Genomic DNA, 72,089 nt, shown 5'->3' with positions numbered 1-72,089 from the left:
AGTCAGAACTAGTCGAACTGGAATTCGTGTGCGTAGCATGGCTAGTGACTGAACCAGAATCACTATCATTAGTCTGGGTAGGGGAGTCTGTGAACTCACCAGCATTATCGACAGAGGTTGCCTGGCGAGATGGAGAAGAAGTCATCGACATGGGAGTATAGTCAACAACATGGTGAGGTTGCTCACCAGAAGCATCAGCCTATTTTAGAGCAAAAGGATGTTTGTAAGAAAAATCCAGCAATTCAGGGAAAAGATAGTAAAACAAGTGATTACTTGTGTCGGTGTAGGAAGAACAATGTCCGGATTCCCTTCCTCCAAGATAGCAGTAGCAGGGATGTTGGTCGGCTTCGAAGTCCCCACAGTTGGATCAGAGACCATATTAAGGATAGACGTGCCGACCACAATGGTGTCAGCGTCTAGAGAAGAAGGAGCCTCTGTAGTGAGCACTTTGTGTTGTTTTTTTCCTTTTTGCTTCACCACCCTTAGAGGGAGAGTCATGCTTCTTCCTTTTATGGCCCTGGTGGCCTTTGGATTTATGGGATTGTTGAGGAGATGACTGAGTCGGCTGTGGAGTCGGCTGAAGACAAGAAGAGAGGTTATAAACAGATATTCTAGTTAGAAGATCGGACAAGCCGACAAGAAATACCTCAGGTCCTGTGGCAGCAGAACACTTATGTTTTTTGGATTTCTTGGACTGAGGGGAAGGGACAGGTAGATCTGTCGAACGTGGTTGACCCTGCATATAGGTAAAAGGTTAGAAGCCATGTATTGTTTTTCTTAGAGAAATCACAGGGTTGAATGAGATTGCTGCATATAGTTGCATACCGAAGAACTGGATTTTTTCAAAACCTGGGAAATGGGTTGCTCATCATCATCAGAAGACTTCTCAGGAGTAGCCTGCAAGAGTGGAAATGACAGTTGAGAATATATAACAAAGTAAAAGAAAACGACAAATCAACCAGATTTGAACCTGAGTCTTTTCTGTCGAAATGATAGGTTCATCGACAGAAGCGGGATCCACAGGGTCTATGGGGATTGCTGTAAAGAAAACATGGAAAATCAAGTAAGCGACAGAATGCAAATAAAAAGAGGTGTCAACTTTCCAGAAAAGTGTTACCAATTTGTGTGGTATCGCACACTCTAATATATTTAGGATCAATATGAAGTGGCCCTGAGTAGTTGGGCAGATAATGCTTCGTTGATACCACTCGGTCGGCCTTTTTCTTATAAGCATTTTGCACGTCTGAAAAGGGACAATAATACCAATCTGGAATTGAAGAGCCGAACGCCAAAGCCAATGGGCTAGATGGCAAAGGAGGGAATCTGATGTTTCCGAAATGAAGGGCGTAAAGATACTTGTCTTTCGCGTAACCAGGGATTTTAAGCTTTGGGATCCTGTCGATTACCTTCTCCTTTAATTCGGCAGCGGCCTCAGAGATTGTCCGACAAAGATTATCAGGTCGATACACAACTCGGAAATATTTCTAGAAAGCTTGAGTTTGTTTGATATGGAGAGCCTTACACTTGGTCGATTTCGCCTGCAAATGGACAAGAGCTTGAGTTAGTTCAGATAATTTGGCCTCAGGAGCACCAACGTAAGCAGCAAAATATGATTGCCACCAATCATCAAAAATTTTGGTACAGAGGAAGGCTGGTTGAAACAAGATAGAATGGAGCCTTGGTCGTTTTTCCCAAAGGGCCTCAACATCTTCTTTGACCACATTCTAGGGCTTATCACAAAGGATGTTTGTGAGTATGTCGAGAGAAGGAAACAGGGACTTGGGAACAAACTGACAAAGTCCAAATTGTCTGGCTACCAAGTTGGGTTGGTAAGCAACCAGTCCAGGGTTGACGCCAGATAGTACAGCCGACAGAAACTGAGAGACCAAAAAGCGTCTCTAGATAACCAAAGTTTCATTCTTGTCTTCATCTTCAGTCGGAGGGAAAGCCCTGGTGAGCCATTCAGGACCTTCAGTTCGACTACTGAAAGGAGCCATAGAGGGGTGAAAGTTGGCACGAGTTAACATAATGTCAAACAAAAGGCGAAACACCTTGACATCAAGAAAGGTTTTGTCAATGGGGGTCAGAGGGATCAGTCGCTTCCAAAGAAGGTGTTGCTCTTCTGGGGGACACGCGGACCTTCTCATCCCATGAGACGTTATATCTTTAGAAAAAGTGGCGTCTAGACGCTGACACCATTGTGGTCGACACGTCTATCCTCAATATGGTATCTGATCCAGCTGTGCGAACTTCGAAGCCGACCAACATCCCTGCTGCTGCTATCTTGGAGGAAGGGAATCCGGACATTGTTCTCCCTACACCGACACAGGTAATCATTTGTTTTACTATCTTTTCCCTGAATTGCTGGACTTTTATTACAAACATCATTTTGCTCTAAACCAGGCTGATACTTCTGGTGAGTAACCTCACTATGTTGTTAGCTAAACTCCCCTGTCGACGACTTCTTCTCCATATCTCCAGGCAACCTCTATCGACAATGCTGGTGAGTTCACTGACTCCCCTACCCAGACTAGTGATAGTGATTCTGGTTCAGTCATTAGCCCTGCTACGCACACGGATTCTAGTTCGACTAGTTCTGACTCTAGTCTTTCTTCAACTTCCTTGACTTTGCAGGATTCAAGGGGACAAGGAAATGCTAGAATCACAAAAATCCAGCCTCCTCAAACTGCGCCTTTACCAACTACTTCCCCTTCATCTTCCTAGGCGCTGGCAATAAAACCTTCTGCTCTAGAAGCAATTGCTAGGCTTCGTAGCCTAGTAAGATCACGTGATACTTCTTCAGATTCTGAGCAGTTTCACCAACTCCATTCTAAGAAGATGGGTCCTGAAGCGACAAAGGTCAAAGCCCTGATGGACATGGTTCGTTTCTACGCCTTGAATCCGGATCTATCCCATGTGCTTCTGAGTGAACCTGCTGTCGGCCCAAAACTCTTGCATATGCTTGCCCAACTCAAAGAGCTTCACCTTTCTGAGTATGCTAAGTGTGTGCTGGCCACATTTGAAAAACTTTTGGTTCCCATGCTGCGTCATATCGACAACGTTAGGGAAAATGTACACCATATTGAAACTACAAAGGCCTTTGTGAAGGAGAAATGGGAGATGGTGACGAAAGCTGATGAAGAAGTCACCAAATTGCTGGGAATGATTAAGGAGAAGAAGAAGGAATTGACCCCAAAACAAACAAGAGCTGTTGAGATACGCCTCCAAAATTGATGACCTTCGGCGTCAAATTGCTGCTCTGGACAGTGAATTGGGGTCAATTACTGAGGAAGAATCCTGCATTGTCGACAAGGTTGTAAAGCCAGCCCAAGATACTGTCGAGCAAACCACCATAGATGCCTTGGCCATAGCTGAAGAATTCTCCAACATTAAAAAGAAACTTGAACAGCTTCGGGTCCAGGCCGACAACTTTGAACCTCAGTCTCTGCACTACAATCTTGAGCTTCAATCCTTTCAGTCTAGATTCGGCAAATTTTAGCCGTTTTTATTTTGATGTAATATTTGAACAATGGCTTTTGCCAACTTTTATGCCACAACTTTATTTTCCTGCACCGTGTATGTTTAATTTTCTATGCTTTTGTTGCTGGTTTCAAACATAGTTTTCTCCAACCTAATTTATTTGACAGCCATTTAGCCTGTCGAAATCTTGACCTCTTGAAGGAGAGGCCTATACTTTTTTAAGTATTTTCCATTTACCCTCAAGATTCGTCTATCTGGTGCCAACTCTTCGACCTCGTAGGCATTATTAGAGAAAACCTGCAAAACCTTAAACGGTCCTTCCCAATTTGGGGACCATTTGCCCAAGACTCTATCATTTTTATCCATAGGCAAAATCACTCTCCAAACTAAATCGTTGACAACAAACATTTTGCCCTTCACCTTCTTATTGTAGGCTATATCAACTTTTTCTTTCTGCCTTTGTAATGAATCCAAGGCTAACATTCTTTACTCATCTAACTCGACCAGTTCATCTGCCGTCATGCTCCAATAATCTTCAGAAGGTATTTCATGTTGCCTCTGGATTCTGACAGCATGAACCTGAATCTCTACTGGTAACACTGCATCGTGCCCATATACCAGTCGAAACGGAGTTGTTCCGGTTGCTTCTTTTGGCGACGTTCGACATGCCCACAAAGCTTGATCAAACGTCTTATGCCAATTTCTTGGCTTCTTGCCTACATGTTTCTTTATTAGGCCAATGATCACTTTGTTGGCCGCTTCGACTTGGCCATTTGCCCCGTGCGTAATATGGGGTAAAAGTCAATAATTTGATTCCCATCTCTTTTGTAAAATCTTGCATCTTTCGACCAGTAAAAACTGACCCTTGGTCGGTTGTAATTGTTTCTAGGATACTAAATTTGCATATGATGTGATTTTGGACAAAATCTATCACAACCTCTTGATCCACATTTGTCAATGCTACGACTTCGACCCATTTTGTGAAATAATCGATACCGACCAAAACATACCTTTGCTGTTTTGACGAAGCTGGTTTTATTTCTCCAATCACATTCAATGCCCTCCCTCGAAAAGGCCTATTCCTAACAGGAGGAGCCAATACTGGAGGCTTAGTCAAATACTCTTTAATTTTGTTGAAAGCCTCTTGATGCTCTTCTTGCCACTTAAAATCCTCAGTCTTCAGTCGAACGAGTGGTGAAAAAGCTTTAGTTTTACCACTTAAATTGGCTATAAATCTTCTAAGAAAATTTATCTTACCCAACAAAGATTGAAGTTCCTTTTTGGTCGACGGAGGCTTGACATCCATAATGGCTTTTGTTTTGCTTTGGTTTACTTTAATACCTTTTTTATGCACCACAAAGCCAAGGAAATCACCCTCCTGCACACAAAAAGCACACTTTAATGGATTCATTTTCAATCCACATTTTCTCATTCTTACAAAGACCTTTCGGAGATGTTCGACATGAGTAAGTCGACAATTTGATTTTATCACGATATCATCAATGTATACTTGCATGAAATCTTCAATAAAATCATGGAACACTGAGTTCATTACCCTCTGATATGTTGCTCTGGCATTTTTCAGGTCGAATGGCATGACAATCCACTCATATGTACCTAAGGCTCCTGGGCATCCAAACGCCATCTTCGGCACATCTTCATCTGCAATATAAACTTGGTTATATCCAGAATAACCATCTAACATACTTAAATATTCAAAACCAGCGGCAGAGTCGACCAGCATTTCTGCTACGGACATGGCCTACTCGTCTTTGGGGGTAGCAGCATTTAGATCTCTAAAATCAATGCATACTCGTAAAGACCCATTTTTCTTAATTACTGGCACAATATTGGCCAGCCATTCAACATACCTTGCAGTTTGTATAAACTTGCTTTTGAGGAGCCTTTCTATCTCTGCTTTTAGTTTTGCCATGATATCTGGTGCGAAACGCCTAGGCGTCTGCTTTACTGGCTTCCTTCCAGCTTTTATTGGCAGTTTTAGCTCTACCAAATCCCTACTTAAACCAGACATTTCGTTATAATCCCAAGCAAAACAATCTTTAAATTCTTTAAGTAGAGATATTACCTCGGATTTCAACTCTTTGTCGATGTTGGCGCTGATGTATGTTGGCCTCTTATCGCCATTTTCGCCAAGGTCGGCTTCTTCTAAGGGGTCTTGTGGTCGTATCTTTTCTGGCGCTTTCGGATCTTTTTCAAACCCTAAAGGTTCATCGTCGTAAATGCAATCTAAACGTTGCATGTTGACGTTTCCTTTAGTCACAGCTGACTTATCTGGAGGCTCTGGCTCAATAGCCAAAATATCTTCTTTCTTTGAAACATAGGCTTCGACAACCATGTTTTCTTCAGCCTCTAGGGCTGATTTTATTTTGTTCTCGGCAACGTATGCCGAAATCCTCTTTAGATCTTCTAGCTCGAACATCATCAGTGACATCCCCCCAGCCCGTCGGCCGAATTTCTGCATAAGGTGGTTCCTCTAAACGTTCCACATCCCAAATGAAGCCATGAGTTTCATACAAAGTTAGAGAAACAGAAGCTTCACTCATATTAGAATACACATCTTCAGCTGGTAAACAAAGAGAAATATTAGCCAACTTTCTCTCGAATTCTTCTTGCCGACATTATTCACGTCAGCCATGAAATAGCCTTGATCAACTTCAATTTTTTCGACCACTCCATCTTCTCTCCAAATTACCAATCTCTGATGTACTGAAGATGGTACAACTCCCACACAATGGAGCCATTCTCTGCCAACTAGCAAATTGTAACTTGGCTTGGCATCTATTACCATGAACAATGTCGGCCTAGTGATTGAGCCGACAGTGATGTTCACCATGATCACACCCATGGTGCTTTTTGTTTTGCCCCCGTAGTTAGATAAGACTACGTTGTTGGATCTAACGTCAGTATCATACTTGCTGATTTTCTTCAAAATATGGTGTGGCATGATGTAAACAGTAGCGCCACTATCCACCAACACTTTGTTGATACTCACACCTTCCACTTTAGCCCTAATCAACAGAGGTTTGAGATGACTCTTCATAGTCATTGTAGGCCTCTTAAAAATTGCTTCTTGGCTCTCAACAGAACCATCATTCAGCACAAAGTAACATCTTGGCTTATGTAACGCCATTTCTTCAGCGTCAGCATCATCTACCGAATCCTTTACCTCAGTAACACAATTTTATTCTTCTGGTAGAATTGACACTACATTGACTAAGATATCCAAACTTGCTTCTGATTCTGAATTGAAGTCATTAGTAACCTCATCATAAGATTTCTCACTTGGTCGACGGACATACTCCCTGATCCGTTCTTTAGCTGTAGTGTCGACCCTCACAACAACTCTATTTCCAGAATCATTCCCATTATCCATACCTTTTTCCGCCCTTTCCCTAGCAGCCTCTCTTTCAGCCTGCTTGCAACGTTGAAAACGTCTCCATTGAGTTCTGGACATGAGGTTCTTCTCCAAATAATTTTCAGAAACATGAGTCCTTTTCTCAGACTTGAACTCACTCCTGAAGTTGATTACTAAACCTCCTTTGGCAGCAACAACATCTTGTGGGGTTTCTAGTTTTCCCTGCGGCTTGATCCAAGTGCCTCTAGGAGCACTTGTCGATGGTGCAAAGCTCCTAGGCCTTGCTTGAGCATTTTCCATAGCTTTCCTTGGGATTCTTTCATTCTGGTGTGCTTTGTTCAGCCCACTTCCTTTGCTTTTTCCCAATTGTAGCTTTAGGAAATTTTCAGCAGCAACTTTATCGGTGACAACGCCACATCTAGGGCATAAGCAGACTTGTGAACCCTTATTCTTGCAGCGGTACAGGAAATATACCAAATCTTCATCAGCCCTTGGATAGACTTCAGCTATGTCGACATCTGGGCTTTCATCAGTTTCCTCTAACATGTCAGCCTTATCATATTCAGTGATCTCGACCATGTTGATCTCGAATGGCTCAACGAGCAGAGCTTACTCCTGGTGGAGAGGATCAATGTCGATCTTCATTTTGCGGCCAGCAAACTTCAGCCTGCCTTCTTGAATTGCTTTCTGAACCAGATCCCCGAAAAGATAACAATTAGAGGTATTATGACCAAGATAATTATGATACTTACAAAATCCTCTTTTCTGTCTTTGTTCCAATGGTGGTATTTTAGTACCAGGTGGCACCACCATTTGACCATCTTTAACCAACAAATCAAAAATTTCCTCACACTTTGTCACATCAAATGTATAAGTCTTTGAAGGGATTTTTGGATTGTTTTCGACAGGATTTCTCCCTTGTGCAGGAAGTAATATGACTGACACTCATAAGCCAATCCTGGCTTTAACTCAGCCACATCAATTTCTAATTTGGTCTATAAGGCATAATCAGCCTCATAGATTGGATCTATCATATCATAATCGACGAAAGCTATTTTTTGCTTCTTAGCCTTACCGTGTCTAACCTTTTCTAACCTTAGCCGTTCGAGATGTCGAACTCTATCAGCCAATTGTGACATACTCTTTACAAAGGTTGGGTCTATTCTCTTCCTAATGGAATAATCTAACCCCCAGCAGCCATTTGAACAAGTTCATGTTCCGGTACTTGCGTAAGGCACATGGCCTTTAATGATCTAAATCTATTCAGATAATCGTCAATACTCTCAGCAAACCTTCTCTTAATACTAGACAATTCTGCCAAACTGATTTTGGAGTGCCCTTTGTAAAACTGTTCATGGAACTTCTTTTCTAACTTGGCCCATGAATCAATCGAATTTGGGGCCAAAGAAGTGAACCATGTGAAGGAAGCCTTAGTCAAAGAGGAAGGAAAGTTTTTACTCTCAAACACTCATTGTGAGCCAAATCTCCCGACTCTGTTAAATATCTGGCAATATGTTCTATTGTCGACTCACCAGATTCTCCCCCAAACTTAATGTATTTAGGCACTCTCGTTCCTCTAGGTGACTCGGTTTGGAGAATAAATTCAGCCAATGGGGAAGCATATAGTGGCCTTTGTAATGTGGCACTCATACCATTCCTAGCCATAATTCTTTCGACAATAGTTGTCAAATTATTTTCCACTACTAAGTCTTCTTGCCGATATTGATCGACAATTTGGTCAGCATCCTGATGTCGGTTAACTAACACCATCTGGTTACGTCTTGCTACTCCTGACTCAACGCCTTGATTTTGTTGGGGTCTAAGGATTTATCCCTCATGGACTGTCTCATCTTCTGCTGCCCCTATCTCTACTTGAACAGGAATGGTTTGCCTAACCACTTGTGCCATCTGTCGAGCTGGTGCCCCTAGGAAGTTACACAAGCGTGTCAATTGATTAGCCACCTGCCTATTTATTTCAGTAGATTCCTGTATCACAGGATTAAAAACTGTACCCATTTGATTAGTTAACATATTAACCAACCCATGATTACTATCATCCATTTGCTGCCTCAATGCCGTAATTGAAGTATTCAACAGCGGCATGGTTCTATTCTGAGTATTATTCCTATTCTGAGCATTGCCCCCTTGCGCTAATCCCTGTAAGGAGGAACTCGTATTTTGAGTGTTGTCTGAAAATAATGATGCACTTGATGTTGACTGATATCCTGGCATTAAGGAATACGGCATTCCATAAAGAGGATTTGTAGTGCCAAAGCGAGGCACATAAGGTATGAATATTGTCATCGTTGATCCTGAACCTCCCGGTGGAGGTAAAGGAATTGATGCTCCAACCGCACCCGTAGTCGACATCATTGAGGCTGCATTTGTCAACGGAGACAAAGCTGCAACCTGTGAAATTAATGTTTCTGTAGTGGAAAAAGTCCCTTGTGGCACTTCATCCGTATTGGAGTTTGACATTTTCACAGTTTCTTATGGTCTAATATATAGTTTTCCACTTCTAAGTTTCATGCAATTGCGTAACTACATTAGCACTGGTCCCACTGGGCGTGCCATTTTGTTTACTGTGGAAATTGATAAACAATCGCTGGTCCTCCCTTAGCCTAAAACTAAGGGTTACTTGCAGGATCGACCAGTTGATCCTAAGACATGTGCTAATGTAACTGGGTAACTCGTTCAACTCGACAGACTATTAACTTTGTGAGAAATGGATTCTGACAAAATATTGAACAAGCAAAGGTTTTTCCACACGAAATGATGATGCTATAGACTATGGGTGACTCGTGACCGATAACACTATAACATTCAAAAGACATACACAACGAAAACGCTTTTGGTGAATTCTATTATCGTAATAGAATTAGTGTCGGCGGCGTAGACGACAACAAAAAAAGACAATTCAAATGTAAACGAAATTAAAACAAAGTGTTCAACGGGAACAATTGAAAAATAAGGAAATTGCATTTAAGTAAATGTGGTGATTCACGTACATAACACTCTTGAAAACTCTTGCTTCCTCACGTTGGGAATGTGAAGTTTTTTACAAGTGATTTTGGTACAAAGTGAACACCCTGGAGTCCTCTGTGGGATCCCCTATTTATAATGAACTAAAGAGACTGTCTACAGGCAAAACTACTCCAAAAATAACTGTCTATAGACAGACGTCGTGCTACACGATCTAAAAATTGCTCCATATCTTTAGCGCTCGTTCTCGTTGTAACTGCTAGTCATTTTGAATTTCAAACTTATCCCGCTCAGGTGCTTATGTCGACACCATCCCCTATGTGTCTGATACTATCAAGAACTTCTTAAGTCCCAATCTTGGTTTAGTCGACAGAACGGATTTCGACCCAACTTACTTCTTCCGTCGATTTCCTCTTCTGGTAACTTGTGGTTTTCCTAGCTCTTGCTTATCTTGGACTCAATTTTTCTTTCAAACATCCCCTTGGTGAGGTATAATCCTTAAATCCATAAGGCGCTTTCATTAATTACGCCTTCAACATGCCTTACTAATTTCTTGTGGTAACAGTAACTGATTTTTCAATTCAGCTTACAAGTTAGTTAGAGTTTTTCTCTCTCTTCCATCATCATCTTCTTCTTTATTATTGTACACCAACAATTGGTATCAGAGCTCCAATTCTGATTCAGGAACGGGAAACACAAGTGTATGTGAGGCGTGTATGGTTGATTTTTCTCATCCAATTCACAATGAATTAATGATCTGATTCGAAACAGAATCACATTTATTAATTATGAGGGATTGCGAAACATGAGTGTTAAGTCAAATTTGAGTGAATTTGCACAAGAAAGAAGTTGGACGACGGAAACGGTAGCTTGAACGCAATACTTCTAATATTTGATGGGAATAATTGGAATTGATTGATGATTCAGATGTGCATAGTGTTTGGAGCTTAAGATATTCTTGATCTCGTCAATGAAGGTTACACGACGGTTGCAACAGATGCAACTGAAGCACAAAGAAACATGCATAGAGAAACGGGGAAGAATGATCAGAAGACATTGTTCTATATCCATCAGTGTGTGGATATGAATGCGTTTGAAAATATCAATGATTCAAAAATGGATGTATGAGACACACTGATATAGTGCCACGGTGGTGAACTGGAATATAAAGCCTTATTCTATATCAAATGAAGGGATGCAGAAGATATCAATAAATAAGAAAAAATTGCAAAAACATATATGCGCATATAGTAACACTAAAGGTCACTTTTAGTTGAACAGCAAAACATAAAATTGAATTAAGTAAAAGTATATCCTAAAATATATTGGATACCTAAAAGAGCTTTCTCACCGGCCAACCATGTACTGTGATTTAAAATCATCGCGAACAAAAAATTTCAACAATAGGTAACAACAAATGAGACAAATACTTACTGTTTATTTACCAACAATAGTTTCCTTTTTCATCAACTAGTTGACCAAAGTTAATTGACCCTCCCTTGACCCTCTAAAACCTATTTCCATTCATTATAACATAGGTCATCACTAAGGTCCTTGTTTCATTGGTTTTTTCATGCCTAGGGGACTTGGTCCATTTCTAAGTCAGAACACCATTTGGACCAAGAAACTAGGTCCATAACCAGGTACATTTCTTGGTCAGACCATCAAACCAACCTACATAAGCCACTTTCCATGTCTAAGTAATTTTCCATTTTTTAACAATTCATTACATGCCATTACAATCATACACTCCATACAATTCATTCAAACTTTCAAACTTTCATTCAATATATCCAATACCATTCAAACTTTCATTCATTAATCCGTTCATGTCAAATTTAATACACATTCGAATTCCATTCAATACAATTCAATAGACTTCCATACAAATCTAGTTCAATAAACATTCATTACATAATCTCATTCATTCAATTAACTTTCAATACACAATCTAACAATTCAATACATTTCCAATCCAATCCCATGAGTCTTTCAAAATAGCCTACCAAATACAAGTGCAACCTACTGACCAAGTCGAACCTATCAAACATGTCTATTAATGATTCTAATAGGCCTTTGCATACACAAGTAAAGTCAATAAAATGACCCTGCAAAAACTCAAAACCATGGCCCTGCAAGTTGCAACACACCAAGGCAGAAGCATTTTCTTCAAACAACCCTTCACCCAAAACCATTGCCTTGCAAAACTCAGAACTCCACATGCACAAACTCATAGGGCATAACATATAGCAATGGAAACATTACACCTACAAATTACACAACAAACAGAACCTTGTTAACAAAGCATACCATGTATTTAACAACAAACCAATAAGCCAAACAATTCCAATTCATGGTTCACAAACCTACTGTTAACAAACCCTGTATAATTCAAACCCGATAAGTAATATGGTCAAATGGAATTCCACCATAAGAAAACAAGGATGTACCATATAGAATCGAAACTCGCCAGCTGAATTGAATCTCATAACACACTCAAAACAAATTTTTTTATTTCCAACTAACTTCTGTATTTCAAATGAATTTTGATGCAATTTGAAGTGTATCTCATAACAGAAATTCAAAGGCTATAAATTGATTCACTCTTCACACATTTAATAGACTTACATACAAATCCAATTCAATAAACATTCATTACATAATATCATTCATTCAATTAACTTTCAATACACAATCTAACAATTCAATACATTTCCAATCCCATCCCATGAGTCTTTCAAAATATCCTACCAAATAAAAGTGCAACTTACTGACCAAGTTGAACCTATCAAACATGTCTCTTAATGATTCTAATAGGCCTTTGCATACACAAGTAAAGTCAAAAAAATGACCCTGCAAAAAATCAAAACCATGACATTGCAAGTTGCAACACACCAAGGCAAAAGCATTTTCTTCAAACAACCCTTCACCCAAAACCATTGCCTTGCAAAAATCAGAACTCCACATACACAAACTCATAGGGCATAAAACATAGCAATGGAAACAATACACCTACAAATTACACAACAAACTGAACCTTGTTAACAAAGCATACCATGTATTTAACAACAAATTAATAAGCCAAACAATTCCAATTCATGGTTCACAAACCTACTGTTAACAGACCCTGTATAATTCAAACTCGATGAGTAATATTGTCAAATGGAATTCCACCATAAGAAAACAAGGATGCACCATATAGAATCGAAACTCACCAGCTGAGTTGAATCTCATAACCAACTAAAAACAACTTTTTTATTTCCAACTAACTTCTGTATTTCAAATGAATTTCGATGCAATTTGAAGTGCATCTCATAACAAAAATTCAAAGGCTATAGATTGATTCACTCTTCACTCATTTGAGATCATGCGCCATTTTCCAAATTTTTGGATTTTCACTCTGATTCTCTCAATCTCAATCCTCTCTCTCACTCAAAGCTCTATCTCAAAACTCCATTGAAGATTCACATCGAAGCTTCAACCAGAGTGAGATAAAACTCTCCTTTCAATCACTCAACATTCAATCTCTGTTCACATAAGAAGTGTAGAAGAAGAATTGAATATTAAAGAAGAAGATAAGATCGTGAATTACATGCGTTTCAAGTGATTTTCTGTTGCGTCACAAAAACCACCACCATGCCCTTCATACGCGCCTCCACCATGACCTCACCCATGCCATCAACATAATACCACTGAACCACTCACGAAATCATTACATAGAATCCACTTCAACAACTTCATAAACTCTGATCCACCACTTGCGTTTTTCTGGCCACAAAAATCTTCTATGGTGTTGTTTCAACAACCTTATACCACCATCACGTCTGACCATAACTCACTTCAATAACACCTTTGATTCAATCTCATCTCAACTCTTGCAGCATCAATATCAACTAACTTATTTGGTAATGCTTTGGTTCCGATATTTTTTGAGTTGTGATGTGTTCATACTGTTTTAAATTGCAATTATATGTCTATTATGGACTGTGTTTGATTTCATTGTGTTTCTGTTGGATTATTATATTCTTGATTTTGTAATGTGTTATAATAATGCAAACATCTAGGTGTCTATGCTGCTATTTTTATTTTGTTGCGTTTCAATCAAAATGATCCACATATTCAACATGATTCATATGTTAGTACTCTGTTGGATTTTTTTATGTAAGGATGTAAAATATTGATGTGTATGCTTGCTGTTTGGTCGCATTCGGAAGTATTTTTTGCATGATTAGTTGTGTTACATATCAATTTCTTCGCGTTAAATTTTATATCATCGTGTTACTTTTTGTTGCATTATGTTAACTTTTGTTTCGTTACATTAACTCAATCTGCACGTTACATTTCATATGCTTATTCTTGATTCGATTTTGATATGTGTCAGTTATTTATGATTATTTTGATATTTCGTTGTGTTACCTTTCATCATGTTGCGTTTCATTTTGTTAGGTTGCTTCCCGTTGTGTTACCTTTCGTTATGCTAAGTGTCTTTTCATTGCATTACCTTTCGTTATGCTATGTTACTTTTCATTGTGTTATCTCTATTCATGCGTTAACTTTTGTGACGTTAGAATTCGTGCCCCGTGTTAGAATCTGTATCCTCGCGTTACAACTTGCAACCTCGCGTTACAACTTGTGGCCTTGCGTTACAATTCGCGTTTAAATTTCGTGACGTTAGAATTCGTGTCCCGCGTTAGAATTTGCGTCCTTGCATTACAACTTGCAACCTCGTGTTAGAATTTGTGAAATTGTGTTACAATTTTCACGTTAAATTTCGTGAATTTAGAATTCACGTGCCGTGTTAAAATTAGCGTCCTTGTGATGCAATCCGCACACTTGCGTTATACTCTCGCGTATATTAACTGTTTCACAATGAAATTGGGACCTCTTCATATTGCAAACTCAAAGCATTAATAACTCGATCAAATATTTTTTCATAATAATTCGGATGAAAAAAGGAACGGTTTGGTGTATACCACTCTTTTCGCCAAATATTTGGATACAAGTCGTATAGCTCGACCATTCGAGTATTCATCATCTGTTTAAAACTTAATAGATCGATTAAATATTTTTATTGATAAATCATATGAAAAAGGAACAGTTTGGTGTATACCATTATTTTCCATGAATATTTGGATATGAGTCGTATAGATCGACCATTCGAGTATTCTTCATCCATTAAAAACTTCTAACATGATTCGAACCAAACCTCTTTCACAATCAACAGGTTGAAAAATGAATAATTTGGCGTATACCTCTTTTTCCCTAAATACTTATATACGAGTTGTATATCTCGACCATTCGAGTATTCGTCTTCCATTTAAAAGTCTTAATCATTTCAAACATCTTTCGTTAATAAAGGTGAAAAGGGAACGATTTGGTGTATACCACTCTTTTCCGTGATTCTTTGGATACAAGTTGTACAGCTCGACCATCCAAGCATTCATCATCTTCCTGAAAATAATCTCAATATATCAAACTCTTTTTTCCGCCTTAGCGTGACGTCAAACCCTTTTCATAAATGAAAGATGCTTCGTCCATGTTGAGACGATGCAAACAAAGTTTTTTTCCTACCATGTGCGAAGTTATTTTGTCCATTCTTATGCATCTCATAACATTCCCTACTTTCATGAATGGGCAGCAAACATTGTTTTCCGCTCGAGTGCAAACTAAGCACCTTTCGTTTAAATCGACCAAACAACAAAAATTTGCTACCCAGAACTACGTAGCCTTTGTTGGAACAATATTTTTTTCACATCCCTTGGATTTTGATAATAATGAAGTACTTAAAGAACAAGTGGGTATACTAACATATATTCAAGTGTGCAGGATCATCAAGCTTAAAGTCTACTAAAAAATAACCCTGTTGAAAGCATTTGTTGACAAGCTGAATGTCTCAGATTCTAATGGATCAGAATCTGATGACTCTGAAGGATCAACTTCTGAAGGTTCAAACTCTATTCATGATACTTCTGCCTCTGGTGACAGCTCAGACTCTGGAGACCTCATCCTGAAAATCTTAGCCCCTGGTTCGTACTCTGTCCCTAGAATAGACCTATCTTGTCAACACCAGACTTAGATAAAAAGTTAACTAGATTCCCTAGTGCAAGGCTCAAGAAAAGCTAATGTGCCTTCTCTAGTTTTCCCTCTCATCGTATTTATACCTAGGATGAAAAATAGATGCACTGGACTATGCTATTACACTTTGGTGTAAGATCTTAACATGATTCATCTTCTAACGTCTCTCTCTTGGAGTTGTTGCAATTTAATGTGAAAACAAACTTTCCAACGACTCTTTAAAAGGGAGATGAAGATTTGAAGGAAGTTTATCAACTACTACAATATTTTTTTAACATACTTCTATACTTCTAATTATGTATCAAAGTATTGTTATAATCATTTCTGCTAAACTGTTTGTTTAGAGAAGACGATTCTAAATACACAATTCAATCCCCATTCTTGTGTATTTTTCTCACCTTCAGCCTTGAGTTCTCCATCGCATCTGGGGATATGTAAGAGTGAGATTCAAAGTCTCATCATACACTATAATAAAAAACCTAAAAATATCTATTTTCTTGCCAAGAACTACGTAGCTTTGAATTCCTAATTGTACCTGAGGATACGTAGGAGTAAGACTCGCAATCCTGTCAAGCACCTTAATAAAAAACTTTTTTGCGGCCATTTATTTTTCCTTTTAACTTTTAACAACTCGAAGAAAAAAATAATGAAAGCCAACATTCTATTCGCAAATCTAACTAAATGGTTCTCGCTGAGTATAACAAATGTGAGGGGTGCAAATACCTTCCCTTCGCATAACCGACTCCCGGACTCGAATTTGGTTGCGACGACCATTTTCTTTTTTTTCCTTAAGGTTTTTATCACTATTTTCCCTTTCCTTTCAGAATATATAAAGTTTGATAGCAACTTTGTTATCATTTCGAGCGTGCGAGCGCTCCTGGAATTTTTCGCGCCACGATAAGTCTCATTAGACGTGTCATTTTCTTTAGTGTTATTTTTGGTAAACAATCACAAGTTTTAATTCACTTATAGGATTAACCTTGAAAAATTCCTATGACATATTATGCAAAAGAGTTTGAGAAAACTTGTTTGTGCTTGGATATTTTATGTTTGGATGTAGAGAAATGGGATAGAAATCTCAATAAGAACAATGAAGGATAATTGGATAGAAACTTCATAATTAAAGTGAAAAATTTCTCAAATAGTAAAGTAAATGAAAAGAAATGATAAAGATCAATCAAATATAATTCTTAAATTAAAGAGTTAAAAGAGGGACGTAGATTCATACATTTCTCACAAACTTTTTTCTCTTTGTAACTTGGATACACGAGTTCTATGTAGAATACTAATGAAAAATGGTGAACCCTTGTTACATGAATGAAATCGACTTATATACTAAATACATTAATAATCATCGATAATGGTTACTTTACTAGGAATCGAGACATACCCTACTACGTGGGATCTTGTTTTCTTATAAGATTCCACGTGGCTTTGGTCTTTGAAATGCCTCTAAACTGCTCCTATTATTGAAACCGTCTTTACAAACTCTAACTGTCTCTGTCGAATCTTTGTAATATGGTGTCGTAATGTCTCTAGGTCACCTACATCTTGGACTTAAGATTAAACTAAGTCCCAAAGCACCTGATAGGCGAGTCGAACTCACCACATTCATACCACATTTTCATGTCGAAATTCTAAACCACTACAAACCTTTTCGAGATTCTGAACATATTATGAAGATGGAGAGAGAGAGAGAGAGAGAGAGAGAGAGAGAGAGAGAGAGAGTCATAATAATCTTGTGAATCTGTTCTTGAGATTCTTTTAAACCAGGATTAATGAGTTTTGGTATAACTTGAGTCGAAAAGCATAGGCTAACAACTTCATAAAGGCGCAATAATACTTTATAACGCAGAATAATATTGTATAGTCTTATGCTTACATTTTAATTCTTTCAAGATAAGTTCAATTAGTTTATATCTTGATATTTATGAAATAATTTGTCATCCTTTTATTAGTGACTCGTTAACTTTTGACTTTTTCCGTGATAGCTCAATTACTCTTCACCATTATGAATTAAGAAATCTGTTAATAGTTTTACAACTAATTTTATGGTAAAAAATTATTTGTATTTATTACTATTTCAACACTAAAATTTATAAATAAAATAAAATAAAAATTGATTACTCTCAAAGTTTGACGACTTTTGTTATGTTATGTGATGCCAAAAATATGAAATAATATGGACTGTCTAAGTTTAAGTAACAAAATATTGAGAAGATACTATAAAGTCAACAGGTAATTGGATAACTTTTTGGCTTGATATTCTTGTTAATGTTAACCATGGAACCAAACATGTTGTTGAACAAAAATAATGTAAGTTTTTAACTTTCAAACAATTTGTTGGAAATACACCAAATTCCCGTTCGAGAATTTCACCAAAACTTGATGAATTCGAAACCAAATCTTGATGAACAAGAATCAACCTTTTTGATTGATGACTCCTCTTATTCTTCACTCTTCAATCGAGTGAATCAGCCACATCGTGGTTTCAAGATTTTACTGCACAATGATAATGAAAGAAGAAAAGAAAATTGAATTTAGGTAAGAAAAGAATTTAGGGTTTCAACGAGAGACGGAAGAAGAAGAATTGTAAAATCTACAGAGTTTCTCTCTACTCTTTATTTCTATGCAATTACATATAATATGTGTTATATGTTATGATCAATAATAGGGTACCTCCCTATTTATAGTCTGAGACAGCTTGCACTCCAAGTAATCTCTAACAAACTAAGTAACTTAACTTTAAACAACAAAGAAACTAAGTCTAGCGAATATGTCAGAGACAGTCTTTTTGTTCAAAATTTTGATAGCTATTATAATTCAACACATTATGCATCTTGACAACAACTATCTCAAAATTGATGTATTGACACAATGAATTATATTCTCAACATACCACTTAATTCATTGTGTCTAAGTTGTCTATGTTCATGATATATCTTAACTTCTTGAATACTTCGACATGCACTCATTTTTTCATGATGTCTGCAATCTGATTCTCAGTTCTATAATGTTCCAAGTTCAGCCTCGCTTTTGCCACTTGCTCTTGAAGATAATGGAACCCCATTTCAATGTGTTTGTTTCTTCCACGTGCTATCAGATTCTTCACCAGATTTCTAGCATACATGTTATCGATCTTTATGGTAATTTCTCCATGATTCTTCCATGTAATCTCTTCGACCAAATTCACCATCCAAGTTGTTTGACATGCACAGAGAGAAGAAGATATGTATTATGCTTCACATGACGATAATGCCACAACTAGTTCCTTTCTTGAACTTCAAGCAACTGTTGCACCACCTAGCATAAACACATAGAAAACTGCAGATTTTTTATCCTCAACATCACTACACTAACTTGAATCGGTATAACCTACTAGCTTGCAATCTTTTCCTTCATCAGCTCTAGGAAACAAAATTCCATGATCAATATTTCTTTTCATATACCTTAGTATCCTCTTCGATGTTGCTAGGTCTAATACCTTTAGCTTCTGCATGAATCTACTCACCATACCTATAATGTGTGCTAGATCAGGCTTTGTGTGACAAAGGTATCAAAGTGACCCAACGATTCTTCTATATTACATTGGATCAACATCATATTCATATATGTCTTTCAATAGTTGCAATTTGGGCTCAGTTGGAGTCAAAGTTAGGTTGCAATCTTGTATCTGAAATATTTGATCTCCTTCTTGAAAGTTCATGTAATCAACATGTCATCGACATAGAGACATAGTGCAAGCAATTCACTATTTCTTTTTCTTACATATACTTCATGCTCAGTTGTGAACTTCACAAATTCCTTCTCTTTTAAGCAACCGTCTATCTTCTTATTCCAAGATCCTAGAGCTTGCTTAAGTCCATACAAGGCTTTATGCAGCCTGTATACCTTGCCTTCTTCGCATAACTTCACAAATCCAACTAGTTGTGTAACATAAACTTCTTAATCTAAGGGGCTATTCAAAAATTCACATTTCATATTCATTTGACACATATGCTAGTTGTTCATTTTAGCTAGCCCAACAACCAACCTGATTGTTTCAATCCTAGCAACAGGTACAAAAACTTCGTCGAAGTCGATTCCTTCTTTCTGAAGATATCCTTTTGTCATAAGTCTTTCCTTGTGTTGAGTTACTTCTCCTTTGGGATTCAACTTCACCTTGTATACCCACTTTACATCATTTTCCTTCTTTCCTTGAGGCAATTCGACAAGTGACCAAGTGTTGTTGACTTCAATATACTTCTTTTCTTCATTCATTACTTTTATCCACTTCAAATCCTTCAATGCCTCAGCTGCACTGACTGGTTTGACATATGCATTGAAATCATAGTGTACCAACTCACCTTCATCATCGACCATATCATCTGATGTGATCGCACATTCTTGCAAACTTGCAGGCATGTGTCTCGTTCTTTGAATTCTGCTTGTGCTTGCTTGACCTCTGACTTCTTCTTGTCGAGGTTCACTTTTGACTTCACTTATTGGTTCTTCACATAAGATTCTCACTTAATCTTGCTTGACATTTTCAGTCCAATCCCATTCCTTAAGCTCATCTATGATCACATCCTTGCTTATCACTACTTGCTTGCTCACTGGGTCGAACAACTTGTATCCTCCAGTCGAATGATATCCTATTAGAATCATTTGACTTGACTTATTATCAAGTTTTCTTCTTAACTAATCAGACACATGTCTATATGCAATAGATCCAAATACTTTCAAATGACTCAAGCTAGACTTGACACCAAAGCAACATTCTTCTGGTGTGATTCCTTCTAGCTTCTTTGTCAGACATCTGTTCAAGATGTATGTTGCAATCAACACATTTTATTCCCATAATTTTGTGGGTAGATGCTTGCCATTAACCATACTTCTTACATATTCATGATGGTTTTATTCTTCCTATCTGCAGTTCTATTCTATTATAGAGTGTAGGGTGGCACCACCTCATGCACAATCCCTCATTTCTCCCATAATACATCGAAGTCTTTCAAAACATATTCTCCACCACCACCAGTCCTCCAAATCTTGAGCTTTCGACCACTTTGTCTTTCAACCATAGATTTAAACTTGGCAAATACCTCGATCACTTCACTTTTCTTCTTGATCAGGTAAGTCCGTAGTTTTCGACAAAATCATCTATGAATGTGACAAAGTATATGTTACCTCCAATCGAACCCACCTGGATAGTGAAGGTGGCAAGAAACACAAGAAATTGGGGGTTTGAATTGGGTTTCTAAGATCAAAATGTTTTCAGCCCAACACAATCAAACAGTAAACAACGAATAAAAATAAATGACACATATATTTTTATACTGGTTTGTTGTTAGCTAAGCTACCTCCACTCCACCTGTCAAGGTGATTTTTCCTTATCAACAAGGTCTTAATCCACTATAACCAAACTGATTACATACACACAAAGACTACCCGTCAATGTCTTCTCGGGTCTATCTAACTAAACCTTAGTCACTCAAGGAATACAACTCAATAAATGAGATTAGAAGAATGTGTTTACAAGATTTCTTCTAAGAAAACAGAATAAGACAAGTATTAAGTATAATGAATTTCCTACATAATAACTAGCAAAATCTATATGTGTGTTTCTATTTCGATATACACAATAATATTTAGGTCAGCAAAAGTGTTGTGTATACGCATGAAGTAGAAACATGAATTAGCATAGAGAATTAGCAATAACAACTAGCAACTTGTCCAATCTTCTAAGTCTCTTTTATATATGCAATGAAAATATCTGTTGGAGGGTAAAATTGGAATACCAAAGTGCAGTTGTAGCCTTGCATAACGGCTTGCATAATGGGAGGCAAAATGGTACAATAGTATTGTCCTTAGCCCATAAAATAAGCATAGTGGAAGGAACATTTAATCTTGTACTGTGTACTATTTTCCTTAAGAAAAATCATTTGATCTTATCTTCTAATCTTCTGAGTAAATGATGTTGAATCATGTTTAGAAGGATCAAGAGTCTGGTTGAGAGAATCTTAAGAACCTTGGTCTTCAGAGTCTTGACATAGTTCCTCAGAATATGGTCTTCAGAGTCTTCAGAGCTTGTTCTTTAGAGTCTTCAGAACTTGAGAGCGCAAAATCTTGAAGGCTTGACAAACCTTCAGAGGCTTTTCTATTAGAAGCAAGGTCAAAAGCTTTAGCATAAACGTTCATCAGAATTGTTGTCTATGAGCATTCCAGAACTTAACATGATCTTGTAAGCCACTTTTGCATCTCTTTAGAGTCAAAGTTTATTGAGTCTAAAATCTGATGACGTCACACGCAAAATCTTCAGAATCAGAACTTGTTAGCAAAATCTACAAACTAGACAAAACCATTAGGGTAGAAAATTGTTCTCTAAGAAACAACATATTGTTATCATCAAAACTAAGGCCAGATGTTGAACCAAATCTTATTCTTACTGATAGGATCATATACATCAAAGTATATGATTTCAAGAGTTTCCATCGTCTGGCTTCCTGCATCCTTGTTGAAGTTGTTCTTATGCTGCTTCACCTGCACACATTCCTCACACACTTCATTTGGAATGTTGATTTCTGGTAACCCTAAAACCATATTTCTTCTCTCCAGATCTGTTATGTCTTAGAAATTGAGATGACTAAGTCTATGGTGCCATATCCATTCATCCCTGCTAGTTGCAGTTGCAAGGTACTTGTGCTCTATCACATTAAGTTTAATCCTAAAGTTTCTTTTTTGAGACATAAGACTCTTTAAGATTAACCTTCCACCTGAGTCGAAAGCTCTCATCATCTTGTCTTCAATCGACACTCTGTAATTATTTTCGACCAACTGCCATGTGCTGAGCAAGTTACTTTTCATGCATGGTATGTACAATACATTGGAAGTTACTAACCTTTTGTCGTCTTTCCTCATAATCAGAACATCACCAATACCTTCAGCTGCTAGAGTATTGTCATTTGCAAAAAAAATCATGTTCTTCATTGATATTTTTTTATTGACAAACCAATCTTTCCTACCAATCATGTGTGATGAGAATCCTGAGTCCAAGTACCATTGATCCTGGAATCTTTCTTCATCTTTTGTTGTGACCATCAGCAACATCTCTTCTTATTCATGCTTTGCAAACTTTGTATCATTTTCCTGATTCTTATGTTTTTTAGGGTAATCATTAGAGTAGTGACCATACTTCTGACAATTGAAACATTGAATGTAACTTTTGTCAGGTTTTCGACCACCACCTCTTCCTCTACTAGCAGCAACACCTTTTTGGTTATTTAGTGTGTGGGTCTTCTCTGGTTCGATGCATTTCCCTCTTGTTAGTTTCCTCCACCATTCAAACTATTATAGCCTCATCTACCTTTTTTGTCGAACTACTTCCCATTAATTTTCTTTTTTCTTGTTGATTGCACCTGCAAAGCCATATCACTTTTTGACTTGCTTGCAGCTCTTTCAGTCATTCTTTGTTCATGAGATTCAAGCATCCCTTGAAGATCCTCCTTTGTCAATGTTGACAAATATTTTGACTCTTCTATGGCTATTAACACGTGGTTGAACTTTGGAGCATATGACCTCAATACCTTTGTAACAACTTATCTTGATGTCAACACTTCTCGACACACCTTAATTTGATTCACATGTTTTGTAACCCTAGAAAAAAACCAGTTATGTTTTCACTTTCTTCCATCTGAAGCAATCGATACCTTCTTTTGTGAGTTTGCAACCTCACATTTTTCACCTTCTCAGCGCCTCCAAATGATTTCTCCAGAATTTCCCATGCTTCTTTTATTGATTCAACATCACTAACATTTTCGACATTATCTGCATTAACGTATTGATGAATCATAAAGAGAGCTTTATAATATTTCTTCCTCAATTTGTTGTGTTCAACATTTTCTTTATCTATCACGTTTGCTACAAGCGGCGTCACTCCATCCTTCAGAAGTTCCAAAAAATCTTGATAGCAAAAAAAATCTTTATCTACTTGCAGCAATTTTCATAATTCCAATTCTTCAGAATTTGGAGACTCGCCGGATAATGCTCGTTCGGACGATTCATCATGTTATGCTTCCCAAGAATCACACAACTAATGCTCTAGATAACATATGTTGAAAATGTTAGATGATAGTACCGATCTAGAAGGGGGGTTGAATAAATCAGTTTTTGAAATTTAGAGCTTTTTAAAAATGTTTTCAACGGTTGCGAAAGCACCCTAGATTTTAATCGTCTAAATGGTCCATTAATAGAAAGATCAGATATGCGTGAAACCGAATGGAATTACTAAGATAGAGATCATCAACCACTATACAAATCAATCGATCAACCACTATAATCCTTGATATTGTTACCTCTAATAATGCTTAAACACAATAATATATCAAGTAAAATATTAATAAGTTTGTGTGAGATTAATTTTATCGAACACTTGGTGTGTACTCCACACCAAGTTTCAATTTCACTCAAATTGAATGTGCAGAATTTTACTCAGTTGCAATCAAAGTGATAGCAACAATTTATCAAACAGTTACTATGCACAACAATCAATCAATATTGATTTTACTATTAATTTCACATAAAACGTAATTAATGCAGAATTTAAAGAGTTAAGAGATAGAGAGAACAAGACCGGATTTGTTGAGGCAATTCTCATATGGTCCTCGCTTAGGATACGTCTGCCCTCAATTCTAAATCTAGAATTGAGATGTTTTTATTAACATGTTGCAAAGTCAATATAAGAGAACAAATGATCACCCTCAATCAACCCCTAGAGTTGTTGCAGATCCTATTATATTCTCTCCCCTTGATTCGAGTTGAACTAAGTCCTTCAAGCGCTTCGAACAAACCTCTGGTTACCACTACCTTATTGCAAGAACGCCATGTTCTCCAAAACTTCAGCTCGACTGATTTCGAATGCAAGTCGCTTGAACCCTAAGCTTTCTTCACAATCCTCCGGTTACCTTTACTTGTTTGACCGAACCTTCCGTTCTTCAAACTTTTCACTCGGCTGAATCTGCGAAGCAAAGGTTAGTGCAAAAACCCCCCCAATTCTTAGAGGACAAAACCCCAATGGTTTTATTCAAGAAAACCCACACAAAGCCTCAACCCAAACTAAGATTAACCCAATCTTATTTGGACGTTATCACAACAACAATGCACAATGCTTAACAAAGATTATTATGTGCGATTATTGAGAAATGCAATGAAGAATGAAGATGATGAGTGCTTTGGGGTATTTCTTTCGCTTTTCTTGTTAAATGTTGAAGAAGAGACACTTGAATATTTATATGATGCATGGATCAAATAATAAACATAACAAAATTATTTTGCAAAGTTACATAGCAGAAAATTAAGTCTAAGCAGCGACCACTCGACCTGTTCATACAGGTCACTCGACCTGTATGGACCCGAGGAAAAATTATTCAAGTAAAACATGCGATGAGTCGACTCAAACAGAGTTTTTTTCCAGGGTTGAGTCGACCTATGACTCGACCTGTTCAGACTCGTGGCTACATGGTTCAAATGAAAATAGGCAATGAGTCGATACAATAAGTGGATGAGTCGACTCATTCAGGTTTCCTAGGATTGAGGAGACCTGTGATCGACCTGTTCAGACCCGAGAGTTTTGCTCTGAGTCATGAGTTGACTCACAGTTCTTAAACTCCCAAAAATGAGTTTTGATATGTATTTTGACCAATTTAAATCGATCTCTTATGAACCTAGGATATTTACTATAATCAAGTGCATGACTCACATCTATGATATGCTCATATATGCTTGGACACGTTGAACATATATTTTGAACATGTTAGAGGATGAATGCATTCTATGATATGATGATACTGTCCAAAGTACACGTTGTGGGTGATTAGAAAGGTTTGACATCATTAAAATAAGGACTAGGCATATTTGCCCTCATATACTCCCCCTTTTTTATGATGGCAAACCGTGGCACAAACACGTAATTTGATAGACATCCTCCCCCTGTTTTTATGCATGCCTTCAAACATTCTGCTATTATCCCTCTGCTAAATCTGGTAAATCAACTAATTTGTTTGTTTCCATTGCTTCTCGCCCTTTGTCAACATCAAAAAGAAACAATGAAACGGTCGACATGAAGTAAAGATATTCAGAATCACTTAGTCAACGAATTTGCAACATACAGACATCAACAACCATGCACATAACATGAAGTCAATGGAAGAAGTATAGGCATAAATATTTCACAGAGTAAAATAAAATAAGTAAATAAGATTACAATAATTGTTCAATAGAAACTTTAAGATAAATAAGTAACTACAATTACATGCAAACATAGGGAAATAGAAATGCATTTAATTAAACAATCATCTAAGGTCGTCTTCCTCGGGACGGGTCATTTCTACCTCTATAGTCGTAAGGCGGACGCGAAGGTATGTCTTCTTCATAGAGGTTGGTTAAGTCAATGACATTCATGTTAAGCGTATTTACGGATCCCACGAGAACGCGATGAGTGTTATCAATCCTTTGCAGGATGGTGGAGGAAAAAGAGTTGAAGTTGTCAGTGTGGGTTTGGATTTGACTCCTTAGGTCCGAATACCGTTCCTCTTGAATGGAAGCAAAAGATGCAAAGTTGTCACCTTGAATATGAAGCTGATCCTACAAGGCCGCGAATCTCTCCTCTTGAAGTGTAGCAAAATTTTGTTGTTGTATTTGCATGTTTCTCAACATTTACACCACTTCAGAATTTTCAGGTTGAGAAAGGGGTGTAGGCATATAGGATGAACGGTTACTGGTCCATCCGGTGTGTTTCCTTTCTCCCCAGCCTTGGTTATCGGATGGATGTTGTCCAGGAGTAGGACCAAGCCAATCACCATGGTCAGTAACTTGTTGATCGTGCTCCATAGGTTGCGAGTTGTCTTCATTATTTTCTTCCTCGTCTTCATCATCTTCATCCTCATCGTCATCATCATCATCATCAGACCGAGCATTAGTAATTGGAACTGGGTCTTGTATAGCCGTGATGTACGATTCCAAGTGTACCCCATCAAACTTAAAGTTTTCTGACAAAATTCTTGATTTTTAGTCATGGATTTATATGGAATTCCTTGAACTGGAACATTTGCTCTATTAAGGATACTTTGAATAAATGAGGGATAACAGAGAGCAGTGCCTCTACCTGACTCCTTTAGAGCAAAGATCCTACTTGCGACGTAGTGTGGCCAAGTCACTTTGATTATGTGTTTTAGCACATAAACTAGGTGTACTCTGGCCTTGTCCCCTCTGGAGTAACCTCCTTGTTTAGGATGCAAAATATGCGTCACAGCCCAGTGTAAAATTCTGTCAAGAGGTTTCAACTGCACCGTAGTCACATTTGTAGGGAATAGATTGCTCTGAACAACATTTGGAGAAAACGATTTCCTCAACATTTGGTTTAAGGCATTCCTAAACTCATAGTCTGGAGCATATACAGTGTCGGTAATCTTGAGGTCATTTGGAGACGATAGTGGAGAGATCTCAAACAGAGATTTCCAAACGTCGTCATTCACTTCAATAACCTTATTACCAATATTGCATGCAAACTTAAAACCCTCGAATTTTCCATCAACGCCAATATAATTTTTTTTGACTAAATCCTCATTATACTCAGTGATACAGTTTAAGAATAAATCAATTTCTTGAAAACTTATCCTTTCAGTAATGTCTGGAATGTGCATGCGTCCAGCCACTAACGGAGAGTAAACATACTGCTTTATAATTGTTCTGTTTTTGAACTTCTTTTCATAGGTTTCAACAAGATCATCAAAGAGTAAGGATAAAGCAGTTACTGGAGCATTCGATCGAGATGGTGCAGTCCCAGTGTGAGAAGAGGGTCCTCTAGCAGATCTTTTTCCAGATGCTCTTGAAGCCATTTGAATGTTGTTGGTAAGGAGATCTTAGGGTTTTTGTATAGAAGAGAGTGATAGAGAGAGAGGGATAATACCAAATGACCAAATGAATTGATTATGCAGAAAAAATTCTTGAAAACTGAGTCGACCAAATTAAGACTCATATGTGTTGTTTCTAACAACAAAGAGTAGACTCATGGGTCGACCTAGTGGGACTCAAATTTAATGTAGTCTGTGCATTGGGCAGCGAAGATTCGACTCACACGTGTAATGAGTCGACACACTAATGTTTGAAATCCCAAAAGACTAGATTCTGGGTAGCGATGATTCGACGCATGGGCCAACTTGTTGGGACCCGAAGGAAATACAAGGGTTGAGTTCTCATTAATGAGTCGACGTATGGGTCGACCAGTTGGGACCCGAGTAAAATACTGGGATTGAGTTCTCAGTGATGAGTCGACTCATGGGTCGACTAGTTGTGACCCGAGGGAAATACTGGGAGTGATGAGTCGACTCATAGGTCGACCTGTTGGGACCCGTGTTAGTTGTTAGATGACATGAGATTCAAAAAAATTCTTAATGCTAAATGCATGTTAAATATGATACCTAAGCAAGTTTCAACGTAATTCAAGCATAAAAATGGATCACATTTAGTTCAAACCAACAACGTGAATGTCAGAAATTACAAAGAACAAGTATATATACATACATAGTTGATCAATATAAGACAAATGGATAGGAACAAAATTACCTCCAATGGTGATAGACGACAAATGCCCTCACATAGCCCGAACTTATAAATCAATGAATGGACATGCATGATATATATATATATATATATATATATATATATATATATATATATATATATATATATATATATATATATATATATATATATATATATATATATATATATATATATATATATATATATATATATATTACCTCCAATGGTGATAGACGACAAGTGCCCTCACAAGTGCCCTCACATATCTCGGAACGCGATCCGAGATACCGAGAACACCAAGTTCCCTACGGATGTGGAAGAAAGGCTCTATCGCAAGTGGTTTTATGGAAATATCGGCAAGTTGATTTTTGCTATCAACATGCTCGAAGACAACATCACCTTTCTCAACATGATCCCTAAGGAAGTGATGTTGAATTTCAATATGTTTAGTGCGCGAATGTAGTATAGGATTTTTGGTTAAATTGATGGTGCTTGTGTTGTCACAAAAAAGGGGAATACGTTCAAGTTGAACATTGAAGTCGAGTAATTGTTGTTTGAGCGCAACAATTACCCACAACAACGTATTCCTCCTCGGCAGTTGACAAAGCAACTAAAACTTGCTTTTTGCTGTGCCAACTTACCAAGGAATTTGAATAAAAAAGACAAGTGCCACTGGTGTTTTTCCTATCCGATTTGCAACTGGAAAAGTCGGAATCAGAGTAACCAACCAAAGAGAAATCACTTCCCTTAGAGAACCAAAGCCCATACTTTGAAGTATCACAGAGGTATCTAAGTATGCGCTTGACGACTTTTAAATGTGATTCTTTGGGACATGATTAATACCTAGCACACATACATACACTAAACATAATGTCTAGTCGAGATGCGGTAAGATAAAGGAGAGATCTGATCATACCTCTATACCTTTTGATATCTACAACCTTACCATTTTCATCCTGATCCATATTAACAGCAATAGGAATTTGAGTGTCAATTACTTTGGAGTTTTCCATATCGAAGCGCTTAAGTAGCTCATTACAATACTTCGTTTGGCTCACAAAAGTTCCTTCTTCAAGTTGCTTGATTTGAAGTCCGAGGAAGTAATTTAGCTCCCCCATCATGCTCATTTCAAATTCTCCCTGCATCAACTTAGAGAATTCCTTGACCAAATTTATGTTAGTAGATCCAAAAATAATGTCATCTACATACGCTTGAACTAAAATGAATTGTTTTCCTTGACGCCTAATAAAAAGGGTAGTATCAACCTTCCTTCTTGAGAATCCTTGCTCTAGTAGAAATTTGCTAAGATGCTCATACCATGCCATATGGGCTTGTTTGAGACCGTACGAAGCACGCTTGAGCTTATAAACATAGTTGGGATGCTCATGGTTTTCAAAGCCGGGAGGTTGAGATACACAGACCTCTTCATTAATGTGACCGTTTAGGAAAGAACTCTTAACATCCATTTGAAATAATTTGAAATATTGAGAACAAGCATAGGCAAGCAAAAGGCGTATAGCCTCGAGTCGGGAAACCGGAGCATAAGTTTCCTCATAGTCGATACCGTCCTATTGGTTATACCCTTGAGCAACAAGGCGAGCCTTGTTGAGAGTTATGACTCCGTTTTCGTCTAACTTGTTCCTAAACACCCATTTAGTGCCGATTACTCAATGATCTCACGGAGGGGGAACAAGATCCCACACCTTATTTCTTTTGAATTGATTAAATTCCTCTTGCATAGCTAAAAACCAATGTTCATCGAGTAATGCGTCTTTGGAGTTTTTAGGCTCATTTTGAGAGACGAAAGCAAAATGATAACAAAAGTTACTTATCTTTGCCCGTGTGGTAACTCCCTTTGAGATATATCCTAGAATATTATAGATGGGATAATCCTTAGAAGATTTCCATTCCAAAGGAAGCTCATTGTTATCAATAGAATGATCCTCCTCTTTCTTTTCGGAAATATGATCTGGCTCTTCCTCATCTTTTTCCGGATGGGGTTCAACACATTTTTCTTCTTGATCTTTTATTATGTCTTCCGAAGGAACACTTGCACCATCAACAATACTACCTTCTCCGATAGTTTTCAGATAAGATCCATCAAAGGAAACATGCACGTATTCTTCAATAATAAGTAACCTTTTTTGTATACTCTATATGCTTTACTAGATTGAGAGTATCCGAGAAAGATGCCTTCATTAGCTTTTGAGTCAAATTTACCAAGGTTTTCTTTACCATTGTTTAATACAAAGCATTTACATCAGAAGATATGAAGATGTGAAAGATTAGGCTTCCTTAGCTTTAGCAATTCATAAGGGGTTTTATTTAGAAAAGGACGAATGAGTATCCTATTCAATACATAACAAGCTGAATTTATGGCATCAGCCCAAAAATATTTAGGAAGACCGTTTTCATTGATCATAGTCCTTCCAAGCTCTTCTAAAATTCAGTTTTTATGTTCCACAACTCCATTTTATTATGGAGTTCTTGGAGCAGAAAAATTATGATCAATGTCGTATGTTTCATAAAATTCCTCAAAGAGGTGGTTTTCAAATTCACCTCTGTGATCACTTCGAATAATAACTATGCTAGTGTTCAATTTGTTTTGATACATCTTGGTAAACTTTTCAAAAGCATAAAAAGTGTTACTTTTACTTGCTAAGAAGATAGTCCAACAAAATCTAGAGTAGTCATCTACTATAACAAAACCATAGTAGTTTCCACCTAGACTTTTAATTCTAGATGGTCCAAAAAGGTCCATATGGAGAAGTTCAAGGGGTCTCGTTGTGAAAACAATATTTTTAGATTTAAATGAGATCCTTGTTTGCTTTCCCATTTGGCGCACATCACATAAGTGATCTTTTGAAAATTTGATTTTGGGAAGACAAACTACTAGATCTTTTGCGACAACTTTATTTAGCACGTCAAAGTTGACATGCGCTAATCGCCTATGCTAAAGCCACGAGTCTTCACTCATGGAGACGAGACATTTAACGCTTGTCAAAGATACTTCATTCAAGTTAAGCATGTATACATTATTTTCCCTTCAGCCCTTAAGCATATCATTCTTATTATCATTATGTTCAATCATGCAACAATCTTTTGAAAACGAAACTTTATATCCTTTGTCACATAATTGGCTAATACTAATGAGATTGTGCTTAAGGCTTTTAACTAAAAGGATGTCTGAGATAGTAGTAGAGGAGGGATTACCTACACTACCTTTTCCGAGTATAGCTCCCTTGTTATTGTCATCGTAGGTTACAAACCCTTTCTTCTTAGCCACAAAGTCAAAGAACAAGGAAGTGTCACCTGTCATGTGTCTTGAGCACCCACTATCGAGAACCCATGTTCTCTATGTATCCTCAAGACATTCCACCTACAAATTCAAACAAGGGGATGAGGTACCCAATTTTCATTGGGTCCTAGTGTGTGAGTAAAACTTTGGTTGCATTTGGGAAACCATTAAAAAATTCCTTTAGGAACTAAAAATCTCCTAAATCTACATTAGCAATAGTATGTCTCTTTTAGCAACAATATAGACAATTTAAGATCAGATGAGAGTTGCTTTTGCTAACTTGATTCTTTACCACATAAGTGTATTTTTGATAAGGATTATTCATGTTACTTATAAAATGTGATTGATCAATAGCAAAGGTAACTTTAGGTTGTAAAGCCTTGTCTAATTTAGCTTGAAGAGTTCTAACCTCTCTTTGCCAAATGTGACAAGTTTCACATCCAGACCATCTAAACCAAAATCCCTTATCGTCTTCAGTTTTGCCTTTAGTAGCCTCTATCATAGATTTCTTAAGAGTTTCTAATTCCTTTTTGGAGTCAGAAATCTTCTTTTCTAAATGACTAAATTTTTTCTTATTTGAGGCTAAGCGTTTAAAAGCTTCCTTGACCTTGTTGTGTAGAGTACTAAAGGCATTTTGCAAATCAGCATAATATATTTTATCAGCATGATCATATTTGGAATGACTTACATTCTTTTTCTTCTTTTGATGAGCCGTAAGACAAAGATTGACAATTTATTTTTCATCACTTGAGTTGTCATCACTTGAGTTGTCATCGCTTGAGGGCTCATTATCGCTCTCCCATGCAATGTATGCTCTTCTAGTGTTGCTAGATTTATTGTGGCGTTTGTCTTTTCCTTTGTCTTTCTTCAATAAGGGACAATCCGACTTATAGTAACCGGCCTTTCCGCAATTAAAGCATGACCCTTTCGACTTAGTTGTCTTACCTTCCTCTCGATTCGGGAATTTTGATTGTCTTCTATAGTTGACAAGATTTCCATCCAAATGTTGGACTTCATTTTTTCTAAGGTATCGATTATACCTACTTACGAACATCCCCATGTCTTAATTCGAATATTTATCATTATCACTTGATTCACTCTCACACGTATCATTGGTGGATGACTTATATCTTGAAGCCTTTAAAGCGATAAAATTCCTTTTAGTGTTCTTATATTTCTCCTTTTTCTCCTTCTTTTTATTCTTCTCATGTTTCTCAAGATTCATGAGCTCTTGCTCATGCTCTTGAAGCTTGCAAAACAATGTTGTCATGTCCAATGTTCTTAGATCATTGCCTTCCTTAATCGCGGTGACCTTTGGTAGTCAATCCCTGTTAAGACATATTAAGATTTTATTAGTAGCAACATCATTAGAGGTAGTTCTACTAAGAGCATTTAACCGATTGATAGATGAGAAATCTCTTTTGCATATCGGCAATGGTTTCACCATCCTCCATATGAAAAAGGTCAAATTCTTGAGTTAAAGTGTTGATTCTAGCTAGTTTGACATCATTGGTTCCCTCATGGGTAATTTGCAATGAGTCCCACATAGCTTTAGCTCTAGTACAATGGGAAACCCTATAATACTCATCAACACCTAAGGCGACAATGAGCATATTTCTGGCTTTCCAATCATAGCTATACTTTTTCTCATCTTCTTCATTCCATTGTGCTTCAGGTTTAGGTATAACAAAACCATCCGTACTGGTCATGGTTATTTCCATATGACCATCTTGGATGACTTTCCATACTTTCCTATCAGTATAGTTGATATGGATACGCATACAATCTTTCCAATAACTATAGTTTTCACCGGGAAAAATAGGCGCCCTATTGTACGCCCCTTTAGGATCGTTACTCATTTTCTAAAAAGTTATATGCGAAGCACTAAATGAACCGACACTCGTGATACCACTTGTTAGACGATAGTACCGATCTAGAAGGGGGGTTGAATATATTAGTTTTTGAAATTTAGCGCTTTTTAAAAATGTATTCAATGGTTGCGAAAGCACCCTAGATTTTAATCGTCTAGACAATCCGTTAATTGAAAGATCGGATATGCGTGAAACTGAATGGAATTACTAAGATAGAGATTATCAACCACTATCTAAATCAATCAATCAACCACTATAATCCTTGATATCGTTACCTCTAATAATGCTTAAACACAATAAGAGATCAACTAAAACATTACTAAGTTTGTGTGAGATTAATTTTATCGAACACTTGGTGTGCATTCCACACCAAGTTTCAATTTCATTCAAATTGAATGTGTAAAATTTTACTCAGTTGCAATCAAAGTGATAGCAACAATTTATCAAACAGCTACTATGCACAACCATCAAGCAATATCGATTTTACTATTAATTTCATACAAAACGTAATTAATGCAGAATTTAAAGAGTTAAGAGATATAGAGAACAAGATTGTATTTGTTGAGGCAGTTCCCCTATCGTCCTCGCTTAGGGTACGTCTGCCCTCAATTCTAAATCTAGAATTTAGATGTTTTTATTAATACGTTGCAAATTCAATACAAGAGAACAAATGATCACCACCAATCAACCCCTAGAATTGTTGCAGATCCTATTCTATTATCTCCACTTGATTCGAGTTGAACCAAGTTCTTCAAGCGCTTCGAACAAACCTCCGGTTACCGCTACCTTATTGCAAGAACGTTACGTTCTCTAAAACTTCAGCTCGGCTGATTTCGAACGCAAGTCGCTTGAACCTTAAGCTTTTTTCACAATCCTCCGGTTACCGTTACTTGTTTGACTGAACCTTCCGTTCTTCAAACTTTTCACTCGGCTGAATATACGAAGCAAAGGTTAGGGCAAAATCCCCAATTCTTGGAGGACAAAACCCCAATGGTTTTATTCAAGAAAAACTCACACAAAGCCTCAACCCAAAATAAGATTAACCCAATCTTATTTGGACTTTATCACATCAGCAATGCACAATGCTCAACAAATATTATTATGTGTGATTATTGAGAAATGCAATGAAGAATGAAGATGATGAGTGTTTTGGTGTATTTCATTCACTTTTCTTGTTAAATGTTGAAGAAGAGACACTTGAATATTTATATAATGCATGGACCAAATAACAAACATAACAGAATTATTTTGCAAAGTTACACAGCAGAAAATTAAGTCTAAGCAGCGGACACTCGACCTGTTCATACAGGTCACTCGACCTATATGGACCCGAGGCAAAATTATTCAAGTAAAACAGGCGATGATTCGACTCAAACAGGGGATGAGTCGACTCAAACAGAGTTTTTTCCAGGGTTTAGTCGACCTATGACTCGACCTGTTCAGACCCATGGCTACATGGTTCAAATGAAAATAGGCAATGAGACGACTCAATAAGTGGATGAGTCGACTCATTCAGGTTTCCCAGGATTAAGGCGACCTGTGACTCGATCTGTTCAGATCCGAGAGTTTTGCTCCGAGTCATGAGTCGACTCACAGTTCTTAAACTCCCAAAAATGAGTTTTGAGATGTATTTTGACCAATTTAAACCGACCTCTTATGAACCTAGGATATTTACTATGATCAAGTGCATGATTCACATCTATGATATGTTCCTATATGCTTGGACACGTTGAACCTATATTTTGAACATGTTAGAGGATGAATGCATTCTATGATATGATGATATTGTCCAAAGTACACGTTGTGGGCGCTTAGAAAGGTTTGACATCATTAAAATAAGGATTAGGCATATTTGGCCTCTTAGAAAATACGCCAAATTCTCGTTCGAGAATTTCACCAAAACTTGACGAATTCATAAGAAAATCTTAATAAACAAGAATCAATCTTTTTGATTGATTACTCCTCTTGTTTTTCACTCTTCACTCGAGTGAATCAATCACACATTGATTGCAAAATTTTGCTGCTCTATGATAATGAAAGAAGAAAAGAAAATTGAATTTTGGAAAAAAAGGAATTTAGGATTTCAACGAAAGAGGGAAGAAAAATTGTAAAACCTGCAAAGAAAATTGTAAAATTTGCAGAGTTTCTCTCTACTCTTTATTTCTATGCAACCGCATATACTATGTATTGTATATACAATCAATAATAGAGTACCTCCTTATTTATAGACTGAGATTGCTTGCCCTCCAAACAATCTCTAATAAATTAACTAACTCAATTTTAAAAAACAAAGAAACTAAGTCTAACGAATATGCGAAAACACTTTTCTTTTGACATTTCGACAACTATGCATTTCGACATAAATTATGTCAAAATTACTGTATTGACACAAGGAATTACATTCTCTAACACAATTACACAATTGAGTACATCAAAATTATATTATATGTTTCAATATAATACTTCTATGTTACTTCTATATTTCAACAAAGAAACTAAATCTAATGAATATGCGAAACACTCTTCTTTTAACATTTCAATAACTATTATAATTAACATTTCAACGACTATTATAATTCAACACACTATGCATTTCGACAAAATTATGTCAAAATTACTATATTGACACAACGAATTACATTCTCTAACATAATTGAGTACATCAAAATTATATTATATATTTCAATATAATACTTCTATGTTTGAGTACATCAAAATTATATTATATATTTCAATATAATACTTCTATGTTCCGTCCGTTAACCAATTTCCTAGTAGATGTTATTAGCATTTGCCTTTATTTTTCATTATTTTGATTATGAAACAATGCAAATTTTATGATGCTAGTAAATTAATCCAATAGTGAAAACAAGTTGTGCATGGTACAACACATGCATCACTTGTGAACAAAGTCTATCCACAAAATAATTGTACCATCGTGACCTTTTATTCCAAACAACATTTAGTGCATGTTTCAATTAGCAGTAAATTTATCTTAATTTCAATAAATAGTTCATGACTTTTCGTAATTTTAGCAAGTCTAGTTCACACACTTAAGATAAAAAGACACATCCTGCACTGTAATAGCCTCACATGACGAACTTTACTTCAAAAAACCTTTTTGCGAGCTATCAATCAAGTAAGAGAAAGATAGATATTACTGGCAAAAAGTACTTACAACTTAAGCCTTAGATGACTCAAGGAATCAAAAATACACCACAAAAAACAAAAGAAAAGCACACAACCACATGAGCTATGAGTCAGTGCAACAGTAATTCTAAAGAAGAAAAAATTTGAAATTGTTAAACATAACAAAAGCTTTTCTTGATTTCCCATAATTAACAAAAAAAAAGAGGATAGAAAATCAATGAAAAGCCACACGTGATCCCACACAACCCCACTCTAACATAACACACCCCATTCCTGTACAGCCTGTAAATTGTTTGTTAGTACTAGTAAAAATAAAATGCCTCACTCAAACTGAACAACCCCATAAAAAATTCGAAAAAATAAAGATAGGGCCAGCAAAAGCATGAAACGACATAGACTTCATATTCATCCAAGTAAATCCATTTGCTGACAAAGCTCTTTTCTTAACCGTTGAGAGAATAGCCTGCAAGCATCCACGCTTAAATCAACGGCTGCTGCTAACGCTACAAAAGCTGCAGCATCCTCCGTGCAATTCACGTGCGGCACACTCACCTCCACTGTGGGTTTGCTGCACCTTCCTTCTCCCTCTATACTCGCCGACATAACAAACCCTCTGTACATACAATAAGGCCAAAGCCCGTAACCATAATCACCACTTCCTCTCGGACTACACACCGGCGAAGTCGCACTTCCCGGCGTAGCACGACCGTTTGAACCTCCTCCGCCGCAACGGCTACTCAAATCGAGAACAAACTTCCCTCCTTTCGTCAAACTCAACGTTGACTCCGCAATGACTATCCCGCCGGCACTCATTCCACCGTTGGTTTCCGGCATAAGCTCAAACCGGTAACCAAGACCATCGGAGCCGCCACGCTCACGCCATGCTTCGAGTTTCCCCCAGGGCTTCCAGGTACCATCTCCAGGACGTAGAATAAGCCATGAACCGGGGTTGGAGCAGCTAACCCGGTCCGAACCGGGCGAAGCAACGAAAGGTGTCACCATTGAAGCAGCGGCAACCGGCGAACCAGAAAGATCGTGAACCGTAATGGACCATCCCTTACGCTCCTTCCCTGAACGCTCACGTTCACTTCCGAACGAACTTAACCAGCCTCTAGAACTTCCTACTTCCGATTGCAACGATCTGAGACGAAACGGAATAACCGTCACGTTAGCAAATTTTTACAAGATAAAACAGACACTCAACTTGCAACAGAAAACGGTTAAAGATTGAGAATGTTCAAATCCCTAAAATTGACTCCTAAACCACTTCTAAAATTGAACTAATTCAACGATGTTAAAGTGTGCATTCAAACTTTCAACTATACAAGATATTGATATTTTCAATTTTCAATTTACTATTCAACTTTAACTTTTCATTTTCCCTATCCATAAAGAGTAAAGTATAGAATGAAGTGCGCGAAATGCGTTAACACGGTGAAGGCGGGTAATGTCTCTATCTCTACCTAAAACCGTTGTAATGAAAGATGAAAATCATCGAGTCAATTTACCTAGAGCGTTGATTACGGTCACCACTGTTGTTTCTGAAACTGAACTTGCACGTGAATACAGGTTGCGAAATGTTGCCTTGGATCTGAAAAACTTGCGGACTACACTCCGGCTCGCCGTCGAACCGGAAAACAAATCTAGGATCAGGTTCAGCTTTAACATTTAGATGAAACTGCGCAGAAGCGCCTTTAGCATCCTTTCCAACCGTAATCCATCCATTGTGAAACACTGTTGCCTTGGCCACAGCTCCAGAGAGACTCAACGGAACAGAGACCTTCCCGAGGAGTCTCCCGGAGTTAACACCACAGGTGGTACCACTTCTGCCGGTATAGATCGAGATTTTAAGGCAGAGTTTCTTAACGAAGATTGATTTTCCGGCGAGTTTATCGAGATCAGCTTTACTTAGATGGAAAGTTGCGGCGATAGGTTGAATCTGTGAGTCCGGGGAGTGATTTTCGTGAGGGATGAAAGGAACTTGAGCGGATTGTACAGGGAAGTTGTTGAGTTTGATTTTGCAGAAACATGGAGAAGAAGAAGGATGAACGACGGAGCGAGCAGCTTTAGAAGCAACCGGAATTTTGAGGGCGAGATTACCAATGGTGAGACGGACGAAAGGACAAGGATCCATAGCAAAGGAATTGAGAAAGAAAAGAGAAAAGAGTGTTAATTGAGGAAATGTGGAAGTAACATGATGTGCAGTGAAAGTGTGTGTTTTGGGTAACGGAAAAGGAGGAAGAGAATTGAAGTGGTTGAAGAGGTGAGAGAGATAACATAAAAAGAGTAAAGAAAAAAAAGAAAGAGGGTAGGGTGATGAGGGTGGAAGACAGCTGGGTACAGCTAGGGGGTGTCGTTAGAGTAGTGGCTGGGGAACCTAAGTTGGCGGTATCTGTTGCTATTGAGTTGAGGTGAGGTCCTTTACTGGGCTCCACTCTTTCTTATATTATCGCCATTCATCCTACTGTTTTACTTAAGATGCAGTCCATGGATTTTGTTTTTTCATTTGAATTCTCGTTATTGCCCTTGGCTTTTTCTATTATTTTTGTTACTAGTTAGTACAGAGTAGGGGTAAAGGTAAGGCAGAATGATACGCATCTGCCACGCCACACGTGGAGTTGCTCTTCATTATGGTTGCCACTCAACCAATACACAACCATCAAGGTATTGTATAGGGATTGGTGTGGGATGCGGATAGTATTCGCGTTTCTAAATTTTAATGTCATTTGATCTATTTACTTATTTTGGTTTATAGTATTTAATTAGACTTAGTAGTATCTTTTTTAGTTTAAATTACAATTCAAGATAAAAATAACTTCCTTACATTTTGAGTATACAAAATTTAGTGTTGAAATAAGTCCTAACATTTAAAGGGAGGTTGAGGGAGGTTGTGATATGGTATATACTTAAAATTTGATTTGATCTGATCTTACTTTGTTTAGTAAAGATGTTAAATTTAGTAAAATGTTAAATTTAATTTCTCAAAAATCAAATATTAAATTCCTTTAAGAGTTTATTTTACTCTTGTTTTACTTTTATTTTATTGAAAGTACTTTCATGATTGGTGGATTATATAATTTCGTGATCTTTTATTTAATGCACTTTCGTAACACCCACATATAATATACATGTCTAGAATACATATTATACATAGTGTAAAACTGGTACTGAAATACATAAGTGCCTAGCAGCACCATGTACATATACAGCTACATGTCCAAAATAACACAATATGGCATAAATGTACATAAGAGTGCCCAAAATAAAACTACGGATATAGATCATTAGACAATGATCTCAAAAATGTCTACACAACGGAAGAAAAGCCATCAGTCCTCAGGTAAGCAAGGCATCACTCTATCTTGCCCTTACCCTTATCCTGCTCAGAACCACCTGATAAATAATCAACAACATGGGGTGAGATAATAATCTCAGTGGGTTCCCTATCTTATGGGTCCACTCAGCTCTACAGGGTTTCCTAATCGATGTTCAGCTCATATCCAACTCAAGTCAACAAGGGAATGAAGACTTGAGCGATGGGGAACTAACTTGCAATTGTATGGCAACATGCATCTGAGTTCTCATAACTCAACCACGGTCATTATTCAGATCACAAAACATCAATTCCCGAACGGACTTATGTCTAAGTCAGGCCCGGTTCATGCATGCTCGTATGATTCGACTTTCGCGGTGGATATCGGATCCTCTATGAGGCTTAATCCCCAGTTCAAACGACCGTCACCCGTATGGGACTCTAACCCACTTAGGGTATCTTTCACCGTATGGGACTCTAACCCACTTAGGTGTCCACCTTTCCCCCATGTCCGCCATGGTTGGGGCTCAAACCCAATTGAGGCTCGAATCATTGGTCCCACATCCCAATGCTTACACGTTTAAGCATACCAATAGAGATGTGTACCATCACAGAAAACACACATTCTGAATACATGATCGGTTCTACAATCATCGGTTCCACGAACCATAACAAAATTCATTAATCATAGGTGACTTCATTCACCACAATACACAACAATAACATGGCATGTTCCATACAATGCGTCTCGTTCTCAATCATGGCAACAATTCGTCCACGACCTCCACATAAGCGTCGTACGAATGATTACCGTATTCTCACATTATCTAGAATATAAACCTCACTCATGACCTAATTTCAATCCTAGGTTAACTCACTAGATTCATCATGTAATTTTCACCATTAACATGTATTCAACATAAACATAGCATCACAATTGATTAATGGATGAAAGAATGCATTTAGAAACACTTAGAAAATGGATTTTGAGGTTATTAACTAGAGTCAATCGATTGGTTGGGGAAGCCCAATCGATTGGTTCCACTCACGTTTCTGTTTTTTCAAAATTTGCTGAGTGTCAATCGATTGATCCTGAGTGTCAATCGATTGGTCCTGCAAAAAATTTCCACTATTCATAAACAAAAGGTTTGTGCAATCGATTGACATGCAGTGTCAATCGACTGGTCCTGTAAAAATTTCATTTTTCTGCTAAACTACAGGCTGTCAATCGATTGAAAACAAGGGCCAATCAATTGGTGCACACACATTTTCATTTTTCCACTTCTCAGAACACCATTTTCCTCTGTAACTCCATTTCCAACCAAACCCACACTCATTCTTCCAACACATCCATCTTACTACATGCTCACATACACATGTACAACAAGAACCCCAAGTTCAAACTACAAGGATTTCAACATCATAACATAACCATAGCAAATCATATTATCATACCAATCACCAAACACATCAAGACACATGTTCATGAAAATCAACAAGAGCAAGAACATATTCATCTTATAGCATGGATATTCATGATTTATCTAACATTCTACAACCCTAACTTTTCTAGAAACCTAAAGTTTCTAACTAGAACCCACCTCAAGAAATTGAAGAGGAGAAGTTGTTGAAGATGAGATGAGGATGAAGATGATGGTGTTGGTTCCAAGTTTCCCTTCTTCTTCACTAGCCTTGTTTTCCTTCGTCTCTTAAGCTTCCTCTTTCTTTCTATGCTTTCCTTTCTCTCTACTTATCCTTTCTGATACATAGAAAAGAAAATGGCAAGTGGTAGGTAGTATAAGACACAAACATGTGGTGGTGAGTGGGTCAAGGTTACTAACAAGTGGCCATGCTTATTTATGTGGTTAGGAAGTGGTGAAGTGGTAGTAACAAATATCTCAAGTGGCACTAACTTGTAATATTTGTTCTACCAGAGCTATTGACCCATTATTAGTGTTACCAAAATGTCTAAAAGTTCAGTTCCAAATAATATTAATTAAGTTAACCTGAACTCACTATTTGCTCTATTTATCCATATTGACAACTTTTAGAGCACATAGGAACTCAGTTGATCTCAATTAGTAGGAATTTAGGAATTTAAGGAAATACGGGGTATTACATCCTCCCCCCCCCCCCCTTAAATAAAAATTTGTCCTCGAATTTAAATATTACCTGGAAGAGATGAGGGTAAGCTTCTCGCATTTCTGACTCTAGTTCCCAGGTGGCGTCACCTGGGTGTGTTTCATCCCACTGAATCTTAACAAGAGGAATCTCCTTATTCCTTAACACCTTAACTTCTCGTCCTGTAATGCAACTTGGTAGAGGTTCGAAAGTCAGATTTGCTTCTACTTCTACTGAATCTGAAAGAATAGGCTGAAGAGAATCTGGAATGAACTTCCGGAGTTGAGATACGTGAAAAACATCATGCATTTCTGATAGAGAAGGTGGTAAGGCTAATCTGTATGCTACTTCTCCAATTTTCTCTATAATCTGGTATGGCCCTATGTATCTCGGACTTAGCTTCCGTGACTTAAACGGTCCTTTCAGTCTCAACCTCGGGGTCACCTTCAAAAATACATGGTCACCTTCATCAAATTCCAATGGTCTTCTCCTGTGATCCGCATAGCTCTTTTGGCGATCATGTGCTTTCTTTATCTTATCACGGACCATCCTTATCTTTTTCATTGTCTCTTGAATAATCTCCGGTCCTAAGATCCTTTCTTCGCCAACTTTTGTCTAACATAAAGGTGTTCTACATTTCTGTCCATACTGTAAGACCCCAATTTTTTCCCTAAGATCCCTCATGGCATCATAACATTTCATTTGCATAGCCTCAAGGATCATTGAGCATCTTGGTTCCCTTTACCTTTGGATGGGACTCCTTGTGAGTGATTTGAGATCACCAAGCATGTTTGAATTGTATATCATTGTTTTTCTCATTTTGTTTACTAACCAAAAGCACAAAAATATGTCACTAACATCTTTTGTTTGTAGCTTGAGCAATCACAAGGTCAAAAGCTTCAAGGAGGTCATTGGTACAAAGACATGGTCAAGAGGAGGTGAAAGCAAGCATGGTAATGGTTCCCAAAGCTCTCATCCATCAAATATGCCTCCCTAGCATCTCAATTCATCATTTTGATCAAAGCAAGTCAAAGGATTTGAGGTTTGTTCTTCAAAGAAACCTTAATTCATTTGTGCACTACAATGCCTTGCTCATGAAGCAACCTCAACCCATGGTCAAATACAATCAAGGGAAATTATTTAACTCTTCATTTCATGCATATTTTAACTTATTTGAGTTCCCTCAATCATCAATTCATCAAGACATGAGTTGTGGACTTAAGAAGTTGATCAGTCAATTCATCTGACTATTTCGAAATGCACTGAGACCTAACTTTTTATGTGTTGGTCAAATGGAGATGGTTCCAAAGTAAAATATGTTCTTAAGGACAATATGAACAACTTTAATGTTCATCAAAATTTGATTTGAAGCTTGGAAGACCATCTGCCATTCCAAGACATTATAGGTTATTTTGACTGAAACCCTAATTTTAGGTCAACTTCCCAAGGACATAACTCATTCATTGTTTATGATTTTGAGTTGGGATCAAATGCATTGGAAAGCTTAAGATGTCTATTTCAAATGTTATGTTGAACAAAATTTCAAAATCGCAAAGGAAATACATGTGATAATGCAAGACATTATAGGTCCTTTTGGGTCAAAGGCATTAAAAGTAAAAAAAGTCCAACTTCAAGTGCCCATAACTTCTTCATCAAAAATCCAAATGATGCAAAATTTAAATCCATTTTGATTGAATTGAAAATATATACAACTTTGATGTTGGAGGTTTTTCCATTTGAAGCTTTCATCATCAAAACAGAAGGGCTTGAAAGTTGGCCAATTTTAGAAACCTTGCCTTGACATGTTTTGCACATCACACTTTAAACTCAAATTTCATAAATTTCCACACTCCAAATGAGTTTTTGTCCAACATAACATTTGTTCCTCATATAAAGACCTTTCCAACCATTACCCATATGCCTATGCTTGGATTTTCTAAATGGGACTTTCGAAGAGATGATTATTTAGGTACAATTGGAGAATTCACTTGAAATCTTGTTACATGAGCATTTGCCTTGCAAGCTACACGTCCAATTCCCTTTGGCTATTGCTCAGAGTTCATTTGGCATTGTTTTTGGGCCTTGTGCATGATCATGCAAGCCCATGCAATGAAGCTTCACATGCCTTGCACACGGATCATTCCACACTTTCCTTGCCACTTCCTCTATAAATAGAGACTTCATTCCCTCCATTTCACACGCCTAATTCAACCTGAAATGCTGCAGAAATCTTTCCCTAACCATCACTAGAGAAGCAAATGCATTTTCTTCAAAAAAATTCAGATCTAGAATTCAGCTTCATCTGGTTGTATTCTTAGATCTAATGCTTCTAGACCTTCACCATACACTTCATTGAACTTCTCTTTTGATAAAGCAAGGTTTCAAGCTCAAATCACCAGAACTCAAGCTTACATTCCAACTGGTATTTCCTTCGATTCTCCTAATCCATTGACCTTTTGGCTTAGATTTTGTGTTGGCTGAAATCCTCTCAATAGAGGCATCATGTTTATGCTTTTAATTTTTGCAATTCATTAAGTTCATGATGAACACCAGATTTTTCATCTCTGATTTCTCACACCATGGAGGTCTAGAGGGAAAAAGGATGGTACAGGGATGATGTACATCATCCCAGCTTTCTATTGATGTATAGATCGCTCGATTTGGTTGAGGTTTTAATTTCTGCAATTTGGCCGGAAACTGCAAGCTCACCGGAGAAGACGGTGGCTCCGGTGGCTTCATCATCTCCAGTTTAAATCTGGACCGTGTGATGGTGTTTCCAGATTCGATCCCAGACGTCCATTGTTATGACTTTTATTTCTTTTCCCTGTGCGTGCATTGACCAAAGACCACCATAGGCGCGCGCCTTAGGAGCGTGTGATCTGCCAACTCAATTAATGAGCTCAGATCCAACGCTCCTTATTTTTTTGCTTTTTTTATTTTCTGATTTTTATTTTCTTTATTCCCTTTTATTTCAAAAAGTCATATCTCTCTCATTTTTTATCCAAAAAATATGGGACCAATTGCATTATTTCCCAAATAAATTCTAGTTTCTATTTCTGATTTTTATTTTTTTTTATTTTATCATTTGATATTTTTTGTGAATTTTCTCTTTTCTGGTTATTTTTATTTCATTTTAAATAGTTTTTGATATTCAAAAAATACAAAAATATTTTCCTAACCTATTTGAATGATGATGGATCTATGAAAAATATTCTCATCAATTTTTGAATTGATTTGAGATTTATTTGAGATTTTAGTTCAATTAGGTTATTTTTATTCATTTTTAATTGATTAAAAATAGTTTATGACTTTTAAAAATGCTGAAATTTTTTTGTCAAACTTTGTTTGACCTTGTTGAACTTAGGATAAATCACTTGGACCTTTCAAGGTTGATTTGAAGTGATTTTGAAGTTTGACCTTTCTTTAATATTTTAATTCAAGTTTATTTTTAATATTAAAAAATGCCAAAAATATTTTATTCTTTTCTTGACTTCCAATCTTCATCTCACTTCTGTGTTTGATTGTTTGACCTTGACTTTCAATGTTATTGGTCGACATATGAGGATTGGTACATGATGTTTCATTTAATGCACTTTAATTTTGTCATTTTCCATTTCTCTTATTCATCATCTTCTTCTTCTTCTTCTTCCTTTTGATCAATGAGTTGAAGGTTGATAAGTTAGCATTGATTATGGAGATTTACTCTTCCTTGATTCAAATCTAATTCATCTTGATCAATTGATCAAGTGAATGGCTTTGCATTAAGGATAGGTTGTCTTTTAAATCATGCAAAAGGCTTAAACCAATACAAGATCAATTTTCTTCTCCTTTTTGGCATGGCAAGTTGTTGGGACTTGGTTCACTAATTAAGACTCCTAACTTGTGTTTGTTGCCTACATTATTATTGACCGGCCTCAGATAGTTGTGACTTCTACATAAGTCCAATTACGATTGCTTAACATAGCGCTAAATTTGCCTTATGGCACACTAACTACTAACACTAACTATTGACAATTAACATTTACTTTATGCAATTTCTTCATGCAATTTACTTTTATGCAATTTACTATTCTTGCACATATTATCCATTTGCTTTTCTATTTGCTCATTTGAGCACATGTTTATGTTAATGCCATTTGCCTCTTGCTCACTTGAGCACATAATTGTGTATATATTATTTTGCTTGTGTTTTGTTTTGATTATGGTGAACCAAATGCAAAGAAATGGACTTAGTTTCTAGGACTTTCCCTATGCAAAGAAATGGAGAATTGGACTTAGTTTCTAGGACCTCCCTTATGCAAAATTGGAGTAAAAGGATCTTAATGATGGAGAGGGGTTAGAATGACCAAATCTCTAAACTCACTCTTGTCCATTCTTGTTTTACTTCATGGAACTTTTGATATGTGTGCTTTTGTGCTAGGAGTTCCCATTTGAGCTTAATTGGAGGACCATTGCCATGTTCATCTAAGTGAAAGAAACAAGATACATTGAGGATCTCTTATGAGACTTGTTTGATTGCTTATGCTTTGTGATTGCTCATTCCAAAGGATGGGAGCTACTTGGATCATCAATATGATCTCAAGAGAGGAACTCCTTATGTGGTTCATTTCTTTCCCTTTACCTTTTTGCTTTTGCTTAGGACTTATCCCTTCTTCTTCTTCTCTCCACTCTAACCCAAGCCAAAACCTTTTTGTGCAAACATTTCATTTGTTTTCAACATTAGCAACTTAAGCCTTATGCTTTTGATTCTCAAACTTTCTTTTTATAATACTTATTTTGAATTGAATCTTTAAGTCAACCTTGACCATTTTGTATATACTTCTAATTGGTAAATATAACCCATTCAAATTTCTTTTTGTGGTTCCAATGGCCACCTCCTTAATCAACTTTTCATAACCTTTAGCTATTAGGTTTGAGTTATCCATGAGGAAGATGTAATACTCACCTATATCCTTAGTGATGGACAATGAGTCTTCCATGCTTTTTATAGGGTTAACCCCTCACTAGCATGTTGAAGCTATCCTCACATGGTGGATTTGTGGTTTGGTTGAGTTTTCTCCCTTTGATAACAAAAGACCTTAAGGCTTTTGGACCAATTAATTCACCAACTTGTTTTGAGATTTTTACCCCGAACTACGAGGTTTTGATCCTAATCTTTTTATAAGATGGTACGTAGGCAATGGGTTTATCCATTCAAACACAAAATGTAAATAAACTTGTACATTCTTTCCTCATCTCTTTGATCATGTTTGCACAAATAAATTTGTCACACAACAACAACCTTTGCAACAAGTATGAAAAGGGCTCCCTAGGAGTACCTAGGATGTTTTGGGTGCCTAACACCTTCCCATTGCATAACCAACCCCCTTACCCAGATCTTTGTTTCTTTTACTAGTTTTTGTTAAAACTATTAGGTTTTTGTTCGCTTTCTAACCATTCCTTTGGATAAATAGAAGTGCGGTGGCGACTCGACTTGTATGATTTACCTTGGATTTAGTCAATATTTCTTATGGTAACGAATACCCCGCTACAGAAAAGTGGCGACTCTACTGGGGATAAAACCTAGTGGGTTTTCCCAACTTTTCATGCTTGTTGTATTGTATTGTTTTGTGACATATTTTTTGTGCAATTTGGGATTACTGTATTGTGTGTAATGATTGATTTGCTTGATATTAATTCCTTGTATGCTTGGTGATCTTTGTGAGATGAGTTCTATACCCGGACTCGAGTGCACTTAGGATAGGAGAATGGCATAGTCTTGTTGACTTGTGTGGAGTTATTCCTTAGCAAGTTGACTTGCAAGTCCATTCACTTGGTGGAGGTCATGTTGGGATCAATAATGTCACACAAGTAAGTTGTGGTTAGACGTTACTCTTTCCAATATAGACCTTAGAAGCCAAGGACCTTAGTTTACCAAGCCCATCTTGGCCTATTCTTAGGATGTAGTGCGAAGGTCGTTCAAGTGTAAGATTTGATACGATTGTTACGCGATACTGCACTCATAAGAGTCTCTCTTGAGAATATTTTTGGAATACGAGTAGTCGTTTCTCCGATAATATCCAAAAGATGGGATGATGACTATGAGAACCTCTTGTAGAACATGTTTGGCAGGTTTAAACCCTAGTACACTCCCTTTGGGTGGTTCTTAACCTAAACTCCATGCTCGTGACTTGTAACAAACCCTTGATTCATGGTTGATCCGTTCATGTATCCTTAATATCAATGGAACTTGGGTGTTGATAAGGTGTAAACCATAATCCACCAAAATGGATGATTGATATTGAGGATAATATGATCCATCCCATGACCTTTGTTTGGTGTGCTTTGCTTGATCCTTGAGTGTGATTGTTGCATTCATGCATTCATGCATTCATGCACCCATTTGCATCCATATCATCATTAATGAAGAAGATTTTCAAGGAACTTAAGGGGTTTATTTGCAAAATTTTCAGACATGGAAAGACAAAGAAGGAATACAAAGAAGTACAGCTTCAGACAACCAGATTTGAAAGAGTTAAGGAATCTGACATCCTATGTATTAGATCCCTTGGGTTTCAAAGCTCGTTTTGGGAAGCTTCTTCCTCTTCTGACTACTCAAGTGGACGAAGGATTGATGAGCGTATTGGTGCAGTTTTATGATCCTCTGTACCGTTGCTTCTCGTTTCCGGACTTTCAGCTTTTGCCTACCCTTGAGGAGTATGCTTATCTAGTGGGTATACCTATCCTGGATCAGTTGTCGTTCAGTGGCTTGGAGAGTATTCCTACTTCTCAAGAGGTAGCGGACATGTTACACATAGACGAATCTCTGGTTGGTGCTCATATGACTACCAAAGGTGGAATTCGAGGTCTCCCTTCTGAGTTCCTTATTGCTCAAGCTACTGTTTACGGGAAGGCCATGAGTGAGGACGCCTTTGAGGCCATATTTGTACTTCTCATCTATGGGTTAGTATTGTTCCCCAACATCGACAAGTTTGTGGATATGAACGCTATTAGGATTTTTTCTGCTCTTAATCCCGTTCCAACTCTGTTGGGTGATACCTATTTCTCTTTGCATATGAGGAATGCAAAGGGTGGTGGCGCCATTGTGTGTTGTTTGCCTCTGTTGTATAAGTGGTTTATTTCTCACTTACCTCAGACGGTCGCTTTCAAGGAGAACAAGGGATGTCTACGGTGGTCCACGAGACTTATGTCTCTCACTAATGATGATATCTCTTGGTACAACCGTGTGTATGATGGTGTGCAGATTATCGACTCTTATGGTGAATTCTCCAATGTACCTCTTCTTGGTACATGTGGTGGGATTAACTACAACCCTGTTTTGGCACGTCGTCAGCTTGGGTTCACCCTAAAGGATAAACCTAATAACATTTTGTTAGAGGGTGTGTTCTTTCAGGAGGGTAAAGATCCTCAAGGCTTGAAAGCTAGGATGGTCCGCGCTTGGCGTAAGATTCATAAGAAAGGAAGGAAGGAGTTGGGTCCTAAGAATTGCATCACTTTATAGCCTTACACTGCTTGGGTAAGGAAGAGAGCGTCTGAGTATCTCATGCCTTACGAGTATCCGAGACCTACACTTATGATTGTGGCTGGGCCTTCAACCCTCCCTAATCAAGGAGTAGAGGATTCGAGAGACGAAGACCTATCACGTGCCTGGATCCGTGAAAGGGAAGAGTTGATTCAACAGATTAAGGAGAAGGACGCTTTGATAGAGTTCCTTGAGCATCAGGTTATTGATGATCCTAATGATGCATGGACTTCTCTACTTCCTCAGTCTTCCCGATTTTGGAAGAGGAAGTACGACCGACTCGCCAAAGAGAAGGCAGATATGGAGGCAGCCTATGAGGAGGAAGTAAAGAGGCTTCGTGCATCTTATCTTCCTGTGTCCCGAGCCTTAGATGATTGTTTCTAGGGATCCATAGGATGATTATTTTCCTTTCCTCTTGTACATGATTGACAATGTTGTACTTCTTTTCCCCTGATATTATTTTATGAGATATTTCTATATGTGATAAATGTTAAATGATGCCAAATTTGCAAATAAAACCCTAGAGTTCCTTTAAAATATAAAAGTGCACAAGCATTGCATGCGTCATGTGCATAAGCAGGTTTTGTTTCTGGCTTCTTGTCCTGTGGTCTAATTCTGTGCTCTTCATTTATTTTGAAGACAAGCTGACTCACCGGTATGACACTAGAGCCAACTCTGCAAGACTGATGGATCATCTAGAGCAAGAGAACCGAGAACTCAAGGAGGAAGTAGCCAGATTGACTGCCCTAATGGAGTCATTCATGGCTGCCCAAAGCCAATCTTCTCCAACATCTTCAACTCCTCCCCAGAGGACAGTTATCTCTGAGATCGTCTCTACAACTGTGCCTGCTGCCAGTGCACACTTTGCTCCGACAGCCATGCCAACCGGGTTCCCGTGGGGGATGTCTCCTAACTTTATGCCTGAGGGTCCTGCCCCCACTTTTGCTTCTCTGCCGTCATCTAGCCCGGTCCTTGCTGTTCCTCCTCCTGTCGTGCATACCATGCCCAGGGTAGACGACACCATTTATCATTCTGAGTCGTCTGAGGGCCCAGATGTCTATGAGAAGATGTGTCGCATCTCGAAAAATACGATTCCTCACGATGGTCGCGGAAAAAATTATGTTCGAACAGAGTCGCCACCGAATTTTATTTATCCCAATGAAGGAATAGGAAAATATCGATAAAACCTTTTTAGAAAATAGAATAATGGTCGTCGCAACCATATTCGGGTTCGGGAGTCGATTACGCAAGGGGAAGGTATTAGCACCCCTCACGTCCGTTGTACTCAACGGGAACCTTTTAGTCTAATTTGCTATTTGAATGTTAGTTAAATGTTATTTGCTTTCTTCGAGTAATTAGAGTTGATGATAGATATGGGTGAAGACCTCAGGAGGAGAACGGGGAGGTTTTTTATTAGTGTGCTCGCGAAGATACAGCAATCTCCTGCCTACGTATCCTTATGGTGTAATAAGGAAATCAGAGCATTCGTAGTTCGGGCAACTACGGTTTTGGTGTGTTTTGTTTGATGAACGACTGTGTAGGTCGGCGTTCTAAAGGCTAAACGCTGGCTCGTCTACTCTCGGCGGAGGCTTAAGCACTGGTTTGTTATGCGCATTAGAAAGGATTGACAGTGTTCTTTTGAAGAGGTTTTGGTCACGCGGGGGTGACGAGTTGATTTGATGTGTTTGGGTTTGATCGGTTTCGATCGCTCGGGGGCGAGAAGTTAGTTAGATTTGTTTGAGATGTTTTTGGAGAACGACGAAAGGTTGAGCAATGTGGTGTTCACCAATCGTCCAATTCTTTCGAGGAGTAATAAGGCGTCCGCCTTCTATTCCTTTTTCGTTCGAATTATTTTGAAAGTTTGTTTGTGGATGTTGAATATGCACGGTAGTGAGGCGTACGCCCCCTACTTGCTTATTCAAAGGATAATGAGGCGTACGCCACTTATTCCTTTATCCAAGTTTATTTAGCATGTTTTAGTCGGAAATCGATAATTTGTGCAATATGGCGTTCGCCAATTATTCAAATAATCGAGAGATGGCGAGGCGTACGCCTTTCATCTTTTATCATCCAAAGTTTAAATTGTAAAAGTAATGTTTGGATGTCATATTCGATTTGTGAAAATAATTTGTATTTTGATAGGCTTTAATTTGATGACGAAGATTTGAGCAATATGGCGTACGCCAATTATTCGAATAATCGAGAGATAATGAAGCGGATGCTCACTATTCTCCTTTTCATCTGAAATGTGGAATTAAAAAGATTTAGGATTTGTAGAAATGATTTGAAATATTATGATTTGAAATGTTATGGTTTGAATAATTTGAATTCGGGAATTATATTTGATTTTGAAATGTGATTTGAAATTGTGTGGTTTAAGATTTAATCGGGTGACAAGAACTCGCGCAATATGGCATACGCCAATTATTCGAGTAGTTGAGAAATAGTGAAGCGTACACTTACTATCTCCTTTTCATCCCAAGTTATGTTTGAAATTGAATGGTTTGAAAAAATGATTTGAATTTATGTTTATGAATGGAATGATTTTTATTTGGTGTATTATTCATCTACTCGATTAATCAATAACCAAGTAGGTCTCATTGTAAGAAAGCCCAAGAGTAAGCTATGTGAGGTTGATGGCGATGCGAAGAGCAATCGACTTACAAGGGTGTTTTAAAAATGGGCTCGACTTTTAATCGAGATATGTGATTTGTGCTTTTTGAAATTGGTTTAGATTGATGGTGATTTGGAATGAAACAAATCAATAAATTTCTAATTAACCAAATTAAGTTCTTAAGGTTTGAATGAATCAATTAATTAACTTAATTAAATTTAATTAGCAAAAATCATTTATTTAAACTCAAATAATCATGTTAATTAACATTAATTAATAGTAATTAATTAATTAGACAAAATTTAAATTAATTGACTAATTTAATTAAAAGAATGAAAATATATGATAATGTTGATTTACAAAAAAATAATCGGATCGAGTCGGTTAGAATGTGCTCATGAACCGGTTTATACATTGCGACAATTTGAAACGTCGTATGTAAAGATGAAAACACGGTGAAATATTCCTTTGATTTATTGAGACTTTGGCGGTATAACGACATAACATTATCGAACCCGCAAATTAAAATCCGATTTATAGCGACGAGGTAAAATGGTATAAAAACATAAAATTACATTCATATATCAAAAAAAAATTATTTATATTTACATATCCAACGGTTTTATTTATATTTACATATCCAACTGTTTTATAATCACCGGCGGTATTCTAGCCCACCAAGATGCATAATTGTTATCTATGTAGAAACAAAATACACCTATATTCTAACAGCATGCCAAAATAAAAAATCAAGTTAACCATAATATGAGATAATGTCCTAATAACATAACTTGACAATTAACTTTCAAATTTTACTTTATACAAAACTAACCTTAAACGTGAAAGCATAAACAAGATAAAAAGAAAAGTGGAATAAGGAAGGAAGAAAAGAGAATCACCATGATATTCATAACCACCCGTCCGAGAAACATAACGGTAGCAGTGCCACAACAAATACTTAATAAACCAAAGCCTTATGTGAACCATTCATAAAATGAAAAAATTTTAGCAGCAGAATTTCTAACATGATAAGGTGCCCACAATAAGAACAACTTAATTGTTTACAGGACTACTGCAATGTCGACATAAATCCAACCCTTATTCCGAAACACATTCTGTCATGAAACATATGGAATCAAAATAAACTTCTGCAGTAAAGCCGACACGTAATGCAATCAAAATATCGAAACTAATTTTTGAGTTGTACACATGATTCAATAACTAAAATAGCATCAAACTATGGAACCATTCGTAATCAGTGTTTTCGGTTCGAGATATTACCGAATGCAGCACCGTTGATGAAGCGAATCTGGATCTTTCCGTTCCGAGTCTTAACAGAACCCTTACCTGCATAAACAACCAAACAAAAACCAGCAGCGAACCGATCAAAGAAAACCCTCTAACTTGAAATTGTCCAAAACAAAATTGAAGCAAGTGGCATCGTCCTTGTTTGATATCCTATGGCACCACTGAGTTGTTTTCGGTTTGGTGGAAGAAGATCAACGGCGAATGCGTGAGGTCATGGTTTTGACGGTCGTTTGCGTGTCGTTGTCCCAGATGACGGTGACGGACCCGTGTTGTGATGTTGTGAACAGTATTGATGATGGAAGGTTGAGCTATCACCGACAAGATTCTGCCACGGTGAGTGGTCGGATGTGCGGTGAATAGGACGGCGGTTGTGAAAGGATTGGAAAAGAAACGGCGGTCGTTTGAGGTTGTGGTTTTGGGATTCGTCGGAGGGTTAACGGTGAAGAGGGTGAGTTTAAGGGTTTGACGGCAAAGGGTGGTTTAGCGGCGCATGTGGAGATTTTGTGGAGGTGGGTCGGAGGTGCTTTGATGGTGAGAGAGAATTTGGAGAAAGATAAAGAAGATTTTCTGAGATAGAGAGATGAATCCTGGAAAAAGTTTTTGTTTGTTGGTTAATAGAGAGAGTCTGAGTGGTGAGAGAGAGATAGTGAATGAATTTGTTGAGAGTGGTGTGTGTAATGAGTGGTCTCGTGAGGAGAGTGAAGAGAGACGTTTATTGTTATATTTTTTTATTTTGTACTGTGAAAGACAGCTGTCCATGGAATCCAATGTACTCAATATATATATTTTTTCAAACAATTATTGTTGATTTAAGAAAATGAAATTATAAGAAAATTTAATTAATATTTAATTTAAATATATTCTAATTACTTTAATTTAAATAACTAACCAAAAATATTACTAATTAGAAAATGGAAAACGAGCATAAGTTTACTCGGAAAATTAAATCAACTATATTAAAATTGTCAAGACAAAATATACTTATAAAAAATACAGTCTTTCCTCAAATTTTGAAATAATTTTGCACCGGTTAAATTCTTGAGAAGCAATTTAACCGATTTGTCTGTATTCTCGAATAAGTTCATTCTGACTGACATTTTAGGTATTATTCATGATGCAAATGTATGTTATGCTATGCATATGATGCAAAAATAAAAATGAAATCAATTCCATGACAATTTAAATATGCCCGGACAAAATTGGGGTATGACAGCTGCCCCTATTTAATTGCCTTGAACCAGAAGGTAAGGATGACAACAGTCTTCATACATTCATGGTGGAAGGTAATTAAATACGAAAAGACCCAAATTTTGTCCTTTGAAATGCAAGGGAGAAATGCAGAAAGAAAATGCAGTGAGAAATACAGTAAGAAAAAGTTATTAGAAGGTAAAATGAAACAGTCAAGACTCTCTGGGAATCGTCAGAACAGTATCTTGGATGTCATAACCAAGATATTCCAATAATGGAATGATACCTCAACTGTATCTAAGACTTTATGATAATTAGCAGAACAGTGTCTTGATTTGAACGCACGAGATTCTCTGAGGATCAACGAAGCAGTACCTTATATGATATAATTGAAATATTTCGACAAGGGAATGATACCTCAATCGTATCTAAGATTCTCCGAGGATACTAGAGCAGTATCTCTAAAAATGAATGAGACTCTTCATATTGATGAAACAGCATCTCAAACAGCAGAAATGAGATTCTCTGTATCGAGTCGAAGCAGCATCTTATCTGATAGAATTAAGATATTCCGAACAAGGGAATGATACCTTAATTAAATCTAAGACTCTTCGAGGATATTAGAGCAGTATCTCTAAAAACTGAATGAGACTCTTCATATTGATGAAGCAACATCTCAAACAGACAACTGAGATTCTCCATATAAATGAAGCAGTATCTCATATGTTTATCTGTTGGGGGAAATGTTTAGACAAGACTCCTTTTGGAGGAGATTTACTATAAATGCTTTGCAGTGGAAAAGCTCATAAGAGACTTTTTAGGGTAACCTCTGCTTGGGGAGCAATGATAGCAAAGATGTTGGGGAATATCATTATTAATCACAAAGTTTGAAGAATGACTGGCTGGGAAATAATTCCACGAGCACATGCAGGGTAATAACTCTATTGAATTAAATTAGGAAAGTCCAAGATACATATGGACGACCCTGGATCTTGATATTTTATGTTTGTATGATGTTTCACTTTGGGTGGCAATGCCATGCATGGGATGATGCATTAGATGCATGAAGGGATGCAATTGTTGGGGATATTTAGGATGTGTATGTATGAATGTGAGTAATTTTGTTCATTTTTTATGAAATTTCCGTTTTGACAGGAGTGCTTATGCATGGGTATGCTGATGATTGATAGGACTATGTTTTTTTTTTGAATCTTCCTGTTTGGCAGGAAAATTATGCATGAAATGATGTATGTGATGCATGTGGGAATGCAATTGGGTAATTGGATGTTTTTGTAGGGTTTTATTCTTGATTGTCAATGAGGTTGGACTTTAAATAGGAATTGCAAAATGAGAATTGGTGAACAATATTGAACTGTCAGATGAGAACAGAACTTGAAGGATATGTCACCAGACGAGAACTGGTGAAAATAAATGACATGTCAGACGAGACTGACTTTGTTTTTGTTTGTCAGACGGGAACTGACTTTTAAAGTGGGCTACCAGACGAGAACTGGGGAAAATAGTTGACTACCAGATGAGAACTGGTATCGAAATAAGTGACCTACCAGATGAGAACTGGTATTAAGAGATAATTTACCAAACGAGAACTGGTATTTGGCAAATGATTTGTCGTACGAAAACTAATTTTTGATATAGTTCGCCAGACGGGAACTGGACTTTGGAATAAGTTGCCAGACGAGAACTGGACTTTGAAATAAATTGCCAGACGGGAACTGGGCTTTGAAATAAATTGCCAGACGGGAACTGGGCTTTGAAATAAATTGCCAGACGGGAACTGGACTTTGAAATGAATTGCCAGACGGGAACTGGGCTTTGAAATAAATTGCCAGACGGAAACTGGGCTTTGAAATAAATTGCCAGACGGGAACTGGGCTTTGAAATAAATTGCCAGACGGGAACTGGACTTTGAAATAAGTTGCCGGACGAGAACTGGACTTTGAAATAAATTGCCAGATGGGAACTGGACTTTGAAAAAGGTTTGCCAAACGGGAACTGGACTTTGAATTGCCAAGCGATGTTGGGCTTTGGTGTCAGATTTTGTGTTTCAAGGATTTTTGATGTCAGGTTCATGTTATGGGGTTAGGCCCGATAAATGATATGATATGCATGGTTTTATGCTAGAGAAAAGTGACATGATTAATGCATGAGGATGATTTATGCAATGATTTGCAGGTTTTCAAAATGCCCCTGCGTGGGTATTGGAAGAGAAGGTTCTTTGCGGAAAGGCTTCTGTCTGCCAAAAGGTTATTGGATGGGGGTGATGGCATGATTCCCGACACTCATCTTGAACTCTGCAGTTGATGACGTGTGAAAAAGCTTGCGCTTGAACAGTTTGAAGTCAGGGAGATGACTTGCTCCTGTATGGCTCAACTTGCCCCAATGTGATGGGTCTATGCAAAATGTTTACCTCGAAAGGATTTTAAAAGCAATTGTACCATAATTTGGAGATGGCTTGCCCCAAAATTTTGATCCATGAAAGGATTTATCCTTGGTTATCCGACTCCTGGAGTGATTGAATTTTCTGTGCTCTTGAGTTAGCTTGCCCCGGTATGAGCGTTGAAGCGACTTAACTCACCCTAACTGAACATTGAAGGGGTCTGCCCCTAGTTAATAGAGTCTTGAGATGATTTACTCTGGATCAAATGATTCTTGAAATGACTTGCACATTTATTATAAGATGTCGGAGACTGTTCAAGACTGACCAATTCTCGGAGTAATCATCCTATGATCAACTGATGTTTAGGTGGCATGCCACTGATTCGTGGGTTATGAGGTAGTCTTGATTCTGGTCAGCACCAACGAATGTTCAAGTTCCTCTGATTGTTCCTTATTGTTGGAATTTCTCTGACGTCAGGTACTGACTTGCAGTTAAAATTGCTTGTTCAGAAATGGTAATTTTAATGCGATACTCATGCAAGTTTTGAAAAATCATTTATTTGAATGATGTGATAGTGTGTGGCGAATGGACCATGAGTCCAAGCGCAATGTTGGTTTAACAATATGAAAGATACAACAAGAAGATTATACCAAAGTAGATGGTTAGCAAAACTTTAGGAGTCAGTTTACGCAACTTTGATGTGGTATGCTTTCAGAATAAACCCTGCTTCAATTAGGTCTTTTATGGGTTGTAACGTGGCCTGGTTCATGGTTATCGAAACAAAGGATATGAGGCTCAAAATTATTTTTGTACCCACCCTTCTTCTTGATAAACTTCCATCCTACGCTCAGTTAATTCAACATACACATTCATCTTTTTGAATGTGTAAGGATAAAGATGGTGATTCAAGGTCTCTTGAAATGGCAGCCACCTTATTTCATTTTTTTTGGATGTCGGTGACCCTTTGATTTTGGTATGGTGGTCACTGAATCTTGTTTTGGTTTTGTTGAGGATTTTCGTGACCTCTTTTGATTATTTTTTGATCCCTAACTTTTGCATGGACCGCTTGTTGAAGCTTCAATCCATCGGTATTGCCCCAGTGTTTTGCCTAAGTCTCCTTTTTGGATGTCTGACTTAGCGGGCTTTTTCTTAGACTTTTTTTTTTGAAATTGTGACTACCAAGTCATTGGTCATTGAAGAACAACAGACATAAAATTTGGATTTTGCATGGTTCCTTCGACACTTTAGGATGTGTGCGAAGAATGTCATGTAGTTGATCCACAAACGGGATATTTCATCTTTTAATTTGAATGCATAGTCAGATTAACTGAACACTACCCTGCCTCAGGTTAAACATAAGGGTTTGTTCATCCGAAAGAAACTCCTACTTCTAGGCTCAAAGTGGTTGACTACGGATTAACCCCTTATTTCTCTAGTGTTTGGGAATTTGAAACAATGCCTGTATATCATCAGCAGGATCTTATCTGAAAGCATACAGTCAGCAATTATGGGTATTTTATTTTCGTCATCCTCCCTCCAATTTTGCTAAAACAACAGTTTGATAAATGAGGTGAGGTAGAGAACATGGATGTATTTTTTATATAGGAGAAGAAAAATAAGCGAATGCGAGATAATTTGTTCAAAACATGCGTCATTACTTCATTAATATTACCATTAAAGACAATAAAATTTAAAAGCAAGTAGCGTTTAATCAACAAAGAAATTACAAATACAAATGGAAACAAATCAGTCCAATGATTGCTAATGTTAAGGATGTCTTCCTGTCTGAACCATTGGCCTTATGAGATACTCCCTTGAAGTCTTCGAACTTATTCACACGAGAGGTTGACGTGCACCAACAAATTTCTGTCTGGAAAAGATATGTACTTTTTGTCAATCAACTGTTGAACCTTGGCTTTGAAAGCATTGCAGTCTTCGGTCGAGTGCCCTATTGACCCGGCATGATATCCACATTGCACATCAGGGTCATATCCAGGTGGGTATGGTTCTGGCAATGGCCTGAGAGACTTGGGATCCACCAATGAACTTTGAATCAGATATGGCAAAAGTTGACTGTATGACATATGAATTGGATCGAGAGGAGCATTCCTTCTTTCCAGATTGTTTCGAGGCCTAGATTGGTTCAAAGGCTGATTTTGATATCCTCGACCACGAGATCGTCAGTTTGCATAATGAGCAGACCATGGTTGCTGGTATGGTGCTCTCAACGTTGTTGGTTGCCTAACATCTGTTATGACTGCATTAGTTTCATCATCCTCTTCCTTTTGGGAATTTATGAGGGATTCTATCTCGCTAGCTTGGCTGCTCGAAGCGCCTTGGATTCTTCCGCTTTTTAGGGCACTCTCGATGCGTTCTCCAATTGTCACTAAGTGGGCGAAGTCTGATAACGCATTGCCTACCACCCTTTCAAAGTAAGGACTTTGTAAGGTATCCATAAACAAGTCAACCAATTCCTTATCCAAGAGTGGTGGTTGCACTTGGGCTGCCAATTCTCCCATCGTTGTGCATATCCTTTGAAAGATTCGTTGCTCTTTTGGGATAAGCTTTGCAGTTGCCTTCGGTCTGGAGCCATGTCCAAGTTGTAGTTGTACTGCTTCAAAAAAGCATTGGCTAAGTCTTCCCATGACTGAATATGGCCTCTTTTCAATTTCATATACCAGCTCAACGATGCTCCAATCAAACTGTCTTGAAAACAGTGAATCATCAGCTTGTCATCGTGAGTATGTGATGCCATTTTTCGGAAGAACATCACCAAATGGTGCCTTGGACAACTATCCCCTTTGTACTTCTCGAAGTTGGGTAACTTGAATTTCGGGGGGATTACTAGGCCTGGTACTAAGCACATATCAAGCCTAAAATTGTCATTTACATCCATTGCTCGGACTCTCTCCTCAAGGGCATGAAGCCTTTCAACATCAGGATTGGTCAATGGCATCAACTGGGATTGAGTAGGAATGTTCACTTGTGGAGGATTATAGTCATACAGAGGGTCCTACATTGGGTTGGTAATCACAGTAAAGCCTGATGAGGAACCAACATTCTCTGTGACACCATGTTGAAAATTGTTCTTTGATTGGGCTAGCCTAGCCTCCAACATCTGGTCTACCTTTCCTTCCATGTTGTTCATATCCATTTTCAACTCAACTTGATTATGTTCTCAATGATCCCTTGTCTTTTAGTAGCTCTCAAAGGTTCAGTACGAGTGCCAGGAAATCAGCCTGCTGGTAATTGGCAAAAGGACGAGATGAGTTTTTTTTTGTATTGGAAAATGATATGCAATCCATGCTGATGAAATGCGAATGCATGAAATTTTATATTTGTATGCAAAGAAAATGTAATGCAGGTATAATTAGGATCCAGGATATCATGAGTATCATATGGTACACCCTATACGGAGGTTCTATGTTCTCTACCCCACACACAAAAGGATGGCTCATAAGGTTGTTCGTTTTCATGATAAGAACTTAGAGTCATGGACCAAGTTCAGTCTTCCATCGCAATAATGGGCTAGCCACATCGAAGTGGAAATTCTGAATCAATCTACTCTGAGTGGGATCCTCGTATTATTTGAACAGGGTGTACACCCTTCGGTTCAATACTACACGATCGCCAATCATGAAGACGGACTTCAGTTTAAGATGAGGTTCCCAGAGTCATTGACCATGTTCAACGTTTCCTCGCAATAATGGGCTAGCCATATTATGATGGAAATTCTGAACAGATCTACTCTAGGTGGAGTTCTCGTATTGTCCCAATGAGGTGTACACCCCCCGGTTCAATACTACACAACTCCGGGTTCTAAGTTCTTCTCAAAGCTCGGGTACGGAGCTTATCTCACAACATGTGTCAAACACCATAGATCACCCCACATAATAGCAGAATAAATTACATAGCATAAATAATACATCAAGATATACAGAAGAAAATAAAAAGAGGTATTCTAACATTCATAGCAAATTGACTAAGTTAGGCTTGACTCTCTCTTGCTTGAAACAATGAGTCCCCAGCAGAGTCGCCATCTGTCGCATCTCGAAAAATACGATTCCTCACGATGGTCGCGGAAAAAATTATGTTCGAACAGAGTCGCCACCGAATTTTATTTATCCCAATGAAGTGTCGCATCCACGAAAAACAACCGGCGGGCTGAAACAAAAACAACACAGAGCCGCCACCGTGCGTTATTTATCCTAAAAGAGGGAAAGGAAACGCTCAGAGTAAACCTAGGAAAAGCATGGTCTCGCGACCAAAGAGAAAGGGTACGGGAGTCGGTTACGCAAGGGGAAGGTATTAGCACCCCTCACGTCCGTCGTACTCGACGGGATCCACGCTCTAAAAGAAAGAAAAGGTTGCTAAACAAACATCACACACACACACTGAAGACCACACAGGTGGGGTAAAAGAGGAGGGGACTCGCTAGGACATCGCATCCTATGCCTACGTATCTCGTCTGGAACGAGAATCAGAGCTGCCGTAGTTCGGCTCACGCACGCCAAACAAGCAAACACAAACACAGGCAAACATGGAGCCTGAATGCCAATCACTGGACTTACATCAGCATCCGAACCAAACAAACACACTCAGGATACGGACAGCCAATCGCTGGGCTTACATCCATATCCTGACACACAAGAGGGTTAACAAGCAAACACATACAAAAAGGAAAAAAAGTGCCCGGAGAGACCTCGCACGGTCTCCTGCCTACGTACCTCATCTGGTATGAGGATCAGGGCGACGTAGTTCCCCTGATCGGGAAAGAAATTCTAGCCAGAAACCAAGGGGAGACACACTACTAGGGAGCTATACTCGAGCCTAGTGTTATCATGCATCATTGCCCTATGTTATGGTTTCTACCTACTTGCACCACAACAAGCTAATCCTAACCAGGAAAAATAAGCATGCAAGCATCAATCAAAAATAAAACAAACATTCACATAGCACACACTATATCCAGTCAAGTGAGGCTCAAACAAGGGTGGACTGCCGAGGCAAGTCATCTGTACAGGGTAGTGTTCGCTCTTAACCCTGACATTGAGAGTCAGGGTGAAGCAGATGAAAGGTGAGTGAAGATTAGACTTCACAGCTCTTATCCCTGGCCAGGGAGAGCTTCAGACAAAGGAGTGTGGGTCCAGAATGGAGGAACCCTTCTACACTCAAGACTCTGACTCAACTGTACAAACGTACAAGATCTTGGGTTAATGTCCCAATGCATCAACACAGTGGTGTGAGCAGAGGAACGACTCAACAGAATAGCGGGGGATAGATTGCATATCCCTTGGGTTCCGCCAATTGCCTCATAGAGGTCTTTACCTTCTTGGGGACAAAAGTAAACAATCACAAACATCGCCTCTTAAGGAGGACTTCAGACAGTTGCCTGGCTAAATAACAAGCCAGGTCTTCCAGACTACATGGAGACAAGAGATTCTACCTCAATTGGTTTATACAACCAAGCAGCAGCACATCAAGTTCTTAAAGAACTAAAGTGACTAATGTACCTGAAATCAATCAAGTATCATCAGTATACCAGACAAACCAACAGTAAACAGCAAAAGTCAATCTGAACAGTCAAACACAAGTTAATGCACACAAGTGCAAGCCATGAGCTCAAACTCAAGCATCAAACCCTACAACACAAAGTCAATGTTAATCATAAACAGTTCACAAGTCAACTTAATTAACTTGAAGCAATCTCCTTAAACCATTTGCATCTCAACCTGAAAATCCAAACCAAACATGAGAAACAAGACCACTAGGCCAAGCCTAGGGTCCAAAGGAGATGAAAAAATCAAAACAGCAAGTGAAAACTATCCAAAATCACAATTAAACAAATTAGAAACAAATTCAATTGGTACCATGCTCATATCCATCACCATTATCAGTTCATGCACAAAAAGGTATCCCACATGCAATTTGCAACTTCAAAAGACCGAACAGAATGATCAACATCAAATCCATACCAAAACAATTCAATTAATTCCACAAAAATTCAAGTCTAAACATAACATATCCAATGAATAGCATATCAAATTTCAGCTCATTTGGATCAAGGGAAATAGGTCAATGAAAATCAAGAAGTTCAGACAAGTTCAAGCAAGCCAACACATGGTATCCAAACAAGTATCACCTTCCATAAATCATAAAACAGTGGCACAACAAGATAAATGAATGGGATCAAAACCAAAATGACCTATTATGTGTCTACAATCCACATGTCAAATTTCACACTCATACAATCAATGACCAGAATTTCACAAATCAAATGGTAACATGTGTCACAAACAATCAACAAAATGACCAAACAGAGGGAAAAATTTCAATCAAATTGGAAATGCCATCAATAAATCTAGAAAAATTCACATGTCATCTCAACATACATATGTTCATTCATGCAAAAAATTAGCTCAATCCAACATCCCTAGGCAAGGAAAATAAAATCATGAAATTCATCAAGCTTGGTGTGACACAAATTGTCACACCTCTATTCAAAAATTCATATCTCAACATCCAGGGATCCAAAAATTGCAAACCACATATCAAAATCACCATCCAAGAGTCCAGAATAAGCACAAAAAAGTTTATGAATTTATTTGGAAACATCATCATTTCATGAGTGAAAAGGCAAGACATGTACAAATTGCATACATCCAATCAAACCCTAGGCATTTTTAATTTTCACACGTACACAAAAATCACAAAAGTCACCATTAAATTCTACACATTACAAGGAGCATGGTGAAAAAAACCTCACAAATTTTGGACAAAGGATGAATTATTTATGATTTTTCTAAAGATCATGGATGAAATTGAAATAGAAAATGAAAAAGAAATTGAAATAATGAAATAATAATGCTGAAAATGGCAAAAGCGTAATTCTTAAACGCATGACCAAAACGGGGCCGTTTCAATTTAATTCAGTGGCGCTTCCTCATTGGCTTGGAGGCGCGGGAAACAACTATTCAAACGCAGGCAAAGGAAATGAAGATCAAACATGGCCTGGCACGCGTTCTTGCTCAAGAACACCATCAGAGTTTCCAGAAAATGATGAACATCAAATCTCAACCAAAATGAGCAAACTATACATCATTAGAACCAGCAAAGCACGCACATCATGAATATCCAATTATTTTAACCTAATTCTAAACATGTTAACCGGATCGATCAAAAAAAGAAATGAGCATCAAACTTCAATCTCAGATCTCTCTCACAATTCTCAACCAAATCAAAAACTATGAGCATCATGTTAATCTACAATCAAAGACCTACACAAGCCATATAACAATTTGAGCGATGAAGAATTTCGAAAAATCACCTTGTGAATGAAGCAGATGAGAATTCGTGTGTTTTTGGCTCCAAGAAGGTGAAACAGATGGAGATCCTTGCTATGGAAGGTGATTGCAACACGTGCTTTAGCTCAAAGATGCTTCAGGTGCAAGAATCATGGAATTGCCATTGTTGTGCAAGCTTTGGACAGTCCAAGTTCTTGAAGCTTTTGGTACGGATTCAGCAAAACAGTTCTTCCTCAAGGTATATGGAGCATGGATCCACGAAGAATGAACAAGATTGATGAAGATTTGGATCAGAATTGTGAAAAATGTGTGATGAAGTTTTGAAGAATTTGAGAGGTTTTGATGAAAAAGTTTGTTGCAATCTTGGAGAATGTGATTGTGATTAGCAATTCTGTTACAGTTAAGGCTTTATACCAACTTCTTAATCCATCTCTTAATCAGAATTAACAAAATTGGATGAATTAATGTTAATGTGATTTTAAGTGAAAGTCCAAAAATGACCTTTTCAAATTGGCAATGTAACAGTACCATGACAGTTCCAACAAGTCATATTTGCTATTTGGAGTGTGTTGGAAGTGGTTTCATATGCATAGGCCTTGTAAATCTCAAATTCACATGTTCACACCAAAAATTCAAAAGAAGTCACTTAAAAAATGACTTTTTGCCTTGACCATTTTTGATGAATTTTGATTATGCATCATGAAAGTACATGTGAAATGGGGTATGCTCAAAGAAAGATCACCCAAATTGGACATTCCATGTGAAAGTTATGCCACTTTGAATTTAGGCATTTTTGAAAAATGATTGGACCATAACTTGTCAACCATACATGAGAAATTCAAGTTCTTGGACTTTTTGGAAAGGTGAGAGCAAGATCTACAACTTTCATGTTGAACAAAATTTCGTGTGAAGCCTTTTTGGACATGTAATTTTGTGGTGAAAAACTTTCCATTTTTGGAAACTTTCATTACAAGTCACTTTCTATCTTTGGCAACTTTTCTCCTGATTTTATTTTCTTCATTCTTGATGTTTGAAATGTCAAATAAAACTTGTTTAGACATGAATGAAGTGTATCCAACTCTCTCCCACCTCCAAATCCATAAAATCAAGCACAGTTGGCACAATTGACTTTTTCAACTGATAGATGAATTTGGCAATGCACTGATCAAGTTGAGCCTCAAACTCCTGATGAAATGGCTCAAGGATGAAACCCTAGCTTCCACAAGCTCAATACAATCATGAAATGATCCCCATATCCATTGTAGACCCCATCTCCTTCACAAGCCCTGATTGACCCCAATACAACTGATTAGGGTTGACCAGAGGTCAAAACCCTAATCTCAAGGTATCTGATCATGAACTTGAATCTTCTGGATGATAACAAAACCATGATGATGATGATGTATCATTTCAACCAAGACCAAGACCAATCTCCTTGAGCATCATAAAACCCTAATTTGAATCACCACCCTCAGATGGCTAATGATCAGTCCAATGAAACCCTAGGCTTGCATCTCCAACCCCTTATCTTCTGACCAAGACCTAGGAGGATGATTTGCACAATGTAACCACATGATATGAAATATGCCATGCCTAATGACCTACAAATGAAATGCAATATGTTAAGCTAGTCCCAAGAGAGGAGGGCAAATTTTGAGGTGTTACAGCTGCCCCTATTCAATCCACTGTGAACCTGTCAATATGAATAGCCTCGGCTTTCAGATGATCAGGATGAAGAGTGATTGAATACCAAGAACAGACGAACAATTTGCACTCTGATGGGAAAATAATTGACAATGCCTGTCAGAATCGGCGAAGAAACACAATCTCGAAACAAGAACCCGTCTGGAACGGAGAAAGTCGACCTGATCACCGAAACAGAAACGTCGACCCGGATACCAAAATAAATGGTAACACATGGATAACCATGGCCTGAACACCACACATCCGCTGGGGATTGTCATCTCTTTTTAATGCTTTTCTTGAACCCCGAAATTTTCTTAGCACCAATGATCCCGGATCATTGCATTTGAACCCCGATATCTTGTTTGCCAAATTGATGGACCTCATTCTCCATTTTGAACCCCAGTCGCCTGACAATAACTTGTGATCGTCATTGTGAACCCCATTCTCCAGAAAATGTCGCAACATTTCCCTTTCTCCACTTGAACCCCGATCTCCAGAAAATGTCTCAACATTTCCTTTTCTCCATTTGAACCCCGTTCTCCCATCTCTCGTGATAATTCCGCTGGCAATATCGGAAATAACACCAAACACCGCTCTGAATGCGACATATCAGAGGGTAAACCTTCACAAAAGGAAGGTAACATGTGCATCTCTTCTTCAGAAGACACCTATAACGACCTCCATTGGCATCTGCCAAAGTCTAAGGTGACACATGAACAGAAGATAATCCTGCGGACCTCATCCTGGATATAATCTTCAACTCCAATCTCCATTTGGACCCCGATCTCCAGAAAATGCCTCAACATTTCCTTTTCTCCGACTGAACCCCGATATCCAGAAAATGTCTCAACACTTCCTTTTCTCCGTTTGAACCCCGATCGTCGCGCTGATCGCGTAGCGTCCTTTGATTTTATTTCCATCTCCGCTCGACGGAAAAATTTCCTCCAGTATCGCACTGCTGGGGAACATTGTTGATCTGACATCATGATACTAAACTCCTTAGAGTAACATCTTCACCATCCGGCAAAACCAAACCTCAAACGGTAACCACGACTTGAGTCGCGCTGATCGCGTAACATTCCCATCTCTGTCCGACGGAAAAATTTCCTCCAGTATCGCACTACTGGGGAAGTACTGTTGATAAAAATACGGTGCCAAACTCCTCAGAGCAACACTTTCACCCTCAGGCAACCACTTCTCCAACGGTAACCACAGTCTGAGACTAGCTCATGCTTGCAATATGATGCATGATTGATTTTTCTGCGTAATGCTCCATAATTATGGAAATGCTACGCGATTTATTATGCAATATGCTATGCTATTTGCATGATGCATGTATAAAAAGCATCCCCCTCAAGGGACTCTTCTGAGGAGCTCGAGACACTCTGCTGAGGAACTCGCCAACACTCCGATCTCCACCCTGCTGGGGAATAACGCTGCTGCTGGGAGAAGGCAACCCTTGCTGGGGAAAAACCTCCTTTGCACCCGATCCGCTTGAGGAATTGCTAGGGATAGAACCACCAGCGCTCTGTGGGGATACAACTGTCTTTGACTTGTTGGGGATATCAATCCCGACTCTGCTTGGGAAACCACCGCACACAGATACTTCCACTGGGGAAATTGTCACCTTCAGGCCTGGCGACTGGGGAAGCATCGATCTGAAACCTGCTGGGGACAACCATCCTGACCCTGCTAGGGAAGTCACAGACCTTGGATATGCTGGGGGGTTGGTCCTTCTGACTCTGCTTGGGGATATACATCCCGACTCGTCTGGACCTTTTCTGCTCCATCATCTTGTATTCCCAACTGCTCCGTACTCGACGGAGAGCGAACTCCTGGGACTTATACAGATTTTTCAATCTTCCGACTTTGAAGAGTCTTCTTGATTAATTCCAAGGATCGTCGTACGTTTCGCCGTCTTTTCGTCATTCCTTCATTCATTCGTCCCTGATCGGACTCCACGGGGATTTGCTTTGTCAAAAGCTTCCACATCACAACCTGCAAGTGAGGGAAAATATCTAACAGTTCCTGCAAAAGAGATCGTTAGATAAAACTGTGCCCCAGGCGCGTCAAGATTTCAACACTTGGATCACTCAACCTTCCGAATAAGATTTCAAGTTTTCAATCTTATAAGCATGCATTGGAAGGGACCAGTATGTCTTAAAATGCACAGATTCTTTATCAAAATAATCGGATGTTTTTGCAATCAAAGCGGTAATGAAAAACAAAAACAAAATTATTTGACTGAATATGCACTTTATTGATTGAAAAAGTGTGGCTCATGAATGAGCAATACAAAGGAAGCAATTCCTGAAAAGAGGTAATTGCGCACAAAAGGAAAAATCTATCCTAATGGCAATGTGAAACCCGTGATCTCATCGAGTTCCAACTCGGTTACACCCCATATGTCCTCAGACTCTCCGTGCTTTCTGCCTTCTGATCAAGACGATTCCGACTGATCCCTACCGGGTATTATCCATGATGCTTTAACCAAAGCGAAAACAATCATGCTAGACGCAGTTGTTCGTTTCAATCCCTCTTTTGCCTGGACCGCCCTTTCGGGTTTTCAGTCCACCGGGATACCCCTTTTTGCCCAAGTCGCCTTTTCAGGTTTTCGACTTGCCGGGTGTACAGTTTTTCTTTTCATATCCCTAATTTTTGCCCGAACCTTTTCTTTCTGTTTTTTTTTGGTTCGCCGGGATGCCCATTTTTGCCTGGACTATTTTGTTCTTTTCGTCCAGCGGGTTTCTTTATACGAAGTATTTTTTAACTGCGTCCGCATTCACAGGGGATGGGAAATCTTCGCCATCCATGGTCGTTAACAACAAGGCTCCACCAGAGAAAACCTTCTTGACCACGAATGGACCTTCATAATTGGGTGTCCATTTGCCCCTTCGATCGTTTTGAGGAGGAAGGATCCTTTTCAGCACCATATCACCCACGTGATACACCCGAGGTCGTACCCTTTTGTCAAAAGCACGCTTCATTCTTTGCTGGTACAACTGCCCATGACAGATGGCTGCCAGCCTCTTCTCTTCAATCAGGCTCAGTTCCTCATACCGGGTCCTTACCCATTCTGCCTCTTGCAATTTCATGTCCATCAGGACTCTCAAAGAGGGAATCTGAACCTCAACCGGTAACACCGCTTCCATTCCATATACTAATGAGAAAGGCGTTGCCCCAGTAGATGTGCGCACCGATGTTCGATACCCATGCAACGCAAACGGCAACATCTCATGCCAAACTTTGTAGGTTACCACCATTTTCTGCACAATCTTCTTTATATTCTTATTGGCTGCCTCAACCGCCCCATTCATCTTCGGACGATAGGGAGAAGAATTGTGATGCTCAATCTTGAATTCCCGGCACAGTTCTGCCATCATCTTATTGTTCAAATTAGAACCATTATCAGTAATAATTCTCTCGGGAACCCCATATCTGCAAATGATGTCTCTCTTGAGGAATCTGGCAACGACTTGCTTCGTCACATTCGTATAAGAGGCTGCTTCCACCCATTTGGTGAAGTAATCAATAGCCACTAATATGAATATGTGCCCATTCGAAGCCATAGGCTCAATCTTTCTGATCATATCAATGCCCCACATAGCAAACGGTCATGGAGACGACATTAAGCTCAACGAATTAGGAGGTAAGTGCACCTTGTCAGCATAAATCTGGCATTTATGACACTTCCGCACGAAATTGAAACATTGGGCCTCCATTGTCATCCAATAATAACTTGCTCTCAGCAGCTTTTTCACCATTGCATTCCCACTGGCATGGGTACCGAACGATCCTTCGTGAACCTCTTTCATCAATTGGCTTGCTTCTTTATCATCCACACATCTGAGCAAGACCCAATCAAAATTTCTCTTATACAAAACCCCATCCTTATTCAGATAGAACACCATGGCCAACCTCCGCAGAGTCTTTCGGTCCTTCTTAGAAGCTCCCTCAGGATACTCTTGAGTCTCCAGATAGCGCTTGATATCGTAATACCACGACTTCTCATCATCAGGCGTTGTATCAACAGCAAACACATAAGCCGGTCTATCCAGACGACCTACTTCAACACTGGGGAACTGATTCCACCACTGCACCTTAATCAGGGCGGCCAGAGTAGCCAGAGCATCTGCCAAAGGATTCTCCTCTCTAGGCACATGATGCAACTTCACCTTGGTGAAAAACGTCAACAATCTCCTCGTATAATCCCGATATGGAACTAAATGAGATTGATGCGTATACCATTTTCCGTTAACCTGATTTACCACCAGAGCTGAATCTCCATATATGACAAGGTTCTTGATTCTCAAATCAATCGCCTCTTCAATCCCCAATATACACGCTTCGTATTCAGCCACATTGTTGGTGCACTCAAATGTTAGCCTGGCAGCAAAAGGAATATGGGATCCTTTCGGCGTAACCAAAACAACACCAACACCGCTACCATTCACGTTAACGGCCCCATCAAACATCAGAATCCATTCGGATTCAGGGTCAGGCCCCTCCTCCGGGATTGGTTCCTCACAATCTTTCGATTTGAGAAACATGATGTCCTCATCAGGGAAATCAAACTTCATCGGTTGATAATCATCAATGGGTTGCTGGGCGAGGTAATCAGACAATACACTCCCCTTGATCGCCTTCTGAGAGGTATACTGTATATCATATTCAGTCAAAATCATTTGCCACCTCGCAACCCGTCCGGTCAATGTTGGCTTTTCAAAAATGTACTTGATTGGATCCATCTTGGAAATCAACAAAGTGGTATGAACCAACATGTACTGCCTTAATCGGCGAGCAGTCCAGACCAAAGCACAGCAAGTTTTCTCGAGCAGTGAATATCTTGTTTCACAGTCGGTAAACTTTTTGCTAAGGTAGTATATGGCATGCTCTTTTCGACCAGACTCGTCATGCTGCCCCAATACACACCCCATAGACCCCTCGAGGACCGTCAAGTACAGAATTAACGGTCGTCCCTCCACAGGAGGCATCAGAATCGGAGGCTCCTGCAAATACTCTCTTATTTTTTCAAATGCCGCTTGGCAATCATTATTCCACCTGACCGTTTGATCTTTTCTCAACAACTTGAATATTGGTTCACACGTGGCTGTTAGGTGAGATATGAACCGTGAAATGTAGTTCAATCTACCTAAGAAACCACGAACCTCCTTCTCTGTTCTCGGTTCAGGCATTTCTCTTATTGCTTTTACTTTAGCAGGATCAACCTCGATTCCTTTTTCACTTACAATAAACCCCAACAATTTACCGGACCGCACTCCGAAAGTGCACTTGTTCGGATTCAACCTCAGTCTGAACTGTCTCAACCGGTCGAACAACTTGGCCAGATCTACCAAATGTCCCTCTTCTGTTTGGGACTTTTCTATCATGTCATCAACATAGCATTCAATTTCATGATGAATCATATCATGAAACAAAGTCACCATGGCTCTCTGATAAGTAGCACCGATGTTCTTGAGACCGAATGGCATCACCTTGTAACAAAAAGTGCCCCACGGTGTAATGAACGTTGTTTTCTCCATATCATCTGGCGACATTTTGATTTGATTATAGCCAGAAAAGCCATCCATGAAGGAAAACACCGAGAATTGAGCTGTATTATCTACCAACACATCGATGTGAGGTAGTGGAAAATCATCTTTCGGACTAGCTCTGTTCAGATCTCGGTAGTCCACACACATTCTCACTTTCCCATCCTTCTTCGGGACTGGCACAATGTTTGCGACCCAAGGCGGATAATTAGTGACAGCAAGGAAACCAGCATCCCACTGCTTCTGCACTTCCTCTTTAATCTTCATCGCCA

At 38.3% G+C, this 72,089-nt stretch overlaps 2 protein-coding genes and 1 long non-coding RNA gene across 3 annotated transcripts; all 3 read right to left on the bottom strand.

Annotated features, from left to right (window-relative positions):
- Window positions 1–36,970: 36,970 nt before the first annotated feature.
- On the bottom strand, window positions 36,971–39,423 carry LOC127083891 (uncharacterized). The gene is made up of 2 exons (XM_051024248.1): window positions 38,320–39,423; window positions 36,971–37,952 (listed from the first exon to the last, which is right to left on the bottom strand). Exons 1-2 carry the CDS (start codon window positions 38,943–38,945, stop codon window positions 37,217–37,219), a joined length of 1,362 nt encoding a protein of 453 aa, XP_050880205.1. The 5' UTR covers window positions 38,946–39,423; the 3' UTR covers window positions 36,971–37,216.
- A 2,059-nt stretch (window positions 39,424–41,482) lies between these two features.
- On the bottom strand, window positions 41,483–42,794 carry LOC127078677 (uncharacterized). The gene is made up of 2 exons (XM_051019110.1): window positions 42,297–42,794; window positions 41,483–41,527 (listed from the first exon to the last, which is right to left on the bottom strand). The coding sequence occupies exons 1-2, from the start codon at window positions 42,792–42,794 to the stop codon at window positions 41,483–41,485; spliced, it is 543 nt and encodes a 180-aa protein (XP_050875067.1).
- Window positions 42,795–53,123: 10,329 nt separating this feature from the next.
- Window positions 53,124–54,435, bottom strand: LOC127083890 (uncharacterized). The gene is made up of 2 exons (XR_007788574.1): window positions 53,663–54,435; window positions 53,124–53,496 (listed from the first exon to the last, which is right to left on the bottom strand). It is a non-coding gene; the product is annotated as an uncharacterized LOC127083890 (long non-coding RNA).
- Window positions 54,436–72,089: the final 17,654 nt, after the last annotated feature.

This window comes from Lathyrus oleraceus, chromosome 5 (genome assembly GCF_024323335.1).
Source record: "Lathyrus oleraceus cultivar Zhongwan6 chromosome 5, CAAS_Psat_ZW6_1.0, whole genome shotgun sequence".
Taxonomy (NCBI): domain Eukaryota; kingdom Viridiplantae; phylum Streptophyta; class Magnoliopsida; order Fabales; family Fabaceae; genus Lathyrus; species Lathyrus oleraceus.
Note: the sequence above shows the minus strand (reverse complement) of the source record. Positions and strands in the feature narration are given on the sequence as shown.

Bases quoted from the DNA above. Each gene is read 5' to 3' on its own strand.
- LOC127083891 (XM_051024248.1), bottom strand. From the start codon at position 38,945: ATGGATCCTTGTCCTTTCGTCCGTCTCACCATTGGTAATCTCGCCCTC. The intron at 37,953-38,319 runs GTAAATTGACTC...GTTTCGTCTCAG, and splicing joins GACCGTAATCAACGCTCTAG to ATCGTTGCAATCGGAAGTAG.
- LOC127078677 (XM_051019110.1), bottom strand. From the start codon at position 42,794: ATGGTCCGTGATAAGATAAAGAAAGCACATGATCGCCAAAAGAGCTAT. The intron at 41,528-42,296 runs GTAATATTTAAA...AAATCCTTGTAG, and splicing joins CTTACCCTCATCTCTTCCAG to TTTGAACTTGGGGTTCTTGT.